This window comes from Pongo pygmaeus, chromosome 4, assembly GCF_028885625.2.
Source record: "Pongo pygmaeus isolate AG05252 chromosome 4, NHGRI_mPonPyg2-v2.0_pri, whole genome shotgun sequence".
In the NCBI taxonomy this organism is placed as follows: domain Eukaryota; kingdom Metazoa; phylum Chordata; class Mammalia; order Primates; family Hominidae; genus Pongo; species Pongo pygmaeus.
Window position 1 is genome coordinate 40,806,512 of NC_072377.2, and position 60,948 is coordinate 40,867,459.

At 39.8% G+C, this 60,948-nt stretch overlaps 1 protein-coding gene and 1 non-coding gene across 4 annotated transcripts; both read left to right on the forward strand.

Annotated features, from left to right (window-relative positions):
* The first annotated feature begins 11,373 nt into the window (after positions 1 to 11,373).
* LOC129037696 (small nucleolar RNA SNORA63) lies at positions 11,374 to 11,505 on the forward strand. The gene has a single exon (XR_008502924.1). It is a non-coding gene; the product is annotated as a small nucleolar RNA SNORA63 (small nucleolar RNA).
* Positions 11,506 to 34,301: 22,796 nt separating this feature from the next.
* Positions 34,302 to 48,243, forward strand: PTGER4 (prostaglandin E receptor 4). Of its 3 annotated transcripts, none has more exons than XM_063664770.1 (4): positions 34,302 to 34,979; positions 35,452 to 36,367; positions 39,905 to 39,996; positions 46,279 to 48,243. In XM_063664770.1, exons 2-4 carry the CDS (start codon positions 35,495 to 35,497, stop codon positions 46,370 to 46,372), a joined length of 1,059 nt encoding a protein of 352 aa, XP_063520840.1. In that variant the 5' UTR covers positions 34,302 to 34,979; positions 35,452 to 35,494; the 3' UTR covers positions 46,373 to 48,243. The 3 variants fall into 3 exon arrangements, with proteins under 3 accessions (XP_063520840.1, XP_063520839.1, XP_054345607.1); XM_054489632.2 differs by lacking the exon at positions 39,905 to 39,996 and adding an exon at positions 40,244 to 40,301 and having other exon boundaries at positions 34,416 to 34,979; positions 46,279 to 46,869; XM_063664769.1 differs by lacking the exon at positions 39,905 to 39,996 and having other exon boundaries at positions 34,377 to 34,979.
* The last annotated feature ends 12,705 nt before the right edge of the window (positions 48,244 to 60,948 follow it).

A 60,948-nucleotide genomic window follows, 5' to 3' on the forward strand; every position in this document is an offset into this window, starting at 1 on the left:
TAGGATTCACTTGGTGATGCGGGCTCTTTTTTGGTTCCATATGAACTTTAAAGTAGTTTTTTCCAATTCTGTGAAGAAAGTCATTGGTAGCTTGATGGGGATGGCATGGAATCTATAAATTACCTTGGGCAGTGTGGCCATTTTCACGATACTGATTCTTCCTACCCAAGAGCATGAAATGTTCTTCCATTTGTTTGTATCCTCTTTTATTTCATTGAGCAGTGGTTTGTAGTTCTCCTTGAAGAGGTCCTTCACATCCCTTGTAAGTTGGATTCCTAGGTATTTTATTCTCTTCGAACAATTGTGAATGGGAGTTCACTCATGATTTGGCCCTCTGTTTGTCTGTTATTGGTGTATAAGAATGCTTGTGATTTTCGCAATTGATTTTGTATCCTGAGACTTTGCTGAAGTTGCTTATCAGCTTGAGGAGATCTTGGGCTGAAACGATGGGGTTTTCTAGATATACAATCATGTCATCTGCAAACAGGGACAATTTGACTTCCTCTTTTCCTAATTGAATACGCTTTATTTCCTTCTCCTGCCTAATTGCCCTTGCCAGAACTTCCAACACTATGTTCAATAGGAGTGGTGAGAGAGGGCAACCCTGTCTTGTGCCCATTTTCAAAGGGAATGCTTCCAGGTTTTGCCCATTCAGTATGATTTTGGCTGTGGGTTTGTCATAGATAGCTCTTATTATTTTGAGATACATCCCATCAATACTTAATTTATTGAGAATTTTTAGCATGAAGGGCTGTTGAATTTTATCAAAGGCCTTTTCTGCATCTATTGAGATAATCATGTGGTTTTTGTCTTTGGTTCTGTTTATATGCTGGATTACATTTATTGATTTGCATATGTTGAACCAGCCTTGCATCCCAGGGATGAAGCCCACTTGATCATGGTGGATAAGCTTTTTGATGTGCTGCTGGATTTGGTTTTCCAGTATTTTATTGAGGATTTTTGCATCGATGTTCATCAAGGATATTGGTCTAAAATTCTCTTTTTTGGTTGTGTCTCTGCCAGGCTTTGGTATCAGGATGATGCTGGCCTCATAAAATGAGTTAGGGAGGATTCCCTCTTTTTCTATTGATTGGAATAGTTTCAGAAGGAATGGTACCAGCTCCTCCTTGTACCTCTCGTAGAATTTGGCTGTGAATCCATCTGGTCCTGGACTTTTTTTGGTTGGTAGGCTATTGATTATTGCCTCAATTTCAGAGCCTGTTATTGGTCTATTCAGAGATTCAACTTCTTCCTGGTTTAGTCTTGGGAGGATGTATTTGTCGAGGAATTTATCCATTTCTTCTAGATTTTCTAGTTTATTTGTGTAGAGGCGTTTGTAGTATTCTCTGATGGTAGTTTGTATTTCTGTGGGATTGGTGGTGATATCCCCTTTATCATTTTTTATTGCATCTATTTGATTCTTCTCTCTTTTCTTCTTTATTAGTCTTTCTAGCGGTCTATCAATTTTGCTGATTTTTTCAAAAAACAAGCTCCTGGATTCACTAATTTTTTGAAGGGTTTTTTGTGTCTCTATTTCCTTCAGTTCTGCTCTGATTTTAGTTATTTCTTGCCTTCTGCTAGCTTTTGAATGTGTTTGCTCTTGCTTTTCTAGTTCTTTTGAAAATGTGGCACATATACACCATGGAATACTATGCAGCCATAAAGAATGATGAGTTCATGTCCTTTGTAGGGACATAGATGAAACTGGAAACCATCATTCTCCACAAACTATCACAAGGACAAAAAAACAAACACCCCATGTTCTCACTCATAGGTGGGAATTGAACAATGAGAACACATGGACACAGGAAGGGGAACATCACACACTGGGGACTGTTGTGGGGGGGGTGTGGGGAGGGATAGCATTAGGAGATATACCTAATGCTAAATGACGAGTCAATGGGTGCAGCACACCAACATGGTACATGTATACATATGTAACAAACCTGCACGTTGTGCACATGTACCCTAAAACTTAAAGTATAATAATAATAAAATTTAAAAATAAAAATAAAAGAATAAAAAAATACAGGTATATATAAAGTTAAAATGGAAGATACACCTACTGACTGAACACCCACCAAATCTTCACCAAGAAATACTCACTGTTGACAATTTGGTGTGTAAAACCCCTGCTCTAAAATTAGGGGAATCTTGGGGGGAGAAGGAAACAGAAAGTTATTTGTCAAAAGGTACAAATGTTATGCAAGATGAAGAAATTCTAGCAATCTACTGTACAGCATAGTGCCCACAGTTAACAATACAGTATTGTGTATTTTAAACATTGGCTAAGAGAACAGATTTTATGTTAAGTGTTCTTATCACAAAAAATAGTAATGAAGAACATAAGAAGAAACTATTGCAGGTGATGGATAGGTATATAGCATAGATTTTGGTAATGGTTGCACGAGTGTATACTTACCTCCAAATTCATCAAGTTGTCTACCTTAAATATGTACAGCTTTTTGTATGTCAATCATATCCCAATAAAATTGTTTTTAAAGTAAATAGAGGAATCTCTGCTAAAACACAGTTGCAATACTGTATAGGCTGCCTTCTTACTTTGTGAGCACTGCTTCAGCCAATTTCTCACACCCTGCAGAAAAAGACATCTCCTTCACTTCTGGAGCAGGAGACCCCAACTGTGGCTTAATAACCTTGGTATCCGCCAGCCAGAGGAGAATTTCAGTCTTTGTAGACAGTCTTCCATAAAGTTCTAATAAAAGAAGCCCAGAATTGCTTAAACATCAGATGAGTAACTGTTCTTATTTATTTGTTCCTGACGCAGTACGCCAACCCTTGCAGTTGAAAATTAAACGATAATATACTTCCCCCTCTGCTCCACAAAGCTATAGCTGTTTTCCTGGTGGATAATCAGAGGCCAAAGGGTGGTAATTTATCACAAAAGAGGAATGGGAGTATTGCCAAGAGTAACAAAGGGGCAGTGATATCCCTCTTCCTGCTGTATGGCACTGGTTTAATTAAGGTAAAGCTAATAAACCTTATCCCTGATTCTCAACAATGTGAGGTCAAATTCAGTCTTCTGTAAGCCAAGATAGCCAGCCAGATCACAGAAAATATGTAGGAAGTAACAGATACCATGTTAATCACCTTTTTTATGGCTAAAAGCTATATTCCTAGGAATCAAAAGACTACTGTGTTATAACCTACTTGGCTTCTTTAAGAATCTGTGATATTTTATACAGACATGCTAATTAATAGTATAGGCCATACTAGCAGGAACTAAAAGAAATTAGAACAACCCTCAGAACAAAGATGAAAAGACATTAAGGAACTTAAGTTCTGTGTCTTTCTAAAAAAAATATAGATTATTTTTCATGACAATTGCATGTGCATGTGTGTATATGTGTATGTGTGTGTGAAACCTCTATGTGCCTTCTTAGAATCATGTGCTATCGAAGCCTATTTAAAGACTTTCTGGAAATGGCACTAAGGAAATAAAAAGTAGTATTAGTAAATAGATGAGGCATTAAAGCAAATTTTGTAGCTAATAAATTTTGTTTGCAAGTTCAAACTTATACACATGGAAAGGGTGGCTATGGCTATTTACACGAAATGAAACAAGAGAATTCCAAGTCAGTGCTTAGATAATATGAAAATATGTGTAATTTTATATATAAAGAAGAGATTTATATGGATTAGGAGAGACACATCCTTAAAGAATATAGTAATAACAGGCCGGGCGCGGTGGCTCACGCCTGTAATCCCAACACTTTAAGAGGCCGAAGCGGGCGGGTCATGAGGTCAGGAGTTCAAGACCAGCCTGACCAACATGGTGAAACCCTGCCTCTACTAAAAATACAAAAATTAGCCAGGCATGGTGGCACGTGCCTGTAATCCCAGCTACTCAGGAGGTGGAGGCAGGAGAATCACTTGAACCTGGAGGCAGAGGTTGCAGTGAGCCAAGATTGCGCCACTACACTCCAGCCTGGGCGACAGAGCAAGACTCCATCTCAAAAAAAAGAAGAATGTAGTAATTACAGCTAATATTTATTGAGTGCTCACTAACTATGTACAGGCATTATTGAGTGCTTTACACATATTAATTCACTTAATCCCCACCACAACCCTGTTAGTTAGGTTCTATTAATAATACTGTCTCCATTTTACTGATGGAGAACCCAAAGTACAGAAAGGCTGACTTGCCACATATACATATCTACCTCCACGTTAATTCCAACTAAAATAATCACTTTGGGTCATGGAATCTCAAAGTTGTAAGACATTTTAAAGGTATCCTATTTTAGTCCTCCACCAAAAACTTGAACATGAAGTCTTCCATCTTCCCTTGGGATATCTCTTCAGGGAGAAGAAGCTCACAGAAGAAATCTCTATAGAACCACCTCTGACTTCTAGAAACTTCTTCCTTCTTGATTGAGCTGAATTCATTTCACCTGTAGCTTTCACTTATGCATGCGGTGTTTGGTCTGTACTCTGGTCCTAGTGGAGCTAATCCCCCCATTCACAAGACAGCTTTTGGATGTTTGTGGAAGACTCTCACATTATCGTTGAGACTTCTCTTTAATATATACTGAAAATAATTTTCTCTTAAAAATAAACCAGGTCATGTCACTCTTTATTTAAAATCTCTGTTGACTTTGACTCCTGTTTGCCTGTAAGATAATGCCTAAATTCCTTTGCATGGCATGCATATGCCATGGCTCAAACCCAATAGGGATATATTTCTCACTTATATTAAATCCAGAATAGGTGGGCCTCATCAGTAGGCACCTATGGTCCAACAGTTGATTCAAGAACTCAGGTCTGTTCAACTTGTGGCTTTGCTGTCCTCAACAAGTGGCTCTAAGGTTGACATACATAGTTTCAGTGAGATGGAGTTTAGTTTATAGGATATTTTTATGGGCCAGATTGAGAATGGTGTAGATTACTTCTGCACACATTGCAATTGTGAGAACTCAATCACATGGTCTCACCTAACTGCAGGGGAGGCTGGGAAATGTGTGTGCTGAGGAAGAGGAGGAAATACCTCGAGGAGCAGCTAACCACTTTCTAGTGAGGCCTTAACCTGTCTTTTCTGCTCTAAGTTTCATCATTTACACTTAAACAACTATACTCAAGTCCAACCCAACTTCCTATTATTCCAAAGCACATCAGCTTCTCACTTTGCCGTGTGCATGTTTTTCACTGCATGTAAATTCCTTTCTTTGTTCTGTGAAATCCTATTCATGCTTCAAGTCTCAGTTCAAATATCACTCCCACTCTGCCCCACCTCTCATTTCCCTGACTAGTGGTATTATTTTTCTGCCTCCAGTGTGTACCCACAAAACTTTACACATTCATGCATTTTAAATTTTATATATTTATATGATATACTAATATATGAAACCCCCATTATATCATACTATTTTGTTTACCTTCATTATCTTTAAAACACTTTAATTTATTTTTCCTCTCCATAGGCCTTTAATTTCTCTGCTTGGACTACTGCAAAGTCTGCATACTGGTCTTTCTTCCTGATCATTTTGCAATCCTCCACACAGATCCCAAAGTAATTGATCTGAAATGTAAATCTTGCTGTGGTACCTAGCTACTACTGAAAACCTTCTAACATGCATGGCATAGGGCAGCTAATCTTAAAACTCAGGGACCCCTGAGTCCCTCCTCCAGAGAGTTTAATTCAGTAAGTCTATAGTAGGGTCCAAGAAACTGCAGTTTTAATAAGTGCCCAAATGATTTGAATGTAGGAGGTGGGTAGGCCACATCTTAAGAAATATTGGATTACAGGATAAAATCCAAAAGCCCTAGCATGCCATTAGTTCTGTTAATACCAAACTATGTGTATTTCTCTGTATGAATGCCACAATTTGAGTCCATTTTACTTCTGCATATGCTTTTCCTATATCTAGATTGCTCTTCTCTGGGTAGTCTTCCTAGTGCACTTCTATTCATTCTTGAAAATGCTGCTTAGGCATCATCTATCTTGGAACATTCCCATAGCAAAATGAATCTCTTCCTTTATATAATTTCTGTGCCTCATAAATAGTTATTTTTTAAATATATCATATTGTCAGAGACTCCATCAGCCTGAAGTGAAAGAGAGTAACAAAATAAAAAGAGGCCTTTCTACCCTAAAACTTCGAAAAGCAGGAAGTAAGCTGTAACACACTACTCAGCTGCAAATACACGCCACCTTTCATGAAAATGCAGTAATGGCTCAGAGCCTGAAAATAAGGGTAGAAGGTGGAGCCAAGAACCATGGAGAATTATTCTTAAGGCTTGATTCCTAACCAAGAACTTCCAAATTCAGATTCCCTAGTGGGAAAGCCCTGAACATAGCTGGCAAATGAGACTGACGCTGGTAGCCCTGCAGGGGCTACAAATTGGTTTTGACATGAATAGATGCTGACTCTGCAGTAGGCTTTGCTTGCCCAGTGAAAGATGAAAATGATCACTGTGCCATTAAAGCACACACACACACACACACACACACACACAGAGAACAGAAGATACTGCAAGGATTTGGATAGCCACTTCCTTTACCCAGGCCAGGGAACACACTGCACCACCCATAATGTCCAACAACAAGCAGAGAGAATCCTCCTTAGGGCAATAGTTTGATAGAGAAATAGAATAGGCCACTGAAACATTGTTTGTCTAAAACAGAGGGAGATGAAAGCATGAAGGGCTGGCTTACACACCTTCACAAGTGTGTGCTCACACTTAACATGAGTGGGACTAAGGAAGTGTCCCTACTAGATCTTTCTCTGTTTTTCTGGTTGATCTGGGAAAGAGCGGGTAGGGAGGATGTTGGTATGGCTATGCAATTCTTGCTAAGGGAAGAGTAAATTGGTATAGTAACTGTGATTTTTTCTTTCTTCCCCAAGTTACCTCAAAAAAATTTTTTTCTCCCTTATTTGATGCAGTGATCTCAGGGCCAAGGCTGCAACTATAAGTACTGGAAGCTGAGAAGATTTCTAAGAAACAAACTGTCACTGTGTTTTTAAACTTAGAATTCCTGAAGCTCTGATGGAGGCAGATTGCACCTTCACTTCATCTGGCAAAACTGAGGTTAAGAATAGATACAGCTCTATTGTCTGGTGATAAAAATGGCTCACTAGTTTGAAACCTATGTAACACTATTCTGTGTGAATGGAATGGACTGAAGGGGAGGCACTTGCTAGACTAGTATTGCTACCAGCAACCTCGACCACCACAGTGGCCAAACCTAACATCCCTTCCAAAGGTGAAAGATTTGGACAAAAATAAATGACAAATGAAGAAAAGGAGGAATAATAGTTAAGGGTAAAGAAATGAATAAACGGGTTACAAATTAAGGGAAATTCAATATTACATTAATGACTCTAAAGAGTCCCAGAACAAAAGATGACATTGTCTCCTAGCTCAATTGTTCCACATGCCTGAAAGGGTGAAGCTGTATGTTTGCAAGGATCCCTCCTTTTGGAGCCTGACAAGGTTGAAAGGAAGCCTACAAACCTGAATGGCCTCATACTGGGAGACATTCATACAATATGATGGGCTGGACTAATTATTAATGGCTGTGTGTATTTTTTTGATGTAAAGAATCTATGGTCAAAAGCCAGGGGGTGGCCCGTGATGTTATTTTATACACACACACACATACACATGTTTATGGATGAAAACATATATACATATGAAACATATATACATATGAAAATATATGTTTTCAGAAGGAGGTCAGAGAGATTCTGTTTCACGAGGCCTGCCTCTGAAACATATATATATGTTTTCATCCATGGTTCCCGGCTAATAACTCTCAGAGCTCTTGTTACCATCTTTTGTTATAATGTTGGGAGTGTCAGGCCTCAGAGGCAGGCCTCGTGAAACAGAATCTCTCTGACCTCCTCCTGCCCTCTTTTCACCTGACCCAAGGCAGGACTCTATACTTCCACACCCTCCCCTTTCTCACTGTGGGTCTTAAGACCCTCTCCAGAGAGGGTCCTGCTCTATACCCCGGAGAAAGGAATGCTGAGGTCATGAAACTTCCTAAAAATCCGAGAGGAAGGACTGGGTTCAGGGAGCTTCCAGGTAGCTGAACACATGGAGATTCCTAGAGGGTGGCATCCCAAGGAGGGCATGTGTATTAGTCAGGGCTCTCTAGAGGGACAGAACTAATAGTATATATATGTAAAAATATATATATAAAGAGGAGTTTATTAAGTATTAACTTACATGATCACAAGGTCCCACAATAGATTGTCTGCAAGCTTGAGGAGCAAGGAGAGCCAATTCGATTCTCAAAACTGAAGAACTTGGACTCTGATGTTCTAGGGCAGGAAGCATCCAGCACGGGAGAAAGATGTAGGCTGGGAGGCAAGGCCAGTCTCGCCTTTTCACATTTTTCTGCCGCTTCATATTTGCTGGCAGCTGATTAGATGGTGTCTACCAGATTAAGGGTGGGTCTACCTCTCCCAGCCCACTGACTCAAATGTTAATCTCCTTTGGCAACACCCTCACAGACACACCCAGGAACAATACTTTGCATCCTTCAATCCAATCAAGTTGACACTCAGTATTAACCATCACAGCATGGAAGCTCCACACCCCTTCCCCTATACCTTGCCCTACACATCTCTTCATCTGTATCCTTTGTAACGTCCTTTATAATAAACCAGTAAATGTTAAAAAAAAAAAAAAAAAAAAGAAGAGAAAGAAAAGAAAAAAGGAAAAAAAATAAGGACAAAAATAAAAAGAACTGTCAACCTGTGCCCAGTTTGATTTCAGAATTGCCACAGACCAATTCCTAATCCTGCCTAACAGGGGACCTCACAGAAGCCTGCCAGCTAACTCAGGCTGTGGCCATGGGTTGAAAGAAGCTCCTAACTGAAATTTGTGATATAATCTTGAGTGAAGACAAACCCCACTGGCCAGTACTGAGGGGTGAGTGGGAAGTGCGCTATAACCATAGGTGCCAGAGCTGGGTGCCCCTATTTCATGGGCAGACCCAGAAGGGTATGGCCTGAAAGTTGAGGTTTCTGTGGCAGTTTTGAGTTCTGAGTACAGTCTGCCATAATTCTAGCTAGCTGCTGCTAGTGGAACACTGCAGGTATGAGACTCACCTTGCCAATTAGTTGGGTGGGGCTTACTGCTTAGTGCTTAGTGCTACTTCCCACTCCCCACAGAGACTCTTTTGTACAGCAGAGGCAGCTGCACTCCTCCCTGGAACATTACCCCAGCAGCCAGAGAACTGCCCTCCAATCCCCATTGTGGCTGCTGTCTGTGCCCTCACTTGGAAAGCCAGAGATCAAACTTGCCTGACCCAGCCCACACCCATTTTTGCGCCTCGACCCATTGTGGTAGCTTAACACAAAGGACAGAAAGTTTTTGGAGTTCCATGGTCCCAAAGGCACCAGAGGCACTTGAGGCATCAGAGTATCTCCCCTGAGTAACATAAGGCAAGCACAAATTCCACCACTACCACCACAGCTGGCGCTTTTGCAAGTGCCACCTCCTGGCTGAAGGCCAACTAGCACAGACATTTCAACGTCTGCAGGAACAACACCACAACTCTAGGAAAGAGAAAACTTTTGCACAACCTCAGCTATCACCATTACCTATATCACCCTGGCTAACCAGGAGGTGTTGAGTCTGTCCATGTGCCCAGAACATCACTACTACAGCTGACATTTGAGAAAGCTAACATAGTAAGGCTATTTATAACCAAGGAAACTTCAGAGTCTTTGTCACTTTCCTCCCACCCCCCATCAGAGCTGGTACTGGAACCTGCTACTGAGAGACTAGAGGACAGGTCGCAGCACATTCCCCAGCACCAGCCTGCAGTGTGGCAGCCCCACTGGGTGGCTAGACCCAGAGGAGCAGCAGGATTCACAGTAGTCTGGCCCTCAGGGGCTGCTACTCCTAAGCAGAGTGCACCACATTAAGAGAACACCCCGTGGGACAAAAGAAACCAACCTGGGAAACATGGTGAAACCCCATCTCTATAAAAAATACAAAAATTAGCCAGGCGTGGCGGTGTATGCCTATAGTAGCTACTCAAAAAGCTGAGGTGGGAGGATCACTTGAGCCTGGGAAGTCAAGGCTCCAATGAGCCATGATCGTGTCACTGCATTCCAGCCTGGGTGACAGCAAGACCCTGTCTCAAAAAAAAAAAAAAAAAAAGTAGACACCACTGGGGAACAAGATAAGCTTCATGAGACTTCTGCCATTCCAGCCCCACAGGAAACAGTGAACCCGTTCACATACCCACCACATCACTACTACAACCAGCATCTGAGAAAGCTGTTACAAAAAGATTCTCTGTAACCAAGGAATTTATACAGTCTTCACCACTGAATGCACCTAGAACTGAAGCTAGGTGACAATAAACTATAAACATTAAAGTCACATCCTCAAGGGGAAAAAATATTGTAATAATCCTGTCAATTAAAAAATAAATACAAGAATAATTAGAAGAAATAGTCCCTACCCAAATGAAAAACAACCAGAAAAATAATCCTGGCAATATGAAATAACAGGGTTCTATAGCACCCCCAAAAGATCACATTAACTTTCCAGAGGAAGGTTAAGCAGAAGAAAAGAAATAAGAAAGATCAGAGCAGAACTAAATGAAATTGAAACCAAAAAATGAGAAAGATTAATGAAACAAAAGGCTGGTTGTTTGAAAAGATAAACAAAATTGATAGACCACTACATGGATTCACCAAGAAAAGATGAGAGAAGATTCAAATAAGCTTAATTACAAATGAAAATGGAAACAATACAACTGACACTACAGAAAGAATAAAGATCATTCGAGACTAGTATGAACACCTCTATGAACACAAACGAGAAAATCTAGAGGAAATGGATAAATTCCTGAAAATATACAACCCCCCTAGCTTGAATCAGAGAGAAATATAAATCCTGAACAGAGCAATGACAAGCAGTGAAATTGAATGAGTAATTTTAATAACCGCCAACAAAGAAAAGCCCAGGGCCAGATGGATTCACAGCCAAATTTTACCAAACATTCAAAGAACTGGTACCAGTTCTACTGACACTACTCCAAAAGATTGAGAAGGAGGGAATGCTCCCTAACTCATTCTATGAAGCCAGTATTATCCTGATACCAGAGCCAGGAAAGCACATAAAAAAAGAAAACTGCTGGCCAATATCCATGATAAATATAGATGCAAAAATTCTCAACAAAATACTAGCAAACTGAATCTAACAGCACATAAAAAAAAAAAAAAAAATTGACCGTGATCAAGTGAATTTCATCCCAGGGAGGCAGGGATGTTTCAACATATGCAAGTCAATAAATGTGTTTCATCACATCAAGAGAAATAAAATAAAAATCATATGATCATCTCAATAGATACAGAAAAAGCATCTGATAAAATCCAGCATCCCACGCAGGATTCAGACTAGAATATAGCTGTTAAGTGCTGTGTTGTCATTCCCCCTGCTTAAAATAAAGTTTTTTTCTTAACTATACCTGTCTGCTATCTGCTGTAGCAGCCAGGGATGCTTGGTTTCATACATGTTGAAAGGAATAAATTAAAAAAAAAAAAACCAGCATTCCTTTATGATAAAAACCCTCAACAAGCTAAGCATAGAAGGACATATCTCAAAAAAAAAAAAAAAAAAAAGCCATATATGACAACACCACAGCCAACAACATGCTGAATGGGGAAAAGCTGAAAGCATTCCCCTTGAGAACTGGAACAAGTATGCCCATTCAACATAGTACTTACTATAAGTCTTAGCCAGAGGAATCAGACAAAAAAAAGAAAGAAAGGGCAACCAAACTGGAAAACAGGAAGTCAAACTATCACTGTTTGCTGACGATATGATCTCATACCTAGAAAAACCTAAAGACTGCCTCAAAAGACTCCTATATCTGATGAATTAATTCAGTAAAGTCTCAGGTTACAAAATCAATGTACACAAATCAGTAACACTGCTATACAACAAAAATGATCAAGCTGAGAATCAAATCAAGAACTCAATTTATTTTACTATGACTGATAAATAAATGAATAAATAAATAAACAAATAAAATAGCTAGGAATATACTTAACCAAAGAGGTGAAAGATCTCTACAAGGAGAACTACAAAACAATACCAACAGGAATCATAGCTGTTACAAACAAACGGAAATACATCCCATGTTCATAGATTGCATGAATCAATGTCGTGAAAATGACCATACTGCCCAAAGCAATCTACAGATTCAATGCAATTCCCATCAAAATACCATCATCATTTTTCACAGAACTAGAAACAACAATCCTAAAATTCATATGGAAACAAAAAACAGCCCACACAGCTAAAGCAATACTAACCAAAAGGAACAAATCTGGAGACATCACATTATCTGACTTCAAATTATAATACAAGACTATAGTAACCAAAATAGCATGGTACTGGTATAAAAGTAAGCACATAGACCAATGGAACAGAATAGAGAATCCGGAAATAAAGCCAAATGTTTACAATGAACTGATTTTTGACAAAGCACACAGAAACACAAATGGAGGAAAGGACACCCTATTCAGTAAATGGTGCTGGGAAAACTGGCAAGCCACATGTAGAAGAATGAAACTGGATCTCTATATCTCACCAAATATGAAAATTAACTCAAGATGTATTAAAGACTTAAATCTAAGACATGAAATCATAAAAACTGTAGAAGAAAACCTAGGAAAAACTCTTCTGGACAGTGGCCTAGCTAAAGAATTTATGACTAAGATCCCAAAAGCAAATGCAACAAAAACAAAAATAAATACTGAGACCTAATTAAATGAAAAAGCTTCTGCATAGCAAAAGAAATAATCTGCAGAGTAAATTGACAATCTGTAGAATGGGAGAAAATATTTGCAAATTATGCATCTGACAAAGGATTAATATCCAGAATCTACAAGGAACTCAAACAAATCAGCAAGAAAAATAAATCCCGTTAAAAAGTGGACAAAGGATATGAATAGTCATTTCTCAAAAGATACACACACAAAATATAATTAACACAAATGTCTTTTAAAAGAGGACTAATGAAATTATTGATTACCAATATAGACTCTAAAGGACTCTACACTATTATTGTAGGATGAAGTACTTAAGATATATTGTTAATTAAATTACAAAGGAGAGTACTGAAAATGTGGGTCACATACTCTCACTTATATAAAAATGAAACATACAATTAGGAAAATTTTCTGTACTGATACAAATGACCTTTTTGATAGTGATAATTTTTCAAGAATAAAATTATAAGTCAAGTTAAAAAAAAAGATATTATCACTAAAGATACAGAAATGGCCAAAAAACATACAAGAAAATGCTCAACATTACTAATCATCAAGGAAATGCAAACTAAAACCACAATGAGATAACATCTTACCCTAGCCAGAATGGCCATTATTAAAAAGTCAAAAATAATAGATGTTGGTGTGGATGTGGTAAAAAAAATTAATGCTTACAGTCTGCTCCTGGGAATATAAATTAATACAATCTCTATGGAAAACAGTATGGAGATTTCTCAAGGAACTCAAAATAGATCTTCCATTCAATCCAGTAATCCCATGACTGGATATCTACTCAAGAGAAAAGAAGTCACTATATCAAAAAGGCACCTGTATGTGGATGTTTACTGCAGCACAATTCACAAAGCAAAGATATAGAATCAAGATAAGTGCCCATAAACTGATGAGTGGATAAAGAAAATGTGGTATAGATACACCATGGAATACTACTCCATCATAATAAAGAAAAAAATAATGTCTTGCAGCAACTTGGGTGGAACTGGAGGTCATTATTCTAAGCAAATTAACTCAAGAATCAAAAACCAAACACTGCGTGTTCTCACTTATAAGTAGAAACTAAGCTATGGGTACACAAAGACATGCAGGCCTGTATAACGGACATTGGAGACTCAGAAATGAGGACGATGGGAGGGGGATGCAGGATGAAACACTGCCTATTAGGTACAATGTACTCTACCTGCATGATGGATGCACTAAAATCCTAGACTTTACTACTATACATTTACCATGTAAACAAAAACCACTTGTACCACTAAAGCTAGTGAAATAAAAATAAGAAAAGAATTACTATGGACTGATTACTTCTATCTTCCATTTTTCCTTTTAAAAGCCTTTTTAAATAAGATTGTTTACTGTGGTTACGCTAGGCTTGCCAACCATCGTAGGTTGCCTATGGAGGAGTAAATAACCTGTTTCTTCACTTCATATGTCTTTAGATTGAGAGGAATGGTGTAGTAAAGCTATACTTAAGGCACTATACCCAAAGAGCCTCATCCACACTTGGACCTGATTTTGAAGCCAACATCCTGGATTTTGAGCTGATAATGTAAATGGATGTGAGTTTGGGGGACGGGGAGCAGTAGGAAGAGTTTATGGTATTTTTCATGTCGAGGTAATATAATTTGTGGTCAGAGGAAGAACTGTGGTGGTTTTCAAATATGTCCACAAATTCTTTGATAGTCCTCCTTTCAAAAGATGGAGCCAATTCCCTCTCCCTTTAAGTGTGGCATTACATAATGACTTGTTTTTAACAAATAGGATGTTGTTAAAGTGACAAGGTTTGATATCTTAAAGTGGGACATAAAGAGTATTGTGGACTCCTCCTTACTCTCTCTGTCTTATTTGGTCAGGCGTTCTGGGAGCTACCAGCTGCCATGATGTAAGAAGCCCTATGGAGGAGTCCAAGTGGCACGGAACTGAGGCCTCCAGCAAACAGGCTTGTGAGTGAGCCCTCTTGGAAACAGATACATCAACCCTACTCAATGGTAAAATGATGGCAGCCCTGGCTGACATCTTTACTGTGACTTAATAAGAAACCCTGAACCAGAACCACCCAAACAAGCCACTTCAAATTCTTGTCTCACTGGAACTACAAGTTAAAAACTGTTTGTTGTTTCAAGTAAATGTCTAAGTTTGTGCACGATATGATTTAGATTTGTGTCCCCACCCAAATCTCAGGTGGAATTGTAATCCCCAGTGTAATCCTCCAGGAGGAGCCTGGTAGAAGGTGATTGAATCAAGAGGGCAGATTTCCCCCTTGCTGTTCTCCTGATAGGGAGTGAGTTCTCATAAGATCTGGTTGTTTAAAAGTGTGTAGCACCTCCCCCTTCTCTCTCTTCCTCCTGCTCTGGTTATGTAAGATGTGCCTGCTTCCCTTTCCACCAGGATTGAAAGTTTCCTGAGGCCTTCCCAGTCATGCTTCCTGTGCAACCTGAGGAACTGTCAGCCAATTAAACCTCTTTTCTTTATAAATTATCCAGTTTCAGGTAGTTCTTTATAGCACTGTGAGAATGGACTAATATATTGCATTAATTCATTATACAGCAATAGATAACTTATACACTGGGTAATTACAAATATTTCTTTTATTCAGTCAGTACCATGTGCTATGCTAGACACTGGGGATATAGTGATGAACCACACAGCCATAATATCTTCACTCAACCAGACTGGTGGGAAAGGCAGAAATTAAACCAATAAGCACATGGATCCACATTTACAGATTGAGATAAGTGCTGAGAGAGAAGCATATGCCCATGAGGAGAAAAACAGGAGAGACATAAGTTAGATTTGAAGGATCTCTCTAAGGATGTGGCATTTAAGCATCGCTCTAAATGAGAGACAGGATTTAGCCAGGTGCAAATTGTGGGAAGAGACTTCCAGGCAAAGGGAACAGCTTGCACAAAGCCCAGGAGTTAGGGAAGGACTTGGACGAGTCAAAGAACCAAGGGAGGGCAGGGGAAGTGACTTGAGTGTGATGGACAAGAGGGAGCTGGTTGAGTTGAGGTTGGAAAGGAGGCCAGAAGTAGATCGATGCAGGAACTTGGTGGGTGATAATGAGTATATTTTAGCTGAGGGAAGCCTCTGAAACTTTTAAACAGAATAATAATGAGGTTCAACTTATTTTTTTAAAACAACCATTCTGAATGTCATATGGTGAACTGACTGGAAGGGGGCAAGAGTAGAGAAGGGAAACCAGTGAGAAGGGAAACCAGTGAGGAGCCTCTGGCTGTAGACCAGGAGCAAGAAGAAGGTGGAATGGCTGTGAGGGGTAGAGATGGAGAGAGGTGGATGGATGCAAGCAATATTGATGGGGCAAAATCAACCACCTCTTAATCTATCCAGCCCACACCAAACAAGCATAACCTCTAATTAAGATCATTCAAAGCAAAAGCCAGACTCCCTAAAAATTTTTCTGTGGGTTATTATCTAATATTTGACTACTTAATAATCATTCTGCTTTTTCTAAAATGACTCTCCAACATATGAACTCTATTGTTAATGCACAAAGAAACAAAATAGAAAGGTAAGTTTTGAACTTTTGACAAAAATTTGAATTATAAGCCTTTTATAAAGTGACGCACTTACATAGCTGAGCTAAGAGTTATCCTTTGAAAAGCTAGACCCATTGTACCAGGTCAGTTTCAAATATGCTGCAATCAAGGGGTATGTTTTAAGCTAGATATTTCCTGTTCTGGTTACACAAACTATACCAGCCCTATGTTAAATACCACATGTCTATGTTTATAGTAGGAAAGCCTAGAATGGAATAAAGAACTAAACATACACTTCTTTGACAGCGTTTTGTTTCTTTTTTCTTTTTTTTTTTTTTTTTTTGAGATGGAGTCTTACTATGTCGCCAGGCTGGAGTGCAGTGGTGCAATCTCAGCTCACTGCAACCTCCGCCTCCTGGGTTCAAGCGATTCTCTTGCCTCAGCCTCCTGAGTAGACGGGACTACAGGTGTACGCCACCACGCCCAGCTAATTTTTGTATTTTTAGTAGAGACGTGGTTTCACCATGTTGGCCAGGATAGTGTCAATCTCTTGACCTCATGGTCCGCTCACCTCAGCCTCCCAAAGTGCTGGGATTATAGGCGTGAGCCCAGGCAACAGCAGCATTATTTTTAAAACTGAGGTCATGCCATGTAGAATAATTTTCTTAGGTAACTGCTTCAATTACCAAGGTTCTCAGAATGTTTTTCTTCAAGAAGAAGCATTTATCCTCTACAGCAACATTCCTCAAGATGTGGTCTAGAGACCATTAGCAGGCATCTGCATCACGTGAGGTGCTTCTGACACTGCAAATGCTGACTCAATGAGTCTTACATGGGACCTCTGAACCTGTGTTTTAAATAAGCAAAGAAGTAATCCCTATTTTTATTCACTGGAATTTAAGAACCTGCACTAGAGATGCACTGTTATGGCTTGCATAAGAACTCTGAGTAAATGCAAAGTTGTGGTTTGCTAGGACAAATGACATCAAACTTTTTCTTTTTTTTTTTTTTTTTGAGACAGGGTCTCACTCACTGTGCACTCTGTCACCCAGGCTGGAGTGCAATCATGACTTACTACAATTGTGACCTCCTGGGCTCCAGCAATTGTGGCCCCAGGCTCCTGAGTAGCTGGGACTACAGGCGTGCATTACTGCACCCAGCTAGATTTTTTATTCTTTGTAAAAATGAGGTTTCTCTTTGTTGCTTAGGCTGGTCTTAAACCCCTGGTCTCAAGCTCTGGGCCACCCAAAGTGCTTGGATTAAAGGTGTGAGCCACTGTGCCTGGCCTCAGACATCAAACTATTTTAAAAGAAAGGGAGATTTGGGGCCAGAATTATAAATTCACTATCCTACTTTGTGAGGAGAGTAACCACCTTAAATATGTATGAACCTTTCCAAATCTTCAAACCTTCATAATCAGGAAACTTACTGCTGTCTGTTAAAACTACATTGGTCAAAGCCAAGTCAATTTTCTTCCTCCACAGGTTTTAGCCATACAGTTTTTTTAAAATGGTCTTTGGAATGAAGCACAAGGACAGCTTTGGTGTATGGGTAATGTTCTGTTTCTTGATCTAAACTTTAGCTATGAAGCTGTCTATCTGTGAAAATTTCTCAAGCTAAACACTTGTGATAGGTGAACATTTCTGAATGCATAGTGTCCTTCAAAAAATATAATTGGTCTTTTAAAAATTCAAACTTATTAGCAGTTATACTAAAATATTTTAGCATGACACTTCTTACCTTTCAAGTTAATAACCCTCAGTGTTGATGACTGCTGAACTGAAAAGGACATTCTCAGATGCACTGCTTTTGGAAAATATAAACTGATGTAAGCCTTTTGGAAAGCAATTTGACAATCAATAGCTGTCCAAAGCTCTGAAAACAGTCATAACTGTTGACCTAGTAATTTTGTTCTCAGAATCTATCTCAAAGAAATAATCTTCACTATGGGAAAGTCCTATTCCCAACATCAAAAAACATAAACCCACCTAAATAATCACAATAGGGTAATTGTTAAGTGGGTCATAGTATATCTATATCATAATTTGTATACATTGATGGTAAAGCTAAAAAGCAAAGCAAGGAAATGATTGATACAAAAATTCTCTATGCATGTGGGGGAGAGCACAAATGCACTCCCACATATGTAGTAATATTCTATTTAAGCTGAGCAGTGCATACACAGGTATTCCTATTATTATGATTATTTAAACTATACATATATTTTATATATTAACATATGTGTGAATATATATTTTATAATATATAAGTTTGGGTATAATTCAGAACAATTAATGTTTACTAAAAGTTTCTCAACATGAAAAATGCTCATGTTGTGCTCGCTGCGGCAGCACATACAGTAAAATTGGAATGAAAAATGGTCATATCATAATTGTGAGTAACAAACTAGGGCACCGTCAATGGATAGACTGGGTAAATAAAATGTGGCACGAATACACCATGGAATACTATGCAGCCATAAAAAAGGATGAGTTCATGTCTTTTGCAGGGACATGGATGGAGCTGGAGTCCATCATTCTCAGCAAACTAACACAGGAACAGAAAATCAAATACCACATGTTCTTACTCATAAGTGGGAGGTGAACAATGAGAACACATGGACACAGGGAGGGGAACATCACACACCAGGGCCTGTTGGGGGTGGGGGTGGCAAAGGGAAGGAGAGCATTAGGACAAATACCAAATGCATGCGGGGCTTAAAACCTAGATGACGGGTTGATGGGTGCAGCAAACCGCAATGGCACATGTATACCTATGTAACAAACCTGCACATTCTGCACATGTATCCCAGAACTTAAAGGAAAGTAAAATAAAAATAAAAACTAGGGCACTAAAGTAGTTATAAATTATAGCACACAGATCTTGTAAAAGGAGGTTGGAATAGTCATGCAAAGACACTCATTTCAACTATGACTTAACGTTGTGCTGAGGATCCCCGTCAAGAATTCCTCTCATAAAAACAAAAGAAAGGACCCATTTAAACTGATATTCTTTTTTTATAATTGTGTACCTAGAACATTCAACACAATCAACTGACAATATACCAACACTAATAAGAGTTTAGTAATCTGACCAGGAACTGTCCTAGATGCCAAAAGAGATGACAGCTAACAGTTTTTGAGGGCTATGTACCAGGCACTGAATAAGGTGCTTTTCATGTATTAACTCATGAGGGAAGCTGGTATTATTATCCTGACTTTTAAATTTAAAAACTCCTAAGAAACAGAGAGGTTAAATTACTTGTATAGGGCTACACAGCTAGCAAGTGACAGAGTTTGGCAGTCTTTGCACATAACCATTACATTATATTACCCCAACAATAAACAGTTAGAAAATGTAATAGGTAATATGTAGCCAGGAGAGGTGGCTCATGCCTATAATCCCAGCACTTTGGGAGGCCGAGGCAGGCAGGTCACTTGAGGCCAGGAGTTTGAGACCAGCCTGGGCAACATGGCAAAACCTCATCTCTACTAAAAAAAATTAAAAATTAGCCAGGCACGGTGGCACATGCCTGTAATCCCAGCTACTTGGGAGGCTGAGAATCACTTGAACCCAGGAGGCAGAGGTTGCATTGAGCCGAGACTGTGCCACTGCACTCCAGCCTGGGCAACAGAAAGAGACTATGCCTCAAAAAAGAAAAGAAAATGCAATCGATCACAGGATCCCCTTCATAATACAATCAAGAACCACTCAAACAAACAAAAAACACACACTAGGGAAAATGTTTCTAAGAGTTATATTTTTAAAAATTTAAAGCAAGACCAAATTGCAATACTCAAAATTATATTACATGGATGTGAATTCTCCAAAACAAACAAAAAAAACCTTTGGGGATGGGGTGTGCAAAGGAAGCCTTGCCCTCCAGATAGTCTCATCTTTTGGCCAGTTGTCACTTAGGGAATTCTCTGGAGACAGAACTCTGCATGGTACTCCGGTCATACAAAGATAGCTAAAATTCAGGAATCTGGTTCAGCTACTTTGACAAAAGGTCTTGCAAAAGAGAAAGGATTAATCAGGAACCCCAAATAATGAATGGTAGGCCACAGAATGAAGGGTTCTGCCGTAGCTGTCATCAATGTGACAGCCTGCGGTGGACGAGCAGATCATATCACCACTGTAGCCTTCCACTTACATCAAAGTTGTTGAGTTGAATTCAACATATGCTCCAATCCAATTCTCCCTATTTACAGACAAGGAAACTGAAGTCTAGAACAGGCTTCCCCTCCCAGCTCACAAAATTATTTTAAGGTAGAACCAGAGAGCTAACTAAGCACTCCTCTTCCCCAAGTTTCCTGAAGACCAGTCTGAATATATGTATCCAAATGACTGCGCCCATTTAAGCACACTGTATTGAATTTCTATTTATAGACTAAGTCAGCGTTTTCCAAACTTCAGACATTCACCTTCCACCTTATAATTCTGTCATATTCATATATCTGTACTATTATTCACTTCATATATTTTTTAAATCTATATAATTTTTAAATAAAGTTAGCTTCATCCTAAGCAACAATATTAATAAAATGGTACATGAAATGTGTATTTTTCTAACACATTAAGACAAATATGTATCTATTGAAGTTTCAGTGTTTGCATTTGAACCACTCCTCAGAAAAGTAAACCATCCTTTGCTATATTTGAAAAGATTCTCTCCAGGTGTTCCAAGGAATTCTAATCTGCTTCATGTTAATGGCTGTTATTGATGAAAGAGTGCTTGATCAAATAAATCTAGGGAATGCTATGTTTTTTGTTTGTTTGTCTGTTTGTTTAGAAACAAGGTCTTGCTCTGTCATCTAGGCCGGAGTGCAGTGGTGAGATCATAGCTCACTGCAGCCTCAAACTCCTGGGCTCAAGTGATCCTCCTGCCTCAGCCTCCCAAGTAGCTGAGACTACAAGTGCATGCCACCATACCGGGCTAATTTTTCTTTTACTTTTTGTAGAGATAGGGTCTTGCTTTGTGGCCCAACCTAATCTCAAACTCCTGACTTCAAGAGTTCCTCCCACCTTGGCCTCCCAAAGTGTTGGGATTACAGGCATACAGGCGTGAGCCACCACACCCCAGAATATTTCTCTGATTATTTAAAAAATCAGAGGTAGGGCAGGAAAAAAATATTCCCTAGTGTGAAACACAGGGTGTTTCACAACATTGTGCAATGAGATTCTTCTAAGAGGTACAGCACTTATAAGATTTATTTGACCATGAAACGTTTTTTTCTAGACAGTATTAGTATTGATAACATGTTCTAAGCTGTATTAATTTTCAGAGGTTTTGGTTTTTTGACCCCATAAATGATATAAGTAGATACTGTGTATAATAATTTACACTATATCCCTATTAGCATATTCAGAATATTTTATGGTAGAAAAAAATGAGTAGAAAAGCATAATATTTCCTCTTGTCATTTTCAAAGTGTCAGTCTCTTGGAGAAAAGTGACACACCTTGTTCAGAATGAAACATCTGCATTAAACTTGGGAATTCTAAAATAATACAAATAAATTTTAATAAGTCATCCAGATAGCCTATATTAGTAAGGCTTTCCATTCATGTTTGTTTTTGTTGTCTTGGGGACTTCTAAACTTCTAGGTGGAACTTCATAATATCACATTTAATCTGTGGGTGTGACTGGGAGAAAATGTATTACTCACTCATTTACAACCCATTAGTTTCCTCTTTCTTTCTCTCTTTTTCTGTCTTTCTTTCTCCCTCCCTCTTCCTTTCCTTTCTCCCTTCCCTTCCTCCTTTCCCTTTTCTTTCTCCCTTTCTCTCTTCTCTTTCTTCAATGTTTTGATATAAAAAACTGAAAAGGATATTTATTGCATTTTTATCTTTAAGTATATTTGTGTTATCGTAGGAAAAACATCTCATAGTTAACAAACTAATGCTTTAAAGCCAAAATACATGAATATTTCTTTCTAGTGTGCACCTTTAGTTAAAATTAAGAACTAAGATTCAAGGCAAAGAAATGCTGTAATACTCTTGATTCAGTATTCATGTTAGTGAAGTTAAGTACGGTAGTACACTAATAAGGGAGGAAGAATAGTGATGTGTTACGGACAAAGTGTTTCATTATCAGGCCATACACCAATTTACAGACCATCTCGAGTATGTTACTCTTAAATACTTTTTTTCCCAGCAACCAAAGTTTCAATATATTCTTCTTCTACACCTTACAAAAATTATCAAATTTTAGAGCAGATTTTTATTCTTAGAAATGCTTTTTATTCTCTAATTCACAAATATTTATTAATTAAAAAGTTGTGTTCTTCTGAGATTCCTCACCAAACCATAGGGTCAGTTAGATATTTGGGGAGTTGTTCAGCTCTTGCAAGTATCCACATTTGACACTAATGCACTGCAACAGAATAACCTGAGTAAGCTTGATTCTCTGAAATAGTCAGAGGAACCGAAAAAATAACTATTAGGTACTAGGCTTAGTACCTAGGTGCCGAAATAATCTGTACAACAAACCCCCGTGACACGAGTTTACCTACATAACAAACCTAGGCATGTACCCTTCAACCTAAAAGTTTAAAAAAATAGAGTTTTCTCTCCTCTCTGGTTATAGAGTCAATTGTGCACTGCACTGCATTTATAATGAGGAAATAAACAGCGTAGCCTTTTAGTATGGGAGGTAAACAAGAGTTAACTTGTATAAATATAATTTAAAATGTGTATTCTACTTAATACACATTTCTTTTGTTTATTAAACAAAACAAAAAACAAAAGAAAAAATAGAAATAATTAATAAATGTCTGATCCTTCAGCAGAATATTTCCCAAAGAGCTCTATTATGTAGCAAACTTCTATGCCATAAGTTTTAAATGATTCCATTTTTCAAATATTCATTTTTGTGTATATTTAAACATCATAGAGTGTCTACTGAATACAGTTAGGTTTTAATAATTGCAATTCATCTTTTTTAAAAATAATTTACTCTCCATTTGGCTTCCAAAATTTTATTGCAGTATTTAGAAGATTTAGTTAGTTTCTAATAGCTGAAAACCTTCAGACTTAAATGTCACAGTTTGACCCAAACGCACTTGGTTCCTGGCATCTTCAGTTTGTGTCCTGCTGCTTCCAAATGACAAATGTGGGCACTTTGTGTAAAGGCATTGAATACACTGTTAGATAAATTCTAGACATGCTTATTAAAAAGGCATCTTTTATAGGTGAATATGCCTTGCAGGATCCTGTATCCTAGGTGAGGTTATTTTCATAGTTACATATTTAATGATAATAATCACTTGCATCTATGCCACTTTTCATATTCTCTTGGCACCAAGTTTGCCTTCCAAAGCAAACTTTGACTAAAGATCTTCAGGGCCCATCCTTAGTTACATAGGCAAAGAAGTTCTCATACATACAACCATCACACATTTGCAAAACCACCATTTATTAGGGTCTCTTAGAATGAATTCTGTACACATCTATGCTAAAGATGGAAAAGACGTTTCATTTCTTATGCATCAGTAGATGGGTAGTGGGGCTCTTAGAGGAAGCAGTGGGGTTGTTGATCAGCAATACCTACAATGTGTTTAGGAAGAAGGAGAGGGGCAGATGATGTATTGCTCCCTATCCCCATTTGTCATCCCTGAGTTAAAACTTTCTCTCCCATAGCCATTTCCACCCCATCTCCCACACACAAAAAAAAAAATGCACCGAATGAATGCAGATTTTCTTACTGACTTTACATCCTGATAGAGCAATAGATGATAAAGCTCGTGTTCCTATGGAGCCTAAAAAAGTCTGATAGTATGTATACTACTGCCTGTTAGTGTTGAAGCCATGAATAAGCATGTGTGAGCTGTTTAGTGATAAAAAGAGAGCAGAGATTTGGGCTATTAGAGGTGATCCTGGCAGTGACATCTGTTGACAGAACGGGGAAGTTAGATTACACCAATAAAAACTGACAGCATAAGGAAAGGGGACCTTCAGGAAGTTACTTTGCCTGATCTTCCAGTCATCACACTAGACCACCTCCCTCTAGCTGGGTAGTTAGGCAACCACTCTCTTGTCCTCCTTCCTTCTTTCAAAAGCCCAGTTCATTCCTCTGCAAAATGGAACAATCATGCGTGGAGGTTTACCATAGGCTTAACTAAGATAAATATTAAGGGCTTAGTACAATACTTGGCAGATAGTTTGCACTTGTTCCGTGTTTTTTCATGATATTGACACAACTGTTCACTTCATCACTATGTACAGGCTCAACCTAAGCAGGAAAGTTGATTTCCGCATGTGTTTGTGAACAGAATAAGCCAAGGCTTCACAAGGAAATATTTAAACATTTAAACGTCATAGAAATTATTACCAATCCCCTTGGCAGTTGCTGCAATGGTAAGTTAACCCCACATGAAATAGAAAAATAAAATAAGTAGCTATAAGATTAAATCAGAAATACTGTGAAACATTTTCTGCTTCCTGTTTCTGGTACCTGCTTCCTGAGGGCACAGGGATGGGCGGTAGGTGGCTAGACTGAATATACCATTATTATTCAGAGAAGTTTCACCTTTATTCCTTTATTGAAATGGGGTGGCTTTTGTTCTTTTGTGTTTTAAGGAATGGGGTGAGGAGTTTAGGAATGGGACAGTATAACTCAGTGGTCAGTAACATACACACTCTGCCATAGCACTTATGAGTTTGTGACCTTAGAAAAATTACTTAACTTCTCTCCATCTCAGTATCCTCATTTGTAAAACAGGAGGAGAAATTCACTAAAAGCCTTTTCACGTTGCCTGGTACGTGGTGAGTGCTTAATCATGTTAGCTACTGAAGTTGGTAAACAGTGAGAAATGAAGGAAAGAATGGAAAGAGAGAAAAAAGAAATAGGAGAACGGAAAGAAGGAGTAAAGCTCTGCTTGGCTTAGCTCTGCAAATCATTTTGGACAGGTGTCTAGAGTCCTGGTTGTCTACATTCCCAGGTTTGCTGATTCAGGGCTCAATACATGACTGTTATTCTAAGGCAGAGTGGTGGGGCCACCACTGTTATAGAGCAGTTTCTTAAGGAAAGGGCTGTATAAAAAGGAAGCTCCCCATGTCAGGTGCAGTAGCTCATGCCTGTAGTCCCAACACTTTGGGAGGGCAAAGTGGGAGGACAGTTTGAGTCTACAAGTTTAAGATCAGCCTGGGCAACATAGTGAGACCTCGTCTCTACAAATAAAAAAAATTTTAATTAAAAAAAAGGAAGCTCCCAAGAGTGACCCTTAAAATGAATTCTAGGAAAGCTTTTATCATTATTATGGATGGAAAGGAAAATGAGATGTTAGCATCTGCCCCAAGCTTAAAATGTCACCACAATTAACACAGTAGCTCGTTGACACTGGCTCTGCAAAGGAAATTATTCCCCAAGCCTCTAAAAGCAAACAAGCACCCCCTCACCCTGCAACCATTACACAGAAATCTAGGAATTACCTGGACAGAACTGAACACTTTCTGATAAATATGGTTTTCATAAAGCTACAGAAATCTCAGGTATTTCTCTCCAAAAGTGAATGTGCTTGTTCAAATTTGTAAATGGTAGGCTTGATCCTCTAACCCTTTTGTACAAATCCCGTCTCATAAAAACAGGAAAAAAGTCAAATGCAAAAACATGTTTTGTCCAATTCCAAAGAGAGTAACCTCACCATGAAAAAAATGCCAAGGGAAAATGTTTAAGATACATAAGTAAAATACTCATGGAAGAACTGACTGCTATCGAAATTTAAGTTGAACACAGTTCAATTCGTTTCAGAGTAAATCACATTTTAGGCAATGCACCGCCTTCGTATCTTTTCAAATCCCTGCAGCAGTGATGGGATATGATCAGAGACTAAGACATATCATTAAGATAGCAAGATAATTTTGAGAAGTGTATGCTGTTCTTTCAGCCACCAAAATTTCACAAATTTATGAGTTCTTAACAACTGACACTTTTACATTAATTCAGGATTGAGAGAAAAAAGTCTACATTTGATTTCTCAGCCCTCAAATTAGATGTCTTCAATAGGCACTTACTTTTCTTCGGTTAGATTAAACAAGTTAATCTTTCTACAGATCTGCTTTAGGCAAATTTTATGGCTCTCTTAACATACAATCAATAATTTTCTAGAAAAATATAGTCAAAATAATTTGGCATCAGAAAAACTTATAGTAACAAAAATGCTATTCATATGAAAAATCAAATCTCCTTTCTTGTTACATCACTGTAGCTTTTAAAAAGAAAAAAAAGCGTTAAGTTGGCTGGGCACGGTGGCTTGTGCCTGTAATCCCAGCACTTTGGGAGGCTGAGGCAGGTGGATCACGAGGTCAGGAAATCGAGACTATCCTGGCCAACATGGTGAAACCTTGTCTCTACTAAAAACACAAAAATTAGCCAGGCGTGGGGGTGTGCGCCTGTAATCCTAGCTACTTGGGAGCCTGAGGCAGGAGAATTGCTTGAACCCCGGAGGTGAAGGTTGCAGTGAGCCAAGATCCCACCACTGCACTCCAGCCTGGGTGACAGAGTGAGATTCTGTCTCAAAAAACAAAACAACAACAAAAACAACAGCCCATCTAATTCATTTATTTTGAAGGAACTGACTTTCCTCAGACTTTCATACCTTCAGATCTTCTTAAACTGCAGCAGAGTTTTAACCCTTGAATTTCCTCTGTGATCCAAACCCATTAACCTGGAAGGCAAGGAGCACACCAGGCCTAAAACTAATTCTTGGCTTGAGTTTCAACAGATGGTGAAGTTGGTATTATCGTCAGAAAACAACCCTACTTCATCTCTCCTCCCCACCAGTTATGAGATTTGGACTTCTGTTGCAGGAGTTCACTAGGCAACACGGTTAAGTGACAGATTCTCTTGAGTCATAAGTTCCTCTTTTCAAACTTGAACCGTTTCCCATATTTCAAAGCTCCTCACTCAGACATATTCAGTTCCTAGTTTCCTCAAGATGCACTCTCTGAATTCCCAGAAACGTTCTGTGCTCCAGTTCTTGGCCTGAAGGATCTCAACCGTCTTCTCTGAGGCATCAGACAGAGTAGATATGAGGCCTGGAGCCAGAAAGTGCTTACTGCTTCCTGTTCTTGGGGTGGAAAAGAACCTGTTCTTGTTAACAAGAGAGGTATTTTGAAGAGAAACAAACAATACCCTTCTTCAGAATGTGCCACTTCCTCAGAATGTCCATTCCTAATCTCAAATCTAAAGGAAATCTGTCCTGTTCTTTTCTTTCATGGTATTGATCAGAGTGTTTAAATGTATATTTGTGTGTGTTTATTTGTACATGCGATGTCCGTTTCCCTTTCTGGACTGAAAGCTTTCCCCTATTGCACAGTAAGCTATATGAGGGCAGGGACTGTTTATTTTATTCGATGAGCAAACTCAGAGGCTAGCACACAGAGTTATACGCAGTTGACTCTCCATAAACACTTGTTGAACGGACGAATGAATGGAAAGATGAAAGGCAGAAATTTCTGTGGTTGGCCAGTTCAAGCACAATGAGTATACCAGGCAAATGCCCCCTGCTCACGGGAGAATGAAAACATCACGCTTCTCTGTGTTCTAGGTCAACTGGAGAGAACTATGTCTGAAAATGCATGAGGAACATGTTTACTGGTGGGGTGAGGGCAGTGACATGTACCCATGCCTCTTCAGGTTAGGTGTGTGTCTACATGTATATAGGTATTACAAGCAAAGAGATTGTTGTGAGACTAGCTGCAAAATGGAACTTGTATGGAACACAAAGATCAAGGGGTTAATTTCTTGAATGCTCATGTCACTCTTGCTGTGCCAAGGATTGTGCTAGAGCACTAGCAGTCTTTGCAGGACGGGGTCCCAGATGTGCCCAAGATGAGCTGATGCCAAGGAAATGGACTCCATAGCTATAGTCTCTGACAGGGCAACCTGAGTCCTTTGTCAAAGAGCAGCTTCCTTCCTGAATACATCTTTGCTTACAAAGACACTTGTTCTTTTTCTTTCCACTTTAACTGAAAAAGTCCCCCTCTCAACTCTCCCTCCCACCCCACCCCACCCCCTTAATGCCACCATACTCATTCCTTGTTTCCAGGTAAATTCGCATTCATCTCTCCAAATAAATGTGCCTCCGTTTTTCTTACAGACATCTCAAAATAAAGAATTAGAAACATATTCTAGGAGAAAACCAGATGAATTCTGTGTCTAGGGTAAAATTCACTAATTTTCCTCTGTAATAGCTACACTGTAATTACACAGTCAATACTAAATATGCCCCTAAGCAATCATCTTACTAAATTTATGCAGTATAAGCAGGCAACAGAAATCATCTCACTGAAAGTAATTCTTTCCTTCTCATCAAAAGGAAGGGAGGGGTTGTCTAAGTTATCTAAGTAATTATCTTAATTCCTTCTTTGTGGTTATGTACACAACCAGTCTTTGGATATCTGGGGTTAGGCCCAGGCAAAAATAAGTTCCATCAAAGTTATATATATTCAATTTATCACAATGCCCTCTAAACACGTTATGGCCAAAAACTAATTATACAATCATAAGAAGTGAATTTTGAAAACATAACTAATAATAGGCTAATATTTTTAATGTTTTAATACGTACTAGACATCTTATTTTTACTTAACCTTTAAAAGGACCCATTTAATGAAAACTCCTTTTTACTAAGCTTTAGGCAACTTACTTACTATGGCCTTGAACCTAGATTATCTCTATCCCAAAGGCAATGATGTTGAGGGAGAAAAAAGAGGACTAAGAGTTATGTGGTTCGAGGTCTAGTTTGGGTTAAGATATATAGAGGTTAGGGGTACAGATTTGGGGATCAAAGAGACCTAGATTAAAATCCTTGCTCTGCCATTTATCAGAACTGTGATCTTAGAGAGTTTACTCAATTTCCCTGTCCTAGGTAGGCTTATTATTTGCAAGCAACGGAAACTGAGCATGGTTAATATAAGCAGGAAAGTAATTTATTGGAAAGACAACCAATTACACAAAGAGTCAACAGGAAGGCTGTCAGCAGGAAATTCAGCCAAGGTCACACCATCCTAACCAAGTAGTAGTTAGCATGCCTCAACCAACAGCCATTATCACTGCAGGACCCTTGACACCACGAACCCCAGACATACTGCTGCTGTGAATGACTTCTGAAATTGCGCTTATGTCTTTGTGACACTCCTTCAAGATTAAATTTCTAAACAGTGACATCTGATAAGTCAAGCAAAGGTCATATGCTCAAGCCCTGGCAGAGGATGAAGGAGAAAATCCAGCCCATTTAGCTTCTCTCATGGCAGGCTAGGTCTTGCCTCCAAATAATATTATGCAATGGAGGATTCTTACTAATAGAAAAGGAGTTCAGCCGCTGGGCAGCCTTTCAAAACTGACCACACCTGGGCTGGGTGTGGTGGCTAATGCCTGTAATCCCATCACTTTGTGAGGTGGAGGCGTGTGGATCGCCTGAGCCCAGGAGTTCGAGACCAGCCCGAGCAACATGGGGTAACCCCATCTCCACAAAAAAATACAAAAATTAGCCAGGCATAGTGGCACCTGCCTGTAGTCCCAGCTTACTTGGGAGGCTGAGGTTCACTGGAGCCCAGGAGGTGGAGGTTGCAGTGAGCCAAGATCGCCCCACCCCACTCCAGTCTGGGTGACAGACTGGGACCCTGCCACAAAAAAAAAAAAAAAAAAAAAAAAAAAAACCACTCCCAGCATTCGTTAACCAAACTTTGATTTGCTCATCTGTGAAATGGGCATCTGACTGCCTAGTACCTTCCTCATAGGTTTGCTGTGAGAATTCGACAGCGTATGCATGTTGCAGTTAGCATGATGTCTCACATAGGCTGAGCATTGGATAAATTTCAGCTATTCTTACTAATTCTTGTGACTCTGAGCAAGCCACATAGAATCTCTGTGCCCACATTCTCACTCACTGAAGGAAGATGACATCAACTGTACTAAGTTAGTCAGCATAGGCTAACTGCTGAAACAAGGGACCCCTCAAATCTCAGTACATTATTTCTCATTCACTTCATTGTCCAGTGAGGGCTGCTGGGATTGGAATGAGGTCCATACAGGCACTCAGAGGCCAAGTCACCTTCTATCTAGTGGCTCTGCCATATACCCGGGACCTGTATTATGTTGGCAGAGGACGAAAGATAGCACAAAGGACCGGGTTTTATAGGCACCCAGCCTGGAAGTGGCATACATCAATTCTGCCTCTATTCCATTGGCCAGAATTCAGTCACATGAGCTGCACCTAACCACAAGAAGTCAGTTTGGGAAATAATACGCAGCTATGTGTTCCAGAGGAAATGGAAACAAGATTTGGTGAAACACAGCAGACTCTATCACACCTACCTAACCTCCTCAGAGGGTTGCTAATAAAAGCGCATGTGAGCGCCAAGTGTGAAACTGCTATGGAAAGTGATAAACTAACATGAGCTACAGGTGATGCTGCTGCTGTTGATTAAGCCAGGGAGTTTCTGTGCATCCTCCACATTGCTAAAACATACAGCAATTTGGGTATGAGAAGAAACCGAAATATAATCAGAAGGTCCTTTCTCCTGTAGGTGAGACTCCTTACTTAGTAAGGCTTTATTTCTCCACTTGTATCTTCAAAAATGGGCCACTCTGGGCACAGTGACTCATGCCTGTAATCCCAGCACTTTAGGAAGCCGAGGGGGGCGAATCACAAGGTCAGGAGTTCGAGACCAGCCTGTCCAATATGGTGAAACCCCATCTCTACTAAAAATACAAAATTAGCCAGGCATGGTGGCACATGCCTGTAATCTCAGCTACTCGGGAGGCTGAGACAGGAGAATTGCTTGAATCCAGGAGGCAGAGGTTGCAGTGAGCCAAGTAGCACCACTGCACTCCAGCCTGGGCGACAGAGCGAGACTCTGTCTCAAAAAAAGAAAAAGGCCACTGCAGATAAATAATCTCCTTTCTTTGCCCATTGGTCCAATCCACATGGGGGTGTGGTGAAACTGGAGGGAAAAAAAGGGAGTGAGCAGAATAAAAGAGCAGAAAGCTATTACTTTGAGGAGTGTAATAGTCAGAGCAGGCTGTCAGGGCAGCCTGAAGCAATCACTCAGTAGTGGCCAGCCTCCACAGCTGTTGGGGAGATGTTGGGGAGTTAATCACAGCACTAACATGTGTCAGCTCCAGGCATTGAACTCAGCATAAACTTCATGCTTAGAAAATGAAAATAATTAAGAGGCCACACATTTGAAATGTACCACTAAAAAGGGAGGGCAGTCATCTTAGGGTAAGGTGAATGCCATGTTTGTAATCCACTGAACCAACTGGAAGAGCCTGTGGAGGGCAAATGTGTCCAAGGGTACTTTGTTATTTGTACCTGATAGATGCCTTTTACACTCTGTTTTGAGTCTCTGCATGGCCTGTCATGAAAGAGAAAAGCAAACACAATTTGCACAGGCTTTGCTACATGAATATTAGTGCTTCAGGAATGCTCTAAGATCCTGCCAGCTGCGGCTCAGGAAGGGATCCAGGCCAGATCTGACTCATCCTGCTGCCTTCCTCCTGGAAATGATCCCCTTTCTCACCCCACTCCTGCTGGCTGAGCCCAGGTCCTGTCTGTCCCATATTTCCTTTGATCCAAGGAAAACTAAAAGTGGTTACTAGCTCCCAAGCGGCCTTTGTTTATAAATGGGTTCCCACCTTAATATGTTTACTCAAAAAACTAGTCAAATAATTAGCTATAACAGAGCAATCAAACTGATCAAACAGTTCTTGGAGTAGTTCAAACCTTCAGAGAGTTATTTAATGGCAGTTTTAAAGAACTGAACTGGGGTCTTGCAGCATAGACAAGTAGGGATTGTGGCAGAAACTGCGAGGGAGAATTTTAAAAGTGCTTAGAATAAAAATCTTTTCATTGAAAAAAAATGACAAGAATTGCCCACATAATTATGGCAATTCTTCCTTTCCTTTTGCAATGCAAATTCTTGGCAGAGTATGAGAGAAACTGAACTCCACTGTCCCAGTTTTTCAAACTAAGAAAATAATTTGTTACCTAAACTTTCAACTCCTACTTTTGAAAGCTAAATTTAAGTTTTAAGAATCATACAACAAAAGAGACTACAGATAAACCTCATTACGATTTTTTAGTATTGAGCATTAGGTTATTTATTTTCCTTCTTCCTAAAGCTACTGTAGAAAGAAAATTCAAAGGACTAGTAAGAAAAATAGCTCAATTGATAACAAGTCTGGTTGGTCAATGACACGCTAACACCTGTAACAGTTACTAATTATCTCAGCAGTGTGTCTCAGTTTTTATATTTAATATATTCTTCATCATTCTTAAATTAATAAATAGCAACCAATTGTTTTCTCTTTTACAAGCTTTATATGGAAAGAAAATTGAAAAAAAAATTTTTGTATTAGCAGAAAGTGAGTATAAGGGACTTCCCAACCTCCCCTCCATATATTTACTGACAAGCAACTGACAAGAGTGATAGCAAAGCAATGTGGTTAGTGAGGAATGGCGCAGAGTGTGCAGTTTCGTTTTTTCTAATGTTGATTTGTTTTCTGTGCTGACACAATTCTAAGGTTACTGCTCAAAGGAAGCATAGACAACAGAAGTGGTTAGAGTGCTGATTAAAAGAAGATTCTAAGAAAATGACCAATCACCATCAATCTTAATATTGGCTAAGAAATATGTAATTTTCTTTTTCATATTATTAAGTAAATAGTATAAACGGAATAATTCTATATTAATATATCCATATAGTGCCTTATGCAAGTAAATATGATTCTGGGTATTTTATGACCTGTAATTACTTGAAATCGGAAAGCCCTCTTAGTTTCTCTTATTACCCATGTGTTGCTGAGACTAACTGAAGAACCATTTAGGAGGTTTGTTCGTTCACGAAATAACATTTAAGAAATGGGTACCTACTTATCATATAAAAGAATCCAGTTATTTACTTACCCTGTGAGGAGACATAATATGTTAAAATGCTTGTACACTGCAGATGGGAAGAGGTTTTTCCAGGAATTTAAATTGTGCAATAGGGCCACACAATCTTACTTAAAAAAATGTTGAACGGGTTTTAATTACACCATGAAGTTTTACAATTTTTTACGTTTTTAATTCTGGTTTTAGAAAACAGAGTAGAAGGATTACAGAGAAAAACTTCACCATTAGACAAGAAGTCAAAATGATTCTAAGGGCCGCGCAAACAGGCTTTTCCAAGAATTAATCATGAGGTGGTGCTTGGAGAATTCCTTTACTCCAGTGACTTTCAAACCCCCTTCTTACTCTCCACTAGTCTTTCAAAGGATTCATGGTGAATGGGGTCTAACGAGTATAGCACGGCCGAAGGCATGAAGCTCACGCTACCCTTTCAGGGCGGAGAAGTTCCCAGGAGGAAGAATGGAGAAAAAGATCGCAGTTAGGCAGTCCTCCCAACCTCACCAAGGCTCCACCTCTCTCCAAAGCCGCAAGGCTCTGCCACCTGCGCCGGGAGAAGCTGCAGTCACTGTCTCCTCCTCTTTCTTTTTTTTTTTTTTTTTCTTTTTTGCCTGGGGTGCCCTACCAAGCGCAGCCCGCAGCCTGGGCACTGCCAACTGACTCCAACTCCTTTTATGGTGAGAGGATGGATTCTTCGTTATTTCCCCGCCCAATCTGGTACCCACCCACCCACTCACCCACCACGCGTGACCCTGGGGCGCACGCGCTAGCACAAACAACACCGTATTTCTCCTCCTTTCTCGGCCAACCCTAGGTAGAATCCTAAAACAACTGCCCTCTCTTCCACGATCTAGATGTTGCGGTCCGCGGACAGGAGGTTCAAGAAATAGTACACTCCGAGCGGCAGGCAGCGAGGCGGAAACGGTCGCCGGTTTCAGTGGTGGCCCCACTGGAAGCCGAGTTCAGGAGCGGCTAAGCGGTCGCCGGGGAAAGCACCGGGGCTTCCCAGGGTCTCCTCTGAGCTCCCACTCCGCACCTCCGAGGGCGGGAAAACCACGGGAGCCGCCCCGCCCCGCGCAGCCCAGCCCCGCCCCAGCCCGGACACCGCCCCCCGCCTGTCTCCCCTTCGGCGCCCAAGGAGGACGCGCTCCGCCCCCTTCCAATCCGGCCAATGGGCGCCCGGGCAGCGCGCGGTTTGCCTCCGCCTCCGCCAGGGAAACTTGGAGGAGGAGAAAAGTTTGTACAGAAGGTGGAAAGGCGAGAGCGGAGCTCCAAGCCCGGCAGCCCGAGAGGAAGATGAACAGCTCCGGGCCAGAGCCTCGGGCAGAGTGGACCCCAAGCCGCCCCCAGGTAGCCAGGAGCGGCCTCAGCGGCAGCCGCAAACTCCAGTAGCCGCCCGTGCTGCCCGTGGCTGGGGCGGAGGGCGGCCAGAGCTGGGGACCGAGGCTCCGCGCCACCTGCGCGCACGGCCTCACACCTGAACGCTGTCCTCCCGCGGACGAGACCGGCGGGCACTGCAAAGCTGGGACTCGTCTTTGAAGGAAAAAAAATAGCGAGTAAGAAATCCAGCACCATTCTTCACTGACCCATCCCGCTGCCCCTCTTGTTTCCCAAGTTTTTGAAAGCTGGCAACTCTGACCTCAGTGTCCAAAAATCGACAGCCACTGAGACCGGCTCTGAGAAGCTGAAGATTCGGCAATTTCCAGACTGAGCGGGACAAGGTGAAAGCAGGTTGGAGGCGGGTCCCGGACATCTGAGGGCTGACCCTGGGGGCTCGTGAGGCTGCCACCGCTGCTGCCGCTACAGGTGAGATGGCGTTGGGCTGGAGTTGGGGTCAACGGGTAGAGAACGCGGGGATGCGGCGCTCGCCGAAGAGAGCCAAGAAAGGAAGAGCGCGCTCTCCAAATTGCTTTTGTAACTTGTTTTCAGTGAGCATTTTATTGATTCAGAATCTATCGGGAATAGCACTAGCGAGCTACTTTTCCCTTGAGATGGGTCTTATTCATCTTGGCAATGGAGTGAGTTGGGTTGGGGGGAGTAAGAGGAATGGGAAAATCAATTTATAAATATTAATGTCAGCAAGAGTGTGCTGCTGGCAGGACGTATCGGGAGCCTGGAGATTTTGGTGGCCGCAGTTGGTAAGTGGCTACAATCCAGAAAGTAGGATCGAGTTGCTCCCCTTGTCTTATCAGTGTATCGTTTCTTGGGCGCGGGTCTAACACCTTACAAGTGGTAATTTCCGCTCACAGCAGCTTTGTCTCTCTTCTACCATCACCAGACCCAGCCTTGCATTCCAAAGCTGCGCACCGCCAGCCACTATCATGTCCACTCCCGGGGTCAATGCGTCCGCCTCCTTGGGCCCCGACCGGCTGAACAGCCCAGTGACCATCCCGGCGGTGATGTTCATCTTCGGGGTGGTGGGCAACCTGGTGGCCATCGTGGTGCTGTGCAAGTCGCGCAAGGAGCAGAAGGAGACAACCTTCTACACGCTGGTATGTGGGCTGGCTGTCACCGACCTGTTGGGCACTTTGTTGGTGAGCCCGGTGACCATCGCCACGTACATGAAGGGCCAGTGGCCCGGGGGCCAGCCGCTGTGCGAGTACAGCACCTTCATTCTGCTCTTCTTCAGCCTGTCCGGCCTCAGCATCATCTGCGCCATGAGTGTCGAGCGCTACCTGGCCATCAACCATGCCTATTTCTACAGCCACTACGTGGACAAGCGATTGGCGGGCCTCACGCTCTTTGCAGTCTATGCGTCCAACGTGCTCTTTTGCGCGCTGCCCAACATGGGTCTCGGTAGCTCGCGGCTGCAGTACCCAGACACCTGGTGCTTCATCGACTGGACCACCAACGTGACGGCGCACGCCGCCTACTCCTACATGTACGCGGGCTTCAGCTCCTTCCTCATTCTCGCCACCGTCCTCTGCAACGTGCTCGTGTGCGGCGCGCTGCTCCGCATGCACCGCCAGTTCATGCGCCGCACCTCGCTGGGCACCGAGCAGCACCACGCGGCCGCGGCCGCCGTGACCTCGGTTGCCTCCCGGGGCCACCCCGCTGCCTCCCCAGCCTTGCCGCGCCTCAGCGACTTTCGGCGCCGCCGGAGCTTCCGCCGCATCGCGGGCGCCGAGATCCAGATGGTCATCTTACTCATTGCCACCTCCCTGGTGGTGCTCATCTGCTCCATCCCGCTCGTGGTGAGTGACCGGGGCTGGGGCCCCACTCGGGCCTTTTCTCGCATCCGCCTCCCGCCTCCATTCCCCGCTCCCTGCTTTCCCTCTGAGTCCTTGGCAGTGAACGTGTCTCCTTTAGGTCGGGGCTGGGATTCCCACAGTGTTTCTCAGAGCAGGCCCAACCCTCTTTGAAGTCCCAACCCTAACGAGATTTAGCAGGTGCTTTGCCCCTACATCCCCCAGTTTATGTTCATGAAAGCCTGGGTTTCTTTCTCTACCGGGACAGCCCTTACCCCTTGCTGCCTGACACTGGCCGAGTCTTCCAAGAAAACCCCCCGCCCCCTCTGTTAGACGTGGAGGGGAGCCTGCTGTAGTGTGGCTTAGTCCACTCCTCCGTCCTGTGAACTGTGAACTGCGAACTGCAAAACCTGAAACGTCAGGGATGGTGATCTGTTCGTTGTAAACCGTTTCTAAGGAAAGTGGGGTTTTTGGTGTTTTGATTTATGCAAGCTTTCTTGAATTTTTTCCCCCGTGGATTGCGTAGAATTTTAAAGCTAGAAGAGATATCAAGAGGTGTTTTAGCCTAACTCCCTCACTTCACTTAGGGAGTGAATGATATGCTTAAAATAATCCAGCCGAACCTACACAGTCAAGCTAGGCTCCCTGCTCTTTACCATGGTGTGCCCTGGGAGGGCAGCTTAAAGCACACAAATTCATATACAGGGCAGGTTCCAGACTCAGTTTCTTTCATTTCTGTCTAGGCCAGGAAAGCAAAGTTTCTCAGGGTGACTAATTATGGACAGGCTGATATACATAGGGTATGGGATCTGAATTCTCAACAACTGTGCAAGGTACAGTACCATTTTAGAGAAACCAAGATTTAGAGATGGCTGTCTTTGTTTCTTCAAGCCAAAGCTCTACAGTTTGTAATGGACCTTAGGCCATCTGAGGCCAGACCCAGCTCATGTGTTATTACATCACGTCTCCCTCGTAGAACATTTCTCATTTTGGCGTTTGTAAAGCGTGGGTTGGAGTTTTGGTACACTTCATTTTTAGTTCATCTTTTAAGAATTGCCTTTGGATTAACTTTTAAAATATGATAAACAGATGGGCTCAAACCCTACCTAGTTTTCTACTTTGCCTGTGGCTAAAATGGAATGCACCAGAAGCAGATGGGCAGAATAATGCAATACTTTATCTAGAGTTTCTCTTGAAAGCAACTAGTTATGAGTTCTTCCATCTTCCAAAACACTGCATTCCTGGAAATTCTAAACTAAACTACCAACTCAAAAAGAGATAACTGCTTTTTCTTATGCTTGTTGGGAACAAGAGAATATAAAATGTAGTGGGCTATTATTCCTTCCTTTTCGTTATTGATACTGTCCAGGGATCTTTGGTGTAAAAATATATCTTTGATAAAAGTGACTGTAAATGGAAGGAACTTAGAGGGGGCTGAGAGCCAGAATACAGTAGGTTCTTACCAATTTGTATAAACAGAAGTAAATATAATAGGCCATAAGCGCCTTTAAGCCATTCCAGGACCCAATATAATTTACAGAGTTAAGTCACACTTGAGCCACATAAATATATTTTACTGTCTGTAATGGCAACCTAGAATAAAGTGAGATTTTGGAAAAAACAACTCTGCTCCTGATGGGGCCCCTGTTCCTGGGCCTCTGCCTTCTGTTTTACAGAACAGTAAATGACAAAGTGAATGGTTGTTATTTTCAGAACGTCCACTTAAAGGGACAGAGGAATTAGAGCTAGAAAGTTAGCAACATGCACATACTTTATAAATGTGTTTTGGTTGGAAGTAAGCATGTAAAGCTATGGATTTCTGCACAGCCACGGATGAATTATTTTCTTCCAATATCTAGAGAGACATACAAGGCTTAATTCACCTCATAGGCTGAAGTGGTAGACCTGGACCTAAGATTCAGGGCCCTTACACAAAGCCTTGAAATTATTTGAGGACCTAGAGGCAAGAAATTATAGGAGCTGTATTTGTGGTTTGCATATTAACCACATTTTAACTAACAAGAAATACTGTCCACCTGTATAATGTTAGTAACGTGTAGTAAATTTTAAGTAATCTTGACCTGAAAATTGAAACTAGCTCAATTAAGAAGTAATCCCATTAGTCAAGTATTTATATAGCTTTGTGAGAAATAAGGAATCCTAAAATAGCAGTGGCATCAGTTTGTCGCCTTTAATTTTGGCTACTAAAGTCTAATTTCAGAAGCAGTTTAATTATAAATTAGTAATAAATGATGGGTTCATTATGCTACCCACCTACCCCCCCCCCACAATTCAGCAATTAATGAAATAATCAAAAACCCTTCCGCAAATACAGTCTTCCTTGGCTTCCTTTTACAACTTTCTTTTTTCATGTTTTCATATTCATGTTGTAAATTAAGATTAAAGCTCAGAACTCTCTGACATTGAAAGCAGTTGAGTCTGTCTTCAGTTCCAAAGAAACTAATGAAGCATCTAATTTTATCAAATCAAGTGGTTGCTAATCCCATTTAAGGAAAATCAAAGCGTTGGAATCATTTTAAATGCTTTGGAAAGGCTAACAAAGCAAATATAGTTTACTTGGAATTTCAGAAAGCTTGATATAATACATAAGGAAAACAAGCAGCCACTGAAAAGCAGCCAAGGTTTTGCCTCCTGGACACCAGGGAAGAAAGAGCTACAGCTCTTAGAGGGGGGTTGGTATTGAGTTTAGTATAAAAAATAAATTTTAATTTGCTATCCAAAATATACATGTTTCATAAATAGAGTTAAGATTGGAGTGGAAATTTGAGAAAGGTTGGGAAATTAGTTGTGGATATAAGGAACTGTGCTGAACCTGCAGCATTCTTTGAACTGGGTCATAATTAATGATCAGAGAAGGTGTAAGTATGATCTACAAGGAACATCCCATGACAAGATTTAGTGGGTAGGTGGTTCTTGTCATTTTGTCCATTCTTCTATTTATAACCAGTCTCATAGTTTTTTTAAATATAGGAGAATTTTGGAAGTGAGAACTTCTAAAATTTCGTGAGAAGAAGAAGTGAGAGTCTACATTTAAGATAAACGAAAAGGATTGCATTCTTTAGAAATATGCAAGCAAGACAGCCTCCTAAGGTCCTGGTTTTAAATGCTGTAGCTAGATGAATTACTAGTGCCTAATTCTGCAGTTACTAATGAATATTAAGATGATTATTATAATCAAATATTTTGCCTTAGGGCTAAACAGTTACTATAGGGTTTCGAAAGTCATTTTCCCCCATACAAAAGCAACCCAAGACTGTATTTATTGCTTACTTGTTTCTTTTATATTTTAACTCTGAAGTAACAAATATTCATCTCAGCTAGGGGCAGAATGGCTAATTTGATTAATCTTCTGCCTTGGTGAGGTAAAACTTAGGTCCTTAGGAAAATACTTCCTGTGAGTGTTTATTTGGTTCCTTACTATAAACTAGTTTTCTCTATAAAGCTTTCACCAGCATTTGATCAGCAAAAGTTTATAAGGACAGATAAAAACTTTGTAAATAGATATGCTTTTGTTTACTGTAGGCAAACTGGAAGTGGAGTCATAAAACAACTGATGGGATGTCAGATGAGTGTGAAGCACATCTATACATACAAGAGAAATGCCACAAATTTGGGTATGACTACAACAGAATCTAAAAGACTGGATTTGTTCAAATAAATTTGGCTAAATTTAAAAAATTGCGATGCCTAGAAGCAAGTTTTAAGTCATAACATGAAATTGCAGACCCAGTAGTAGTAACTTGAAGACTATTGAGTAACATAAAAGTAAGTTATTTCCACATCTGGCATTTCATTTGAATCTTGAAAAGCTCTAAGGAGAAAGTAGGGCTGACCAGTATTTTCACTCTCTCTACACCTCAGTTTCCCCAGCTGCAAATGAAGAATTTATATCATTCTGCAACTTACAGGGTAGCTATAGGTGAGTCCTTGTCTAATGCTCATTTCACCATGCTTTGTTGACCTGTCAATTTGTTTGTATTGAATATCTCCTAACAAGATTTTTTTTCTCAGCCCTGACGTGATTCTTGTAGTCTCCTATCAGAATATTCAATGTGAGAGCTTTCAAAACAAACAAACAATAAAAAAACAGAAACATTAAGTGTAGAGGTTGACCTATAAAGCCTGTAGAGATTTAACTTGCTTTCTACAAATGGCCAGCTAGTGGCCTAGAAGGAACAAGAACCAAGCTCTCCTACAAACCACCCAGTCAATAATAATTATTTCCACTATTCTTTACTTGAAAAAAAGAAAGTGATAAGAACTTCTAGTAACAGCTGTGTCAATTTTGGACTCTTCACAGGGCAGTGGGATAACTGAGCACATACAGATAATTCGTTTTATGTGCTTGGAACAGAACAAGTAGCACACACATTCAAATCCAGCTACAGATCTTGTCACTTATTGGAAAGCGTTACTGTTTTGACAGTCCATTACTAAATCTGTCTAATCAAGAGTTCAACATTCTTTCTTCAACATTCCCTGCAAACAAATTATTAAGTAGGAAGTACATGTTTTTGATACCATATTATTAACTATATCCCAAAGCTACCTCTAAGCTACAGTTTTCAAATTATTGATGCATTCCACACTGGGCAAGCTTCCACATATGGGTTAAAAAAAAGTAATGAGAGCCAACATATCTGTTATACGATAGGCACTGTACTAAGCACTTTAATAATTTGTACATACGTTATAAGGAGCACAGCCAGGATTTGAACAGAGGCTTGTTTGCTTCCAAACCTTGGGCATTTATCTCTACAGCATATAGCCTCCTTACAGCTTTCTTGTCACCACATCTTCTTCTGAACTTATTGCATTTCCTTAAAGTTATGTACCACTGCTCCTGAGCCCTAATCTCTAATCATCCTAAAAAAAGTGTGAATAACATAATTTTTAAAAAATTAGGTGGGTGTGGTAACGTGTCTGTGGTTCCAGCAACTTGGAAGGTTGAGGCTGGAGGATCACTTGAGCCCAGAAGGTTGAGGCTGCAATGAGCCATGTTTGTATCACAGCACTCCCCCCTGGGTGACAGAGTGAGACCGTTTCTAAAAGAAAATAAAATAATTTAGAATACTGTAATATGCCAATATTAACAACAAACCACATGTACACATCAGCAGCTACTAAGAAAAAGACTTAAAATTGGAAGAAAAGAGATACGTTGTTTGTATTCAGTGAGTTTTTTTGTTTTTGTTTTTGTTTTGAGATAGAGTTTCACTCTTGTTGCCCAGGCTGGAGTGCAATGGCGCAACCTCAGCTCACCGCAACCTTCGCCTCCCTGGTTCAGGTGATTCTCCTGCCTCAGCCTTCCAGGTAGCTGGGATTATAGGCATGCGCCACCACGCCCGGCTAATTTTGTGTTTTTGGTAGAGATGGGGTTTCTCCACGTTAGTCAGGCTGGTCTCAAACTCCTGACCTCAGGTGATCCGCCTGCCTCAGCCTCCCAAAGTGCTGGGATTACAGGCATGAGCCACCGCGCCCGGCCGTATTCAGTGAGTTTTTTAAGTGTCTTTTTCCCTCCTGACTCGGAGGTTCAGTTTTATCAGCAACACACTCTTCCAACACTGAAAACTGCCTGAACTTGTTTAATTATGTAACATATAGGGCCTGTTGGACAAGAATTCCGAAAAGTGCTTTCACCCCCTCACAAGACATTGAAGCACTACTCCGGATGTCCCCATCTCAACTGGGGTTGTCCCTGCCCTCTTGGAAACAGCAAATCAAGTAGCCTATTTAAAGTGAAGCAGAGGTTGCTATATGTTTTCAAACATTGCAAGATACGTGGAGTTTTTGTTTGTTTTGTCTTTTTTCTTTCCCTACTTGAAATAAGTCTCAATTGAGATATGTTGCAAAGTAAAACTCATATTGATTCTTTTCAATCTGACCAACTTTTGAGGATGTTTTTACCTGAATTTGGACTTTTGCTTTTTAAACTCATACTTTTACTACCCCGTGAACTCCCCTTTATTGAAAAGACATTGAATGACCAGGTTCAGTGGCTTGTACTAATTGTAAACTTTTCCTCCCCCATGGAAAACTCTAAAATAGAGCATACTTTTAATATAGCCTCTTTTCATTCCCTCCTATACTAGTCAAAATCCATTGCTGCTGTGGATGAGATGAGGCACAGAATTGATTCTTTCCATGCCTCTCATCACCTTTCATTATGAAAACCTATTATTAATTGTTTTACGACATTCCGACCTTTCTAAAAGGCCACAGAAATTTTAAAATGCTAACTCCTAATGTACTTTCTTTGAATGGCTATAAATTCCATTTTAACTGTTCAAAAATTTTCTTCCTTTCAGTAGTAGCCATGTTTCCTTTGAGGTTGTGGTAGGAGAAGCAACTAGCAATAAAACATTTTCAGTGTCAAAAATCTCAGAAACGTCAGGTTCAGACTTAACCAAAATTCTGTTCAGCGAGTCTCGGAGATGGCTTTACACAGTGCTTGTTAGAGAGGTGGTATCAGAAACTCTCAAGTGGAGCAACACTGCCACCTGGAGGCTTGAAGGCTCAAGTTCGCATAAACCCAGCCGAAGGTCTTTTTCAGAGACCACACACAGGACTTGATACTGATTTAACTCCATCATTTCTTCTACCCTTAGGAACATAGTATGTGATGTGAATAAAATATAGACCTCATGCTTTTTACCAACAATTCCATTGTCAGGAAATAATGATTAAACAGAAAGCCAGACTGGTAGAACAGAAAAGACAACATGGAGGTCCAGACTAGACTGCCACAACAGGGCAGGGGATGTCGTAAGTTCCTCAAAACCTCTGGGTCTCAGTAACAAATACCTCATCTGAGAAAAGGCCTGTAGAGTTGAGGGAACTGCTGAGTTTCCAGGCATAGCTGAAGACCTCAAAGCTTATGGAAGGAAGAAACCAAGATGCTTTATTTTACTTTTTGTAAAGATTTTTTTTTTAATCAAGTATGCTTTGCCTTCATACTATCATTTATCCCAGCATAGTTTCCAAAAGTATTTTAAGAGGCGATATTACACACTGCTGTTCATTCTAGTTCATTCTTGATTTAGCTGTCTTCCACATATCAAGATATTAATTTCATCTTGGTTAGAGGCATTTCACTATTTTATTCTCTGAGATTCACAGGCCCATAATCCCATATCCAAAATATTTACGGGCAGATGAGTTTCAGAATTCAGAATTTCTTGGCTTTTAGAAAAGTAATCAATAATATATTGCAAAATATGTAATATCCCCATCAGAACTGGAACAATACTCCTGGACCAGAACATAGGAATATTCACTCTAAGTGGAATAAATTGAACTAAATGGCTTCACAAGTCTGTTCAGTTCAGTTTTGCTGCCAAAATAAGTTTAGGTCAGATTTTGCAATGAGTGTAAGTTCTCAAAACAAAACAAGTGAATAACAACAAAACAATAACAAAGGAAATGAACAAAAATCTTTTGAGAGAGGATCAGAGACCTATAGCTAATTAAGATCTAAATTCCAGTTAAGGAAGAAATAGAAATGCAGTTCTACCTTACTGATCCAGTATCATCCAGGAGTAAGTTTAATATAAGTTTAATTTTGCAAATTAATGAAGTGTATTTCTTCGAATATTTTAAACTTCCTTCTTTTACCCAATTTGTTGAAAATCTTTCTGTAATATCCTGACCCAAATATTGTTACATCTAGTAAGTGCCAAAGGAACACATGCAAATGGTCAATGAATCGCCTTTTCCATTGTGAACTGACATCAGCCTCAACTAAACTGTCCCTGTTCCAGGTGATTCATACACCATGAGTCATTCATTGTTACGCTGTATATAGTAAGGCAGCAACGTCCTCAAGTCTTGTTAGAGATATTTGCTCCTAGTTAAATGGCTCCAGCTACTCCAGCTATGCTTTTGTGAGTTCTTTCTCCTTTTTGTGGTTTTTATGTATCTTCCTTGACTGTGAGACTCAACCTCTTCTCCCTAACCTAAAATAATTACTAAAGGCAAGAAATAATTACTAAATAATTACTAAAGATATATGGCAATTATTTTTATTTCTATACTACTATTTCTATTTCTATGTGAATTACCACTACTACTATTTCTATATTAATTACAGATGAGATTTTTATATAAATGATCCCAGTGGAATTAGAAGTAATATCTAGGCAAAAAAATAATAATACTTTAAGAGTAAATTTGAGGCTGAGCATGGTGGCTCACTCCTGTAATTTTAGCACTTGGGGAGACTGCAGCGGGCAGATCACTTGAGCTCAAGAGTTAGAGACCAGCCTGGGCAACATAGAAAGACCTCATCTCTACAAAAATAATAACAGTTAGCCAGACATGGTGGCACACACCTGTAGTCCCAGCTACTCAGGAGGCTACGGCAGGAGGATTGCTGGAGCCTAGGAGGTCAAGGCTGCAGTGAGCAATGATTACACCACTGCACTCCAGCCTGGGCGACAGAGTGAGACCCTGTCTCAAAAATATATATACATGTACATTCAACAAATGCATTTTCCCCTAAGGATTAAAATGATCATGTAAGTTTACACAAATTCATGCTCCATTCGCTGAATCATTTGACGTTCCCAGATGTTGACATATCATTTCATTTTTCCATGACTTTGCACATGGAGCTACCTCTATTTGAAATGTGATGTCCTTCCTTCCAAATTTAGCAAATTCTCACTCATCCATTGTGATTACTATAACTGGGGAACAGAGTCATAGAGAAAATAAAAACTATTCTCTGGTCATTCTGGGTGACAGGAGATCCTGCTGTTGGTGTAAAACTTTTCAGCATATACTTTCTAGACTAGAATAAAAGAATCTTGGCCTTGTTCTGATGATTAGATGGTTAATTGACTTATAAAATGAGTTTCCTTTAAATTATGTAAAATGACAGCTGGAATAAGAGAAATCAGTAGCTTTTGGGGGAAAAAAGTTACTTCATTAGAATTACAAAAACTTGAAAGCACTTGCAGAAATGAAGTTAATAAAGTGCTTCTCAAGAACACTTTATACATATGTGACCTGCACTCACATTGCATTTTTGTATACTGTCTTTGCTCTAGGGAAGATAATCATAAGATAGTTACAAAAATATTAAAGCTATACTAACTCAGAACATGTAATTGCATTTTTGCCGTGACTGGTTTTTATTTTTTTATTTTTTATTTTTAAACAGATTCTTGCTCTGTTGCCCTGGCTAGAGTGCAGTGGCACCATCTCAGCTCACTGCAACCTCCACCCGTTGCATTCAAGCAATTCTCCTTCCTCAGCCTCCTGAGTAGCTGGGATTATAGGCGTGTGCCGCCACACCTGGCTAATTTTTGGTTTTTTGAGACGGAGTCTCGCTCTGTCGCCAGGCTGGAGTGCAGTGGCGTGATCTCAGCTCACTGCAACCTCCGCCTCCCAGGTTCAAATGATTCCCCTGCCTCAGCCTCCTGAGTAGCTGGAACTACAGGTGCATGCCACCACCCCCAGCTAATTTTTGTATTTTTAGTAGAGATGGGGTTTCACCATGTTGGCCAGGAGGTTCTCAATCTCTTGACCTTGTGATCCGCCTACCTCGGCCTACCAAAATGCTGGGATTACAGGCATGAGCCACCGCACCCAGCCTAATGTTTGTATTTTTAGTGGAGATGGGGTTTCGCCATGTTGGACAAGTTGGTCTCGGACTCCTGACCTCAAGTGATCCACCCGCCTCGGCCTCCCAAAGTGCTGGGATTACAGGCGTGAGCCACCGTGCCCAGCCCATGACTGGTTTTTCTGAGGCTTATTATGTAGCTTCCTCTTTTCCTGGAACTTATTACCAGAAATGAAGGCAGCTTCCTAATATTGATAAGGTAGACATAGCATTTATATGTTTTCCCAGCTGATTAATGATGAAATCTAAATGTGCGATCTCACTTATGCAGGTGCGAGTATTCGTCAACCAGTTATATCAGCCAAGTTTGGAGCGAGAAGTCAGTAAAAATCCAGATTTGCAGGCCATCCGAATTGCTTCTGTGAACCCCATCCTAGACCCCTGGATATATATCCTCCTGAGAAAGACAGTGCTCAGTAAAGCAATAGAGAAGATCAAATGCCTCTTCTGCCGTATTGGCGGGTCCCGCAGGGAGCGCTCCGGACAGCACTGCTCAGACAGTCAAAGGACATCTTCTGCCATGTCAGGCCACTCTCGCTCCTTCATCTCCCGGGAGCTGAAGGAGATCAGCAGTACATCTCAGACCCTCCTGCCAGACCTCTCACTGCCAGACCTCAGTGAAAATGGCCTTGGAGGCAGGAATTTGCTTCCAGGTGTGCCTGGCATGGGCCTGGCCCAGGAAGACACCACCTCACTGAGGACTTTGCGAATATCAGAGACCTCAGACTCTTCACAGGGTCAGGACTCAGAGAGTGTCTTACTGGTGGATGAGGCTGGTGGGAGCGGCAGGGCTGGGCCTGCCCCTAAGGGGAGCTCCCTGCAAGTCACATTTCCCAGTGAAACACTGAACTTATCAGAAAAATGTATATAATAGGTAAGGAAAGAAATACAGTACTGTTTCTGGACCCTTATAAAATCCTGTGCAATAGACACATACATGTCACATTTAGCTGTGCTCAGAAGGGCTATCATCATCCTACAACTCACATTAGAGAAAATCCTGGCTTTTGAGCACTTTTCAAACAATCGAGTTGACTCACATGGGTCCTGAGGCCTGCAGCACGTCGGATGCTACCCCACTATGACAGAGGATTGTGGTCACAACTTGATGGCTGGAAAGACCTACCCTCAGTTTTTCTACTAGATAGGAGGATGGCAGAAGTTTGGTTGCTGTCATAACATCCAGAGCTTCGTCGTATTTGGCACACAGCAGAGGCCCAGATATTAGAAAGGCTCTATTCCAATAAACTATGAGGACTGCCTTATGGATGATTTAAGTGTCTCACTAAAGCATGAAATGTGAATTTTTATTGTTGTACATATGATTTAAGGTATTTAAAGTATTTTCTTCTCTGTGAGAAGGTTTATTGTTAATACAAGGTATAATAAAAGTATCGCAACCCCTCTCCTTCCAGTATAACCAGCTGAAGTTGCAGATGTTAGATATTTTTCATAAACAAGTTCGAGTCAAAGTTGAAAATTCATAGTAAGATTGATATCTATAAAATAGACATAAACTTCTTTTAAGAGAGAGTTTAGTATTATCAAAGGGATAAAGAAAAAAATACTATTTAAGATGTGAAAATTAAAGTCCAAAATACTATTCTTTCCAGGCTATGTATAAAATACATAGTGAAAATTGTTTAGTGATATTACATTTATTTATCCAGAAAACTGTGATTTCAGGAGAACCTAACATGCTGGTGAATATTTTCAACTTTTTCCCTCACTAATTGGTACTTTTAAAAACATAACATAAATTTTTTAAAGTCTTTAATAAATAACCCATAATTGAAGTGTATAATATAAAAAATTTTAAAAATCTAAGCAGCTTATTGTTTCTCTGAAAGTGTGTGTAGTTTTACTTTCCTAAGGAATTACTAAGAATATCCTTTAAAATTTGAAAGGATGGCAAGTTGCATCAGAAAGCTTTATTTTGAGATGTAAAAAGATTCCCAAACGTGGTTACATTAGCCATTCATGTATGTCAGAAGTGCAGAATTGGGGCACTTAATGGTCACCTTGTAACAGTTTTGTGTAATTCCCAGTGATGCTGTACACATATTTGAAGGATCTTTCTCAAAGAAATATTAAGCATGTTTTGTTGCTCAAAGTGTTTTTGTGAATTGCTTGGTTGTAATTAAATTCTGAGCCTGATATTGATATGGTTTTAAGAAACAGTTGTACCAAGTGAAATTATTTTGGAGATTATAATAAATATACACATTCAATCTGAGTTGCATATCCTCAGTTTGGGAAAACTTGTGGGGGGTTTTTTGTTGTTTCAGGTCATGATCTATATCCTTTTATATATTTTTTTTAAATTTATTGTGAAATAATTTTAAAGAAATGTTGCAAGAAAAGTACAAAGTCTTGGATACACTTAGTAGAGAATGACACTTTACTCAAAGCCTCCAGTTTGTACGGTTGATGGAAGAGACAGTATTATGCTTAGCTTGTGACATATAAAGGACTCAAATAATTATTATTAAAATTAGCATATTTTAAATTTTGCAATTTTTTTAACTTTTTTATTTATTTCTTTTTATTTATTTTTATTTATTTTTTATTTTTTTTTTTGAGACAGAGTCTTGCTCTGTCACCCAGACTGGAGTGCATTGGCACAATCTCAGCTCACTGCAACCTCCACCTCCCGGGTTCAAGCAATTCTCATGCCTCAGCCTCTTGACTAGCTGGGATTACAGGCGTGTACCACTATGCCCAGCTAAATTTTGTATTTTTAGGAGAGATATGTCATGCCATGTTGGCCATGGTTGGTCTCAAACTCCTGGCTTCAAGCAGCCTGCCCACCTCAGCCTCCAAAAATGCTAGGATTGCAGGCATGAGCCACCATGCCTGCCATTTTTACATTTTTAAATGCAAATTTTGTTCATTTTTTGAGTGAGTTATATATCTGCATTAGTCAGCTAAGGCTGCCATAAAATACCACAGATGGGTGGCTTAAACAACAGACATTTATTTTCTCACAGTTATGGAGGCTAGAAGTCCAAGACCAAGGTGTCAGCAGGGTTGGTTTCTCTTGAGCCCCCTCTCCTTGACTTGCAGATGGCTCCCTTCTTTCTGTGTCCTCAGCCTTTTCTCCAGGTAAGCACATCCCTGATGTCTCTCTCTCCTTATAAGGACACTAGTCATACTGGATTAGGGCCCCACCCTTATGACTTCATTTAACCTTAATTACTCCCTTAAAGGCCCTCTCTCCAAATATAGTCACAATGGGGGTTAGGGCTCCAACAAACGAATTTTGGGGGCAAGTGTCTTTTTCATTGTTGAGCCTGATTTATTCTTAAAATAGCAACCAAGAAAAATGAATTTCAGCATTGCTCAGTCATCTATTCCATATTTATTTGTAAAACTTAACAGCTATGCAATGCAAAGATTATTTTTTGTTTTTTGTTATAGGACACTTGTTCCAGACCATTTAGAGAACTTCAAATTTTCTACACAGGAAAGTTCTGATTGTCTAATTGGCTACTGTTAAATCCTACCATCTCAAAAGGATATAACAGACAAGAAGGTAATTTTAACACCATATTGTAATCTTTGAGACAATCTAACCGATTAGATCAAGTGTGTTAGAAAAGATAGACTTGCAGGACTATTAAAATGGTACTTTAGGCTAGGTGCAGTGGCTCACACCTGTAATCTCAACACTTTGGGAGGCCAAGGCAGTGGATCACTTGAGGTCAAGAGTTCGAGACCAGGATGGCCAACATGGTGAAACTCTGTCTCTATTAAAAATACAAAAATGGGCCAGGCGTGGTGGCTTATGCCTGTAATCCCAGCACTTTGGGAGGCTGAGGAGGGCAGATCACGAAGTCAGGAGTTTAAGACCAGCCTGGCCAACATAATGAAACCTCATCTCCACTAAAAATATAAAAATTAGACAGGCATGATGGCGGGCGCCTGTAGTCCAGCTACTTGGGAGGCTGAGGCAGGAGAATCGTTTAAACCTGGGAGGTGGGGGTTGCAGTGAGCCAAGATTGTGCAGCTGAACTCTAGCCTGGGCGACACAGCGAGACTGTCTCAAAAAAAAATAAAAAATAAATACAAAAATTAACCAGGCATGGTGGCGTGTGCCCAGCTACTCAGGAGGCTGAGGCAGTAGAATCACTTGAACCCAGGAGGCGGAGGCTGCAGTGAGCCAAGATCGGCCACTGCACTCCAGCCTGGGTGACAGACTGAGACTCCGTCTGAAAAAAGAAAAAAATGGTACTTTGTGCAGTCATAAAAAAGAATGAATTCATGTCCATTTGAACCAACACAAATGAAGGTAAAGACCACTGTACTAAGTGAACTAACTCAGAAACAGAAAACCAAATACTGCATGTTCTCACTTATAAATGAGAGCTATACAATGGGTACACATGGTCATAAAGATGGAACTAATTGATGCTGGGGACTCCAAAAGTGGGGAGGTGGGGGAGAGCAAGGGTTGAAGAATAACCTACTGGGTACTATGTTCACTATTTGGGTACTGGGTATACTAGAAACCCAATCCCCACCAGTATGCAATATAACCATGTAACAAACACACGTACCCCCCGAGTCTAAAATTAAATGATGAAATAAAAAATAAAATGGTACTTTGACCAAGGGACCACAGAATTCAAGAGTTCTTTCCCAAATCATAGCTAGTCCTCTCTACAAGTTTTCTCCTAGGGGCATGAATACAAAAGGGACATGGAAAAATCAAGGCACAGTAATATTTACTGTTAGCTATCCATATGGCCTCAAATGTTAATGCAGAAAAATTTCCATTACACAAACATTCATTTTTCCTAAACTACTTGTACTAGTCTCAGAACAAACCATGTTTGCTTCTTGCAATACTGCCCCCACCTCATGCCCTTCTCCCATTACATCCAAGCCTGAATCTAAGACGCTGCAATTATGATCTCAAGATTGTCATCCAGACACATGAGAAAGGGAACCCAAAAAAACAAGATGCTTACAAGAAGAGAGAGCATTTGGTCCCATTGCTTACTGTGGGGTTTCTCTGGGCTACAGTTGGTGCTTTAGCCCCAAACTGGAAGTACCTTGGCAGAAAGGAAGAGAGAAAGATAGCTGGGTCTTTGGTCCTTCTATCAACATCTCTACCATTCAATCAGTTATACATTCCCTTTACCTTGCCAGGCCATCCACCCCGTTTCCCACCATGGAAAAGAAGGACAGAAGAGAACACCAGTCATAACTTTTTCCTAAGAACTTTTAACCACAGCAACTCCACACACTAAAATCTGAACAATTAGGTAAGTATTTCTCTTTCTTGAGAAGGAGTGAAACAGGATTTAATACAAAGGAGGAGCAAAAAGAATTCCAAGAACAATGAATAAGAACTCAAGGCAACAGCTCTGCAATAGGCCAAGAGCACAGTGAAACCATACTGAGGCAGGAGGGAAGTCTCCGCGATGTCCCCATGGTAAGAAAGAAGGAAAGAGAGAAAGAGAGAAAGAGAAAGGGAGAGAAAGAGAGAAAGAAAGAAAAAGGAAGGAAGGAAAGAGAAAGAAAGAAAGAAAGAAAGAAAGAAAGAAAGAAAGAAAGAAAGAAAGAAAGAGAAAGAAAGGAAAGAAAAGGAAAGAAAGAAAGGAAAGGAAGGAAGGAAAGAAAGAAAGAAAGGAAAGAAAGGAAGGAAGGAAAGAAAGAAAGAAAGGAAAGAAAGAAAAAGAAAGAAAAGAAAGAAAAGAAAAGAAAGAAAAAAAGAAAGAAAGAAAGAAGAGAAAGAAAGAAGAAAGGAAGGCAGGCCAGGCACAGTGGCTCACGCCTGTAATCCCAGCACTTTGGAAGGCCGAGGCAGATGGATCACCTGAGGTCAGGAGTTCAAAACCAGCCTAACCAACATGGAGAAACCCTGTCTCTACTAAAAATACAAAATTAGCCGGGCGTGGTGGCTCATGCCTGTAATCCCAGCTACTCCGGAGGCTGAGGCAGGAGAATTGCTTGAACCCCGGAGGCAGAGGTTGCGGTGAGCCAAGATCGCGCCATTGCACTCTCGCCTGGGCAATGAGCGAAATTCTGTCTCAAAACAAAACAAAACAGAAAAAAGAAAAAAGAAAAAGAAGGAAAATTAATAGATTATTTGATGTTTGGCAAAATCGAAGGGAGTGTTATAGTTCTATTAGAAAAATTAGTAATATATATACATAGGAAACTAGTGAATTAAAAAAAGGCAATTATTGACTCCATGAAAAACAGAGAGGTGGAAGAAAGGCAAAATAAACATAATATACAAGGTGAACTAAATTAAGTGTAATAATTATACTCATATCAAATAATGAATATACAGTCAGGTACAGCAGCTCACACCTGTAATCCTAAAGCTTTGGGAAGCTGAGACAGGATTGCTTGAACAAACTCCTTTTGTGCAGCCATAAAAAAGAATGAAATCATGTCCTCTGCAGCAGCACAAATGGAACTACAGACCATTGTCCTAAGTGAACTAACTCAGAAACAGAAAACCAAATACCACATGGTCTCACTTGCAGAGTTCAAGACCTGTCTGGGCAACACAGTGAGAGACCCTGTCTCTACAAAAAAAAAGACATGAAAAATTAGCCAGGCATGGTGGCACGTGCTTGTAGTCCTAGCTACTCGGGAGACTGAGGCAGGCAGATCTCCTGAGCCATGAATTTGAGGTTACAGTGAGCTAAGATGGTGCCACTAGACTCCAGCCTGGGCAACAGACCAAGACCCTGTCTCTAAAATTTAATAATAATAATAATCATCATCATCATCATAAATATAGATTGCAACCTAAATTATAATTATACTGAGAATGAAGAAAGAAGTAGTAAATATATTGGGGAAATACAAGAGACCTAAGTTATACTCATCAGTATATCAGTACTTAATGTCCTAAATTTTTAAAAATGAAGAAATAGCAGTGAAACCACAATAATATACCCTTATACTCCAAACATATTTGCAAAATATGTAAAGTATGAAAATACCAAGTATGCTTCAAAACATATACTGTTCTTGGGAGTACAAAATTGATACAACCACTTTGAAAAATGAACTTAGTATTATCTGCTAAAGTTCAGGATGTATATGCCATCAATGAAAACAGTAACTGCAGAGACTGAAACATATCAATTATATCTCAATGCATTACTTTATAATGATACAACAAAACACCTCATTGGTCACCTTTGGAGGATTCTAGGGAGCCAACTAATTATTTTGAAAAGTGGTAAGAAGACAAAGAACAAAGCCTTTATTACATAAACGGCCTTTACTCTGTAGTTTTTCAACATAAGAAAATAGTTGATGAGGGAAAGCTTTTCTTTAAAGTTTTCTAGTACCAAAAGAGTAACAGAATTATCACCAGTTTGTAGCCACTAATAAAACAATGGATCTAGACAATCATAGTCAATGGCTGCTGACATTACAAAGAGAAATAGATAGCAAGAAATATTTAACTTCTAGTAATGTACCCATGGCCACCCATGATGTATTCCTGCCAAAAAATTGAATGAATCTGATCAAGCCTCTAGATCTAAGTCCAGTTAAGAGGAAATATAGGAACAGAAAAAACAGTAATGACATCAGGTACAATGCCATAGGCAAAATATAAAATGTGGAAAATTCTAAAGGACAAATGAGCCAGTTCCTTTAAAGATAAGTTGGAAAAAAAAAAAAAAAAAGAGGAAGGGGAAGTCACAGATTATAAAGGATGAAAAGACAGCAATAGATTCAATGAATGGACTTTTTTGGATCCTGATTTAATCAAACCACACTATCAAATGTGATATAATTCATAATATTTACACGATAGCTATTTTTAAAACTGAATTAGTAATTAAAAACTTTACCACCCAAAAAAACCGTAGGCCTAAGTGATTTTATTTGTGAGTTCTTTTAAACATTATAGAAAGACATGACACCAAATCTATAGAAACTATATTGAAAAGAGTAAGTGAAAATACTTCTCAGCATTTTTTATGAGGTCAACATATCATGACTTGAAAACCAGACAAAGATATTACAAGAAAAGGAAACTATAAGCCAATATCCCTCATGAACAGAGACACAAAAATCCTTCATAAAATGTTAACAAATGGAATCAAGCAATATCCACAATGGATAATCATCATGAGTAAGTAGGGTTTATCCCAGAAATGCAGTTGATTGAATATCTGAAAAATAAATGTAACTTACCATACAAACAGAATAAAAGAGAAATATTATCTCACAGATGCAGGAACTACAATTAACAAAATTCAACACCCATTCATAATAAACAGGTGTTCACAGACTAGTAAGGGAACTTTCTCAATTTAATAAAAAAAAAAAAGTATAAAAATCTACATCAATCTTCACACTTCATGGTGAAAGACTAAAAAGCTGTATATAAAGAATGTTTATTCTCACAGTTTGTGTGTACTGAAAGTTCTAGCAAGTGCAATAAGGCAAGAGAAAGATATAAAAGACATACAGTTTGGAAAGGAAGAAGGAAAAGTGTCTTTACTCATAAAGACATGTTATGTATGTAGAACATTCCAAGGAATCTATAAAATAGCTAATGTAACTAATAAATGAATTCATCAAGGCTATAGGTTACAAGGTCAATATATACAAATCAATTGTATTTCTATTGTAATAGTTATCAAAATTGGAAGATGAAAATTTAAAGACTCCTTATAATTGCATCAAAAATGTGAAATATTTAGGGATAAACTTAAAACATGGGTAAGACTGAGTCATTGAAAACTAAAAAGCAGGTCCACCAGGCCTGGGCCTCCAGCCACCCCCCACCCAGAGCTATCAAGCCAGTACTAACTCAGCAACTCCCTGGACAGAGCCTCCAGCGGCAGCTGAAAGCCTCTCTGCCACTGCCTCTGCAGTGAAACTGCCCTTACCACCCTTGGACTAACGAAGGAGCAAAGACCCTAAGTTCCTTATCCACACCTCCAACAAGGTGCAGTCGACCCAAGAAGAGGAGGCCAGTCCATCTCCCATGGGTTGCACACACCCCCTATGGCTCGTCACCAGACAGGAAACCCCTGTGTTGGGCTGACTGCACTGAGTGATTCCTGACCTGCATTTCTCTGGGGTGGAGCCCTCAGGAGTCAAGCAAATGATCCTTGGCCACAACCACTAATAAGATATCTTCCTCTGCTGCCTCTATGATGCGGAAGGAACATAAACACTGAGATTGCCCCAGAGCTGCAGTAGGCAGCTAAGGAGTGCCAAGTTGTGAATTATAGCCAGCACTCAAGGGGTAGAGGAACACACACCTTCAGAGCACTGAAAGGGAACATGGCTGCAACTGTGAAGAACCATAGGGGAGCCACACAACTGAGCAAGAGTCTACCAACTGACCAATAAGCCTAAGTGTCACCTGCTGGATCACACCCCAAAACTTCAACACCAAAAATACCTCACTAACATACCCTGACTCTGAAACCAGAGACGAGAAGTCAATTTCAAATAAAGACCCTACATAAAGCCTCAGCCCAGTGAAAACATCCAGAAAAGAAGCCTATTGACTGTACTCAATCTACACTGCAGTTAAAGAAACATCCACATGCAGAGATGAGAAAGAACCAATGCAAGAACTCCAGTAACTCCAATGATCAGGGTGTCCTCCAAACGACTGCACCAGTTCTCCAACAAGAGTTCTTAACCAGGCTGAACTGGCTGGAATGATAGAAATAGAATTCAGAATATGGATAGGAACAAAGATCATCAAGATTCAGTAGGATGGCAAAACCAAATCCAAGGAAATAAGAATAACAATAAAGTGATACAAGAGCTGAAGGACGAAATAGCTGGTACCAAAAAGAACCTCACAGGTCTGACAAAGCTGAATAACACAATACAAGAATTTCACAATGTAATCACAAGTATTAACAGCAGAATAAACCAAACTGAGGAAAGAATCTCAGAACTTGAAGACTGGTTCTCTGAAATAAGACAATCAGACAAAAATAAAGAAAAAAGAATACAAAAGAATGAACAAAACCTCTGAGAAGTAGGGGATTATGCAAAGGGGCCAAATCTATGAATCACTGGCATTCCTGACAGAAAGGGGGAGAAAGCAAACAAATTAGAAAATATATTTCAGGATATCATCTACCAACTTTCTCAATCTTGCTAGGGAGGTCAACAGTCAAATTCAGGAAATACAGAGAACTCCTATAAAATTCTGCACAAGAAGATCATCCCCAAGACACATAATCATCAGATTTTCCAAGGTTGAAATGAAAGAAAGAATGTTAAAGGCAGACAGAGAGACAGTGCAGGTCACCTACAAAGGGATCCCCATCAGGCTAACAGCAGACCTGTCAACTGAAAGCCTACAAGCCAGAAGAGATTGGGGGCCTATGTTCAACATCTTAAAGAAAAAAATCTTCAACCAAGAAGTTCATATTCAGCCAAACTAAGCTTCCTAAGTGAAGGAGAAATAAGATCCTTTCAGATAAGCAAATGTTGAGGGACTTCATTTCCACCATATCTGCTTACAAGAGATCTTGAAAAGGAACACTAAATATAGAAAGACCGCTAGCAGCTGGTACAAAAACACAAACACAGAGACCAGTGTCACTATAAAGCAACCACACAAACAAGCCAATATAATAACCAGCTAACAGCACAAGGACAGGATCAAATCCACACATATCAATACTAACCTTGAATGTAAACGGGCCAAATGTCCAACTTAAAAGGCACAGTGGCAAGCTGGATAAAAAAGCAAGACCCAATGGTATGCTGTCTTCAAGAGACCCATCTCACACATAATGACACTCACAGGCTCAAAATAAGGGATGGAGAAAAAGCTACCAAGCAAATGGAAAACAGAAAAAAGCAAGGGTTGCAATCCTAATTTCAGACAAAACAGATTTCAAACCAAAAAAGACAAAGAAGAGCATTACCTTAATGGTAAAGGGTTCAATTCAACAAGAAGACCTAACTATCCTAAATATATATGCACCCAAGACAGGAGCACCCAGATTCATAAAGCAAGTTCTTAGAGACCTACAAAGAGACATAGATTCCCAGACAATAATAGTGAGAGACTTCAATATACCACTGATAGTATTAGACAGATCATCAAGGCAGAAAATTAACAAAGATATTCCAGACCTAAATTCAGCACTGGACCAAATGGATCTGATAGACCTTTACAGAAGTCTCCACCCAAAAACAACAGAATATACATTCTTCTCATCGCCACATGGCACATACTGTAAAATCAACCACATAATTGGACATAAAAACAATCCTCAACATATCTAAAAGAACCAAAGTCACACCAAACACACTCTTGGACTGCAGTGCAATAAAAATAGAAGTCAACACAATGAAAATCACTCAAAACCATAAAATTACATGGAAATTAAACAACATGGTCCTGAATGACTTTTCAGTAAATAATAAAATTGAGGCAGAAATCAAGAAGCTCTTTGAAAATAATGAGAACAAAGATACAACATACCAGAATCTCTGGAACACAGCTAAGGCAGTGTTAAGGGAAATTCATAGCACTAAATGTCCAAATCAAGAAGTTACAAAGATCTCAAATTAACAACCTAACTTCACAACTGAAAGAAATAGAGAAGCAAGAACAAATCAACTGCAAAGCTAGCAGAAGATAAGAAATAACAAAAATCAGAGCTGAAAATCAAGAATTCAAAAACATTCAAAAGATCAACAAATCCAGGGGTTGGTTTTTTGGAAAAAAAAAATTAATAAAACAGGCCACAATCTACACTAATTAAGAGAGAAGATCCAAATAAACACAATTAGAAATGATGAAGAGAATGTTACTACTGAGCTGACAGAAATAAAAACCACCACCAGAAACCACTATGAACACCACTATGCACACAAACTAGAAAATTTGGAAGAGATGGATAAATTCCTGGACACATACACTTTCCCAAGACTGAGCCAAGAAGAAATCAATTCCCTGAACAGACCAATAACAAGCTCTGAAACTGAATCAGTAATACATAGCCTGCCAATCAAAAAAAGCCCAGGACCTGATGGAGTCATAGCCGAATTCTACCAGATGTACAAAGAAGAGCTGGTACCATCCCCACAGGAACTATTCTAAAAAATTTAGGAGGAAGGACTTCTCCCCAACTCATTCTGAGGCCATCATCAGCTTAATACCAAAACCTGGCAGAGACACAATAAAAAAGAAAACTTCAGGCCAATCCATATCCTTGATTAACATCAATGCAAATATTCTCAACAAAATACCTGAAAACCAAATCCAGCAGCAAATCAAAAAGCTAATCCACTATGATCAAGTAGGCTTCACCCTCAGGATGCAAGGTTGGTTCAACATATGAAAATCAATAAATGTGCTTCATCACATACAAAACTAAAGGCAAAAACCACATGATTATCTCAATAAATGTAGAAAGGCTTTTGATAAAATTCAACATCCCTTCATGTTAAAAACTCTCAATAAACTAGGTATTGAAGGAACAAAGCTCAAAATAGTAAGAGCCATCTATGACAAACCCACAGACAACATTATACTGAATGGGCAAAAGCTGGAAGCATTCCCCTCGAAAACTGGCTCAAGACAAGGATGCCCTCTCTCACCACTTTTATTCAACATAGTATTGGAAGTCCAGGCCAGAGCAATCAGGCAATAAAAAGAAATAAAGGGCATCCAAATAGGAAGAGAGGAAATCAAACTATCTCTGTTTGCAGATTCTATACCTAGAAAACCCCATAGTCTCAGATCAAACACTCCTTCAACTGATAAACAACTTCAGCAAAGTTGCAGGATAGAAAATCATTATACAAAAATCACTAGTATTCCTATACACCAACAACAACCAACCTGAGAGCCAAATCAGAAAGGCAATCCCATTCACAATTGCTGCAAAAATAAAATACCTAGGAATACAGCTAACCAGGGATGTGAATGGTCTCTGCAATGAGAATTACAAAACACTGCTCAAAGAAATCAGAAAAGACACAAGCAAATAGAAAAACATCTCATGCTCATGGATAGGAAGAATCAATATCATTAAAATGGCTATACTACCCAAAGCAATTTACAGATTCAATGCTATTCCTATCAAACTACCAATGATTTTCTTCACATAACTAGAAAAAAAGTTTTTTAAATTTATATGGAACCAAAAAAGAGCCCAAATAGCCAAGGCAATCCTAAGCAAAAAGAACAAAGCTGGAGGAATCACATTACTCGACTTCAAACCATACTATGAAGCTACAGTGACCAAAACAACATGGTGCTGGTACAAAAATAGGCACACAGAACAATGGAACAAAGTAGACAGCCCGGAAATAAGGCCACACATCTATGAGCATCTGATCTTTGACAAAGCTGATAAAAAGAAGCAATGGGGAAAAGACTTCATATTCTATAAATGGTACTGGGATAACCAGCTAACCATATGCAGAAGATTGAAGCTGGACCCCGTCCTTACACCATATACAAAAATCAACTCAAGAAGTATTAAAGAGTTACATGTAAAACCCAAAACTATAAAAACCCTGGAAGACAATCTAGGCAATACTGTCCTGGACCTAGGAATGGGCAAAGATTTCATGACAAAGACACCAAAAGCAATTCCAACAAAAGCAAAAATTGACAAATGGGATCTAATTAAACTTAAGAGCTTCTGCACAGCAAAAGAAACCACCAACAGAGTAAATAGACAACATACAGAATGGGAGAAAATATTTGCAAACTATGCATCTGACGAAGGTCTAATATCAAGCATCTATAAGGAACTTAAACAAATTTACAAGAGAAAAACAAACAACCCCATTAAAACATGGGCAAAGGACATGAACAGACACTTTTCAACAGAAGACATACATGCAACCAAAAAGCATATGAAAAAAAGCTCAATATCACTGATCATTAGAGAAATGCAAATCAAAACCATGAGATACCATCTCACACTAGTCAGAATGGCTATTATAAGAAAGTCAAAAAATAACAGATGCTAGCTGGCGAGGTTGTGTAGAAAGGGGAAGCCTATACACTGTTGGTGGGAGTGTAAATTAGTTCAACCATTGTGGAAAGCAGTATGGTGATTCCTCAAAGAACTAAAAGCAGAACTACCATCCAACCCAGCAATCCCTTTACTGGGTTCCTTTACCCAGAGGAATATAAAGCATTCTACCATAAAGACATATGCATGCAAACGTTCATTGCAACACTGTTTACAATAGCAAAGACTTGGAATCAACCTAAAGGCACATCAATGACAGACTGGCTAAAGAAAATATGGTACATATACATCACGGAGTATTAAGCATCCACGAAAGAGAATGAGATCATGTCTTTCATGGGAACACGGATGGAGCTGGAGGTTATCATCCGTAGCAAACTAACACAGGAACAGAAAACCAAATACTACATGTTCTCACTTACAAATGGGAGCTAAATAATAAGAACTTATGAACACAATGAACGAAACAGCAGACAATGGGGTCTACTTGAGTGGGGAGGGTGGCGGGGGGAGAAGAGCAGAAAAGATAACTATTGGGTACCAAGCTTAATACCTGAATGATGTAATAATATGTACAACAAACCCTCATGACACATGTTTATCTTTGTAACAAACCTTTACATGTACCCCAAACCTAAAATAAAAGTTAAAAAGTAAAATAACTTAAGCTTAAAACAAAAAGTTAGGGGACCAGGTGAAAATATGAATAACAACAACAAAATTAATATGAAATGGATCATAGGCCTAATCATAAAAGTTAAGCCTATAAAACTTCTAGCACAAAGCAGAAAATCTTTGTGATTTGGGAGTAAGGACAGGTTTCTTAGCACACAAAAAGCACAAACATAAAGGAAAAAAAAAATTGTAAATTAGACATCATCAAAATTAAAAACTTCTGCTCTTTAAAAGGTATCATTATGAAAACAAACAAGCAGCCAGAGAGAAAGGTCAGGTTACCCACAAAGGAAAGC

Excerpts from the sequence above, each read along its gene's own strand:
- PTGER4 (XM_063664769.1), top strand. The coding sequence starts at position 35,495 with ATGTCCACTCCCGGGGTCAATGCGTCCGCCTCCTTGGGCCCCGACCGG. Across the intron at positions 36,368-46,278 it reads TCTGCTCCATCCCGCTCGTG|GTGCGAGTATTCGTCAACCA; the intron begins GTGAGTGACCGG and ends TCACTTATGCAG.